Source organism: Nomascus leucogenys, chromosome X (genome assembly GCF_006542625.1).
Source record: "Nomascus leucogenys isolate Asia chromosome X, Asia_NLE_v1, whole genome shotgun sequence".
Taxonomy (NCBI): Eukaryota; Metazoa; Chordata; class Mammalia; order Primates; family Hylobatidae; genus Nomascus; species Nomascus leucogenys.
In genome coordinates, this window is record NC_044406.1 from 41930175 (window position 1) to 42002263 (window position 72089).

Genomic DNA, 72089 nt, shown 5'->3' on the forward strand with positions numbered 1-72089 from the left:
GATGATCTGCCTGCCTCGGCCACCCAAAGTGCAGGGATAACAAGTGTGAGCCACTGTGCCCAGCCGAAAATCAATATTTTTAAAATGTTCTACCAGACAATTCCAATGGGCAGCCAGGGTTGATGAAAACTGCACCAAAAATACAGCTATTAGAATGATCAAAATCCAGATCACTGACAACAACAAATTCTGGGGAGGATGTGGAGCAACAGGAACTCTCATTCATTGCTGGTGGGAATGTAAAATGGTGAAGCCAATTTGAAAGGCAGTTTGGCAGTATTTCTCACAAAACTAAACAAACTCTTACTATTCAGTCCAGTAGTTGTACTTCTTGGTATCTACCCAAAGGAGTTGAAAACTTGTGTCTTGGGCCGGGCGCGGTGGCTCAAGCCTGTAATCCCAGCACTTTGGGAGGCCGAGGCGGGCAGATCACGACGTCAAGAGATGGAGACCATCCTGGCTAACGCGGTGAAACTCCGTCTCTACTAAAAATACAAAAAATTAGCCGGGCGTGTTGGCGGGCACCTGTAGTCCCAGCTACTTGGGAGGCTGAGGCAGGAGAATGGCGTGAACCCGGGAGGCGGAACTTGCAGTGAGCCGAGATCGCACCACTGCACTCCAGCCTGGGCGACAGAGCGAGACTCCATCTCAAAAAGAAAAAAAAAGAAAACTTGTGTCTGAACATGGATGTTTATAGCTTTTTTAAACTAGCATCTTTAAAGGCTTTCCCAGATAATCTCAACATTTCTGTCTTTGCATTGGTGTCAGTTGTTTGTCTTTCTCCATTCGAGATTCCATAACTTCATTTTTTTTTTTTTTTTTTTGAAATGGAGCCTCACTCTGTCACCCAGGCTGGAGTGCAGTGGCACGATCTTGGCTCACTGCAAACTCTGCCTCCCAGGTTCAAGCAATTTTCTGCCTCAGCCTCCCGAGTAGCTGGGATTACAGGTGCCCACCATCATACCCAGCTAATTTTTGTATTTTTAGTAGACACGGGGTTTCACCATCTTGGCCAGGCTGGTCTTGAACTCCTGACCTCATGATCTACCCACCTCAGCCTCCCAAAATGCTGGGATTACAGGTATGAGCCACTGCACCTGGCCAAGATCCCTAACTTTCATGCTTCTTCGTATTCTGAGTAATTTTGAATTACATGCTGGACATTTTGAATATCAGGTTATGAGACACTTGAACAATTTCTTTTTGTTTTAGACACAGGGTCTCACTCTGTTGCCCAGGCTGGAGTGCAGTGTGTGATCATAGCTCACTGCAGCCTTGAACTCCTGGGTTCAAGGGATCCTCCTGCCTCAGCCTTCACAGTAGCTAGGACTACAGGCACGTGTCATCACACTCAGCTATTTTTAATTGTTATTTTGTAGAGACAAGGTCTCACTATGTTGCCCAGGTTGGAAACTCCTAGCCTCAAGCCATCTATCTTCTTACTTCAGTATGCAAAAGTGCTAGGATTATTGGTGTAAGTCACTGCTCTTGGCCACTCAGAACAATTTCTATTTCTCTATCTTTGAGTTCACAAACTCTTTTCTTATCTCCATTCTGCTATTGAATCCATTCGGTGAGAATTATTTTCCTTTGTTCTAATATTTTCCACTTCTAAAATTTCCATTTGCTTCTTCTTTAAATATTCTTTTTGTGTGTGTGTGCCAGGACTTTGTTTTTACTTGTTTCAACAGTGTTCATGATTGCTTATTTAAGCATTTTTTTTTAGATGGAGTCTCACTCTGTTGCCCAGGCTGGAGTGCAGTTGTGTGATCTCGGTTCACTGCAACCTCTGCCTCCTGGGTTCAAGCAATTCTCCTGTTTCAGACTCCCAAGTAGCTAAGACTACAGGTACGCGCCACCACGCCCAGCTAATTTTTTGCATTTTTAGTAGAGATGGGGTTTCACCATGTTGGTCAGGCTGGTCTCGAACTCCTGACCTCAAGTGATCCCCCTGCCTCGGCCTCCCAAAGTGCTGGGATTACAGGCATGAGCAACTGCGCCCAGCCTAAGAGTTTATAAAATAGCATCTTTAAAGACTTTCCCACGTAATCCCAACATCTCTATCTTAGCAGTGGTGTCAGTTGATTCTCTTTCCCTATTTCAGTGGCCCTATTTTCCTGGTTCTTCATATTCTGAGTAATTTTGAATTATATGCTAGACATTTTTAATATTTAGTTATGAGACTCTTAGTCTTGTATAATGCTATGGGGTATGTTGCTATTTCTGTTTTAGCAGGTCGTCTACCTCACTTGACAGGCAGCCACCATGGCCCTTGTCCCTACGGTGGGGCCAGAGCAAGAGAGGGCCCTGGAGGGGAGGGGGACTCAGTTGAAGATGGAATGAGTTTTGAGGGGAGCACTATTTGAGGTATTTGAGTACCCGAGGCATATGAAACAGCAGAGGGAGGTCGGATTCCATTATCTTCACAGGCATGAAAATCGGGAGTGTGGGGTGTGGGGCTGGGAACTGCAGCCCTCCCCATCGCGGTAGCTGCGCATACTCCTTGGGTGCCAGCCTCAGTGCGCATGTTCATTGGGTGCCTTCCCGTCGGCCCCTTCGCCCACGTGGAGAACGCCAGGGAGCTGTGAGGGTGTGCAGTTGCGTTCCTGCTGTCCGGACACTTTTTTCTTCTACTGAGACTCATCTGATAGATCCGCAGGCCAGTCCTCCCAGGGGCTGAAGTGTGAGTGAGGGTGAGGAGGAGCCAGTGGGCTTAGGGCAGGTTCGGTGGGCCCCTCGGTCTGGTGGTGTGTGGCTTTTGAGGGAGAAGAGCCTCAGTGGCCTCCGAAAGAGAAGGGCCTCGAGCTCGTCCTCCTTCTCCTCACAGGCTGCGACGCCGCCATCGGCCTTGTGGTCGTGAAGGGGCCAGGACAGGGAGGAAAGTGGGCCGTGAAGGGGAAGAGGTCAGGGGCTCAGGTGAAAATGGGGCGAGTGCTGCAGGTGCTGTTGGAGGGGTCAAAGTCCCGAGGTGGTAGGAACCCATGACACAGGGCACATTTCTGAGTCCTGAATGGGGCCCCGGGGCGGGAGGTGGGTGGTGAAGATGGCGGTAAAGAAGGGGCCTGGAACCTGGGAAGGCTGTGGACTGGTGAGCGCCCCCCAGCGGTGTGGAGTGGGGAGTGCCCAAGTGAGAAACACCCGAGTGAGAAGCGTGGCAAGGTCTCACCTCTGCCATGGAAGGTCCGGAAACAATGGGAAGGACTGGGAGAGGCTGTGTGGTCCAGCCAAACTTGATTTGAGGGGGGTGAATGGCTCTAGTAAGTGGGAGTGTGCCAAAAGCAGCAGTCACGGGAATTGTGATTCACTAGTGTTTTCATGTGCAGTCCGCTTGTGAAACTAAACCTTATCAGAAACGTCCTCTGTCAGAGGGGCGCAGTGGTGCGCGCCTGTAGTCCCAGCTACTCTGGACGAGGCAGAAGGATCGCTTGAGCGGGAGGTCGAGGCTGCAGTGAAGTGTGATCACGCCACTGCATTCCAGCGTGAGCAACAGAGTGAGATTCTGTGTCTAAAAGAAATTTTAAAATAATGTCCTCTGCCTTTTGCCACATGCCTTAAGATGACTGCTCTGCCAGCTTAGGGAGCATAAGTGGCTTTGCAAGCACTCAGAAAACGTACACATTTGCACTTAACTCTGGGACTTACTTTGAGAGTATTTTCAAAATTAAAATGACAAGTTAACATTTAGCCATGGAAGTGATCGAATATAGCTGTCCTCTCAAGTGCATGTTCCCAGTCACGGTTTTCTCTTTTCAGTGTGAAATATGGGTTTTCGAAGAAGATTAATCTATCGGCGTAGACCAAGGATCTATATAGAATCTTCTGAGGTAATTGGGCCTATGCCGTTGAGTGCTTTAACGTTAATTCTATGTTTTCTATTAGCAGAAATTAATTTTTGTGATAGTGTTGTTGCATTGGTATAGATACACTAATAAAGGTAGTTCATGCTGATAAAAAAATGATTCTGGCATCTCATGAAGGAAATATTAATTCAGGAGGATTTTTTTTTCTCTTGTGTTCTCCAACTTTTGGCCATTACTTCCTTCTCATGCTTTGCTTGTGAATGACACATAGATTATACACATCTATTCCAACATAGAGTATAATAGCTTCCAAAGTCCTTGTGGGTAACTTTTCTCGCAGTAACGTTTCTGTGGGTAGAGTAGCCTTATTAACCATATAGAATAAAGTTGGAGAAATGTTTTTAGGTTTAGTTATGATGAGAAACATCTATGCATTCTCTGTGTGTATATGTATATATTTTTTGACGTGTATTAATAACAAAACTTTTTGTCTTTGCACACTCACATACATATTCCCTACCACAAGGACGAGTCCAGTGATGAGCAACCTGACCAAGTGGAATCACCACCTCAAAGTCAGGATTCTACACCCGCTGAAGAGAGAGGGGATGAGGGAGCATCTGCAGCTCAAGGTGAAGGGAAAGGGAAGAAGAATGCCTGTTGGGGTGTGTGTGTGTCTGTGTGTGTGTCTGTCTCATGCATTGTCACATACCAGGAACAGGAGGAATGAAAACCATGCAAACGATGCCTGGAAATTGACTGGAAAAGTGAAGACGGTATAGTTTGCAGCTTACCTTAGGGAAATAAATCCCTCACTGTGATAAAATTTCTCCACTTTATGAATGAGAGAATGGAGGCTCGGGGATTGTGTTTTGTCCAAGAACACTTGACTGGTGAATACAAAATTTGTGTTTTGTTCCAAAGTTTGTGTCTTTCTACCATCTATGTTGCTGTAACAATAGTAAATGATTTTGCTGAAAGTGCTTAAAACTCAAATGCTTTACTGTAATGTAGCTTAGTACTGGCCCAGGAATAGACCCAGTTCAGAGGAGCAGGAGCAGCTCCAAAAACTGAGTTGCTGATTGCTGGCCACCATTTCCTTTGATATTTTTATGTGGTAAGTTTGTTGAAAGCTGGAGAATTCAGGATACTGCGATACAGGTAGCTGGTGTAGTATGATTTTTTAAGTGGCTTTTAGGAGGTGATTAAATCTTTTTATGGTTAGAAAAACCAAAAAAAGGAATTATCCTGAGATTAACATGAGATGGAAATAATTTCTCCGAGATAAAATCTTTTGAAGCAAAACAATTAGCTAACTCAGGTCATGGATTAGTCTAAGGATTCACTGTTAAAGGTATCTAGAATAAGACTGACAACAATGCCCATTAATTGCTGTCCACCCATTCCTTTGTTTTCAGCGTGAGACAGTATATTTGCTGTAATTCACAAATAATGTTATTTTTGGTGCTTTGTTCTACATGGGGTTCATTTATCGAATATTACATTTAGGACCTTTGGACCTAAATATAACTTTATTTGAACAAAGTTTAGTTTCTGTTTACCCCAGTAGATAATGGGTGTCGTGACTGTAAGATTTTCCATAGCCTTCAAATCCATCCAGCTAATCAATCCTTCAGAAATTGACATTGTAATTGTAACTGAAATCCTATCCATGATGTAGACTTCAGATTTCTTAGCTGACACACACTGCTGTTGGTACTCTATGGCTGAATATAAGCATTATACATGTCCTGTGGTTTATCCTTAGATTGTCATTTAGTAGAAAGGTCTCAAACTGGGCTTAGTGCCGTGCAATCATAGTGCCAGCTACTTGGGAGGCTGAGGTGAGAGGATCGCTTGAGCCTAGGGTTCAAGACCAGCCTGGGAAACATAGTGAGACCTCATCGCAAATAAATAAATAAATAAATAAATGTTTCGTTATATAGGAAAACAAACATGTAAAGTTTGTTCTTAGTTGCTGGTAATGTTGCAAACATAACTCCTTACTGAACTATGGCACTTAAAATTAGTTACCATGGTAAATTTTATGTTATGTGTATTTTTTACCACAATTAAAAAAAAAAACTTCTGTCTTCCTAAAGTTCAGTGTAGTTGTCATATATTCTTACAAGATTTACTTTATATATTTTCAAGACATAACATTTGTAGAAAGTTTGCAAGAATAGTACAATGAACTCATAAACTTTTCACCTAGATTCACCAATTGTTAATAGCTTTCGCTCCATTGGTTTCATATCTCTTCCCTCCCTCTCTTACCCTGCTGCCCACACACACACACACACACACACTTATGGATATTATGTTTACTCTTAACTAATGCTGCATTGTTCAGATAAGGTTTCAGCTATTATGGCCCTTTACCCTAAGTACTTGAGAGTGTTTATATATCCTCAGAACAAAGAAAAAGTCATTCCTTGGATAATCACTGCACAATGATCAAACTCAGGACATTTAACAATGAGAACCTGCAGTCATTTAATATACAGAGTATACTCAGATTTTTTTTTTTTGAGTATGCTCAGATTTTGCCAGTTATCCAGATAATTTTCTTTTTTCTTTTCTTTTCTTTTCTTTTTTTTTTTTCAGATGGAGTCTCACTCTGTTTCCCAGGTTGGAGTGCAGTGGCAAGACCTCGGCTCTCTCTAACCTCCGCCTCCCAGGCTCAAGAGATTCTCATGCCTCAGCCTCCTGAGTAGTTGGGACTACAGGCAATGGCCACCGCGCCTGCCTAATTTTTTTTTTTCTTTTGTATTTTTAGCACAGCCTGGGTTTCACCATGTTGGCCAGGCTGGTCTCTAACTCCTGACCTCAGATGATCCGCCCACCTCGGTCTCCCGAAGTGCTGGGATTCCAGGTGTGAGCCACCACGCCCGGCTGGCTGATACTGACATTTTTCAAGAGGATAGACCAGTTGGTTTGCGGAATGTTTAGCACTTTGGGCTTTTTTGTGTAGTTTCTAAAGACTGTTTTTTCACTCACCATGTATTGGTGCCTACTCATGCCATATAACTTGCTAGGTGCTAGGAGTCTAAATGCTAATGAGAGACAGGATGTCAGCCTTGAGTCATTTAATATGATAAGGACAATCAGAAATACAATAACAGATAAGTGCAAAGGAGGCAACAAAGGTGTCTGAGGGCAGTCTTCGGAAAGGAAGAGGGTAATATTTGGAAAACCCTGTTTTCCTGTTTTCTGCCAACAGACTCCTGAAATAATGTTCTTGGGATTCTTATCAACACATTTATTATTACAGTAGCTAAAGCTTTTATTTAATAAGACCAAGAGCATGAATGTTATTTTCCTATTCATATTTCATGTGTTGCTGCTTAAAATGATAATTTTGTTTTATCTTTAAGGGCAAGAGCCTGAAGCTGATAGCCAGGAACTGGTTCAGCCGAAGACTGGGTATGAGCTTGAAGATGGTCCTAATACTAAGAGGGTGTGCCTGCAAAATGAAGAGCAGATGAAACTGCCCACAGAAGGTAGGTAGTCCATTAAGCATGCAAATTGTAGGGTGTCTGTTCCCACAGTATTATAATTTTCTTTTTTTTTCTGAGATGGAGTCTCACTCTGTCACCCAGGCTGGAGTGCAGTGGCTCAATCTTGGCTCACTGCAACATCCACCTGCTGGGTTCAAGTGATTCTCCTGCCTCAGCCTCCCGAGCAGCTAGGATTACAGGCGTGTGCCACCACAGGCACCTAATTTTTGTAATTTTAGTAGAGACGGAGTTTTGTCATGTTGCACAGGCTGGTGTCGAACTCCTGACCTCAGGTGATCCATCCAGCTTAGCCTCCCAAAGTCCTGAGATTACAGCCCTGCCACAGTGCCTGACAAATAAATGTTTCTCTTTTTTTGTATTTTAGTAGAGACGGGATTTCGCCACATTAGCCAGGCTGGTCTTGAACTCCCGACCTCAAGAGATCTGCCCACCTTGGCATCCCAAAATGTTGGCATTAAAGGTGTGAGCCACCATGCCCGGCCCAGATAATTTTCTTTATAGAATTTCTTTTTCTGATCCAGAGTCCAGTTCAAGATCACGTCTTGCATGTGCTTGTCATGTGTTTTTAGTTTCCTTTAATCTGGAATGTTTCCTTAATTTTTCTTTGTCATTCAGGATACGGACATTTTTGAAGAGGATAGACAAGTCGGTGTGCAGAATGTTCAGGATTTGGGGATTTTTCGTGTATTTTTTAAAGACCTTTTTTCACTCAGCGTTTATTGGTGGCTGCTCATGCCATATAAGAGTCTAAGTGCTAGGAGTGTAAGTGCTGTGAGACACAGGGTTTCAGCCTTGAGTCTTTTAATATGATAAGGACAATCAGAAGTAGAATAACAGAGAAGTGCAAAGGCAGCAACAAAGTTGTCTGAGGGCAGTCTTCGGAAAGGAAGAGGGTAACATTTGGAAATCCCTGTTTTCCTGTTTTCTGCCAACAGACTCCTGAAATCATGTTCTTGGGATTCTTATCAACACATTTATTTTTATTTATTTATTTATTTATTTTTTTTTTTTTTTTTGAGACAGAGTCTCGCTCTGTCACCCAGGCTGGAGTGCAGTGGCACGATCTCGGCTCACTGCAAGCTCCGCCTCCCGGGTTCACGCCATTCTCCTGCCTCAGCCTCTCCGAGTAGCTGGGACTACAGGCGCCCGCCAACACGCCCGGCTAATTTTTTGTATTTTTAGTAGAGACGGAGTTTCACCGTGTTAGCCAGGATGGTCTCCATCTCTTGACGTCGTGATCCGCCCGCCTCGGCCTCCCAAAGTGCTGGGATTACAAGCGTGAGCCACCGCGCCTGGCATCAACACATTTATTATTACACTAGTGAAAGCTTTTATTTAATAACACTGAGAGCACGAATATTATTTCCTTATTCATATTTCATGTTTTACTGCTTAAATTGATAAATATATATATACATTTTTTAAGGGCCAGAGCCTAAAGCGGATAGCCAGGAAGAGGTTCACCCGAAGACTGGGTTTGAGCGCGGAGATGGTCCTGATGTCCAGGAGTTGGGCCTGCCAAATCCAGAGAAGGTGAAAACACCTGAGGAAGGTAGGCAATCCATTAGGAATGCAAATTGTAGGGTGTCTGTTTCCACAGTATCGTATTATAATAATTATTATTTTTTTGAGACAGAGTCTTGCTCTGTCAACCAGACTGGAATGCAGTGGTGCCATCTCGGCTCACTGGAACTTCTGCCTCCCAGGTTCAAGTGATTCTCCTCCCTCAGCCTCCCAAGTAGCTGGGATTACAGGCGTGCTCCACCGTGCCCAGCTAATTTTTGTATTTTTAGTAGAGACGAGGTTTTGCCATTTTGCATAAGCTGGTCTCAAACTCCTGATCTCAGGTGATCCACCCACCTCGGCCTCCTAAAGTGCCAGGATTACAGGCATGAGCCACTGCACCTGGCCCAGTATTATGTTTTTAATAACACAGGGGTAACAATACTGCCTCTTTAATAATAGAGTTCTTATATAAAGGTTATTTGAAACGTAGTTCAGGTCCCAGCACCCAACTTATATAGACTGTCAGATACAGAAACAAACTGAGTCAAAGCCATATTGAATTATAACTTTTGAGTATAAATCCTTAAACCAATAGCTCATGATTTTCAGATGCTTTTGTAAAGGTCTGCTTTTAACAAATATATAACACATTTGTAACACTCATCAGTTGGTGTGAAATATGCCGATGTACTGATGCAGGTTCTAATACTAGCTCTTACAGCATTGGTGAGATTCTGAGCAAATCCCTTACCTTCTAAACCTATCTTTGATCTTATAAAAATAGTGAGTTTAAGTCAGATATTTTAAAATCCTTTTCCATTCTGATTCTTTCATACTCTGATCCTGCTGCATAGAATGCATAGGATACAGAGATCATCTGTTTTACATGATTTGTTTATCATAAATCATCAAACCCTGGCCTGAGTCATCTGAAAACCTCTGAATTGAGATTTCATTGCTACTAAGAAAGGGAGCGGGCACTCTGCTTCATGTTAGTTTTTCTGTGTGGAGACCTGAATGCCTATTCTTAGGTACTGTCAATTTTTGAATTGTCACTCTGACAGAGTGACGAGTCTCACTCTGTCACCCAGACTGGGGTGCTGTGGTGCGATTTCAGCTCACTGCAACCTCAGCCTCCCAGGCTCAAGTGATCCTCCCAACTCAGCCTCCTGAGCAGCTGGAATTACAAGCACGAGCTGCCATCCCTGATTGATGTGTTTTTTTTTTAAATTTTTTATACAGATGAGGTCTCACTATGTTGCCCAGGCTGGGATTCTCTGGCCCTTAACGAATAATTGCTTTTTAAATCTTTCTCCAAGGAAACCTTGAGTGAGTGAATAATCAAATGGTGAGAGACCATTTAGTTTCTATTTTCTGTGGGATGTAAGTCAGTGATGCTCAGCATGGGTGTGAGTAAGATGCCTGTGCTATGCATGCTCCCTGCCCCACTGTCAGTCTTCATGAGCCACTATTTCTAATAAGACTGTAGACACATACATGATCTCTAACCATATCAAATGTTGCATGTAGGTTTCAGCTTTTGAGGCATCAGTTGGTAAGATTTGAAGTTGAAAGACCATGACTCCAGTACTTTCTGAGTAATCCACTGAAGTATGTTTTACACATGTGTTTTCCAGATTGCTGACTGTTAATTATAAGTGCTTCTGGATTTAAAGGAAGCACTTGATGTTTACGGAATTAATTACCTGTAAATTCTACAGGTCTACCCTCGAAGTTTATACAGAGGTTTACTTGGCTATAAGACACAGGATCGCCCTTAGCGTTCTATTTTTAGTCCATTTTATAAAACCCAGATTGTAGTGTCCTTTGTGTGCCTTTAGGGTCATCTGAATAATCTGCTGTTAAGTCATGTTCCTAACTGTTATGTTTCTGTTACAGGTGAAGGGCAATCACAGCCTTAAAAGAAGACTCGCCGAAATGATGCAGGCTGCTCCTGTGGTGGAAATTTGACCATTAAAATTCTCCCAATAAAGCTTTACAGCCTTCTGCAAAGAAGTCTTGTGCATCTTTTGTTAATTTTATTTCCAGGTATTTGATGCTCTGAAATGTGTATCATTCTTTGACATTTTATATGCTAGCTGTTTGAGCTGGTATGTAGAGGCATAATTCCTACGTATTGAGTTTCTATCCAGCAACCTTGTTAAATATGCTTATTAATTCTAAAAGTTTACTTCTAGATCCTTTTCAGTTTTCAACGTACAGAATCATATCATCTTTGAATAAGAACAATTTTGTTTCTGCCACTTTTTTTTCTGTTTTCTTTTGTATTTTTTATAAACACATGGTTTTGCCATGTTGCCCAGTTTGTTCTTGAACTCCTGAGCTCAAGTGATCCACCCGCCTCGGCCTCCCAAAGTGCTGGGATTGCAGGCATGAGCCACTGCGCCCGGCCTGTTGCTGCCATTTTAAACACTTTTATTTCCTTTTCTGATTTTAGGGGCATTGGGCAGACCCACCTGGTATAATGGTGGTAGTGGACATCCCTTTCTTATCCCTGATCAGAAATGGAAAAATTTCAACATTTCAGCATAATATTTACCGTACTTTTTTTGTAGATTGACTTCAACAGTCAGTCATTCCACTCTGTTCTAGTTTGCTGAGAGTATTCATTTTGAATATATGTTGAGTTTCGTCAAACACTGCATCTATTGTGATTATCACAGCACTTTTTCATTAATCTGTTAAAGTAGTGAATTAGATTGATAAATTTGTGCTTTTTTGTTTTATATTTTTAAAAATTGAGACAGAGTGTCACTCTGTCACCCAGGCTGGAGTGCTGTGGTGTTATCACAGCTTGCTTCAGCCTTGACCTCCTGGGCACAAGGGATCCTCCCACCTCAGCCTCCTGAATAGGACTATAGGCACATGCCACCATGTCCAGCTAGTTTTTCTGTTGTTTTGTAAGAGATGAGATTTTGTCATGTAGCCCAGGCTGCTCTCGAACTTCTGAGCTCAGGTGATCTGCCCACCACAGCCTCCCAAAGTGCTAGGATTACAGGCGTGAGCCTTGGCCTGGCCACGTTTTTCATATATAGGGGTCTTGTCTATGTAAAGACTCAACTTACCTGTACGTTTGTGCGGGTGGGCTAACAGCATGATGAAATTTATCGTTCTATTGATTTAAAGAAAACTATTCTTGACTTTCTAGTATGTAAGTACATCAAAGCATAACTATAATTATTTTGAAAGCATATATTGTTATGGGTGTTGGGACCCCTGCATTTTCCACTGCTGTGGGAGTATGTCCTTGTAGGTATCTTTCTTCTGTTTTCTCAACTGCAAACATCTTAGGACCATGGGTTGTGACTGGCAAGGAATGTGCCTTGCTAATTTCAAGATGGAGTTAATTTTCAAGTGGTTTCACTCTGGCTGTCCTAGGCTCCTGTTTCCCTAACATTTTCACTTCTCTTATTCTGACGTTACAAAGGATAGATGTTTTAGTATTTTCTTACAGGTCTACGAGGTTGTATTCCTTTTTCTTTCAGTTTCTTTCTCTGACTTGTTCATATTGAACAATTTCTTTTTGTTTTGTTTTAGACACAGGGTCTCATTCTGTTGCCCAGGCTGGAGAGCAGTGGTGAGATCATAGCTCACTGCAGCCTTGAACTCCTGGGCTCAAGGGATCCTCCTCCTTCAGCCTTCACAGTAGCTGACTACAGGCACGTGTCATCACACTCAAGCTATTTTTAATTGTTTTTTTGTAAAGATGAGGTCTCACTATGTTGCCCAGGCTGGTCTCAAACTGCCAGCATCCAGCCATCTGTTGTCTTACTTCAGCCTGCAAAAATGCTAGGATTACTGGTGTAAGTCACTGCTCTTGGCCAGATAGAGCAATTTCTTTTTATCTATCTTTGTGTTCACTAACTCTTTGCTTGTCTCCATTCTGCTATTGAACCCATTCAGTGGGATTTTTTTCCTTGGTTATCATATCTTCCACTTCTAAAATTTCCATTTGTTTCTTCTTTAAATATTCTTTTTTTTGTGGCAGGACTTTCTGTTTTTTCTTGTTGCAAAAGTGTGCATGATTGCTTGTTTAAGCACCTTTATTCATAATTGCCAAAACTTGGCATCAAACTAAGTGTCCTTCAGTAGATGAATGGACTAATAAACTGTCTACAGATAGCCGGTGGAATATTATTCAGCCGTAAAGTGAAATGGGCTATCAAGCCATGAAAAGACATGGAAGAAACTTTAATTTGTATTACTAAGTGAAGGTAGCCAGTCTAAAAAGGCTACATGCTGTATGATTCCAACTATATGATATTATGGATAGGGCAAAACTATGGAGACAATAAAAAGATCAGTGGTTGCCAGGGGTTATAGAGCAGGAAGGGATGAATAGGTGGAGCATGGCGGATTTTTAGAGCAGTGAAACTACTCTGTATAATACTATAATGGTGGGTACATGTCATTATACCTTTGTCCAAACTTATTAAATGTACAACACCAAGAGTGAACCCTAATGTAAACTATGGACTGTGGGTGATAATGATGTGTCATTGCAGGTTCAATTGTAACAAATGTACCACTCCTTTGGGGGATGTTGATAATGGGCAGAATTGTGCATGTGTTGGGCCCAGGAGTATATGGGACATCTCTATACTTTCCTCTCAATTTTGACGTGGTCCTAAAACTTCTCTTTAAAAAAAGTCTGTTAATTTTTTAAAAAAAAAAAAAAGTACTGAAAAAATTTAAATATTCATTCCTGGGCCAATTAAAAGATAGAGATTAACAGAGTGGATAAAAAAATAAACCACATGCCATATACAAGAAACTCATTTCACATATGACCACATATGTAGACAGAAACTAAAAGAATGGAAAAACATATTCAATGCAAACATTAATTTTTTAAAAACTAGGAGTGGGTCAGGCATGGTGGCTCATGCTCGTAATCCCAGCACTTTTGGAGGCCAAAGTAGGCGGATCACGAGGTCAGGAGTTTGAGACCAGCCTGGCCAATATGGTGAAACCCTGTCTCTACTAAAAATACAAAAATTAGCCGGGTGTGGTGGCGTGCACCTGTACTCCCAGCTACTCAGGAGGCTGAGGCAGAAGAATTGCTTGAACCCGAGAGGCAGAGGTTGCAGTGAGCCAAGATCATGCCACTGCACTCCAGCCTGGGTGACAGAGCGAGACTCCATCTCAAAAAAAAAAAAAAAAAAAAACTGGGAGTGACTGCATTAATATTAGGTAAAGTAGACTTCAGAGCAAAGCGAATTACTGGAAATGAAGAGGGACATCACATAATAAAAAGATCAATCCACCAAGAAGAAATAATGATATCAATTGAGGCAGAAAAAGCATCTGCAAAATCCCACACCCACTCATGATTTAAAAAAAAAACACTCAGCAAACCATGAATAGAGTGGAATTTCTTCAATTTGATACAGTTCATCTACAAAAAAACTAAAAATCATTACTTAATTGTGAAAGACTGAATGTTTTCCCCCAACACCAGGAAAAAGGCAAGGATGTATGTATCTCACCACTGTTACTCAACATACTACTGGAAGTTCTAGCGGAGGAATAAGACAAAAAAAGAAAAAGAAAAAGAAAAGAAAGAAAATAAGGGATACAGATGGAAATGGAAGAAATTAAACTATCCCTGTTTGCAGATGGCTATATAGAAAATCCCAAAGAATATATCAAAAAATCCCGTCTATAACAAACATGTGAGTTCAGCAAGGATGCAGGATACAAGATGATAAATACACAAAAATCAATTGCACTTCTATATATTAACAACAAACTTGTGGAAACTGGAAATTAAAAACATAATACCATTTACAATTGCGTTAAAGAAAATGAAATACTTAGGTATAAATCTAAAAGCATGTACAATATCTGTGTGCTGAAATTTGCGAGAGACTGATAAAAGAAATCAAAGACTTAAGTAAATGGAGTGACATACTGTGCCTGTGGATTGGAAGACTCAAAATAGTGGAGATGTCAAATCTCCTCAAATAGATCTTTAAGTTTAATGCAATTCCTATCAAGTTTTTTGTAGACATAGACAAGCTTATTCTAAAATTCAAATGGAAAGGCACAAGCCCTAGAATAGCTAAAACAATTTTGAAAAGAAGACTATATTGGGAGGAATTGCTCTACCTGATGACTTGCCTTTTAGCTATAGTAACCAAAGAAATTATTACATTATCCAAGAGATAGACATACATCAATGGAACAGAATTGGAAACCCATAAATAGACCCACACAACTGATTCTTTTTTTGATGGGGTCTTGCTATGTTGCCCACACTGGACTTGAACTCCTTGACTCAAGTGATCCTCCCGCCTTAGCCTTCCATGTAACTAGGATTACAGGCATGCACCACCACACCTAGCTTTTCAACTGATTCTTGACAAAGATGGAAATGCAATCCAATTTAAAAAGGAGAGCCTTTTCAACAAATTGTGCTGGAACAATTGGACGTCCATAAGCAAAAAAAATTAAACCTTGACCTAAACTTCATACCTTATACAAAAATTAGTGCAAAATGAATCATGGACTTAATGCAAAATGTAAAACTCTAAGACCTTTAGAAACAAATCATAAGAGAAAAATCTTTGGGTCCTAGGACTAGGCGAAGAGTTCTTAGATTTGACACCAAAAGCCCAATCCTTAAAAGGAAAAATTGATGAATTGGACTTTATCAAAATCAAAGACATTTGTTCTGTGAAAGACCCCTGTTAAGAACATGAAAAGGCAAGCCATATCACAGACTGGGATAAAATAATTGCCAACCACATATCTGACAAGGGCCCTATAGCTAGAATATATAAAGAACTCTCAGAACTCAACAATAAAAAAGCAAACAATCCAATTAGAAACTGGGCAAAAGACATGAACATAGATTTCACCAAAGAGAAGATGTGAATGGCAAATGAGCACATGAAAGGATGTTCCACATGAGTAGCCATTAGATAAATGTAAAATAAGAGCATGAGGAGATATCATTATGCACCTATTAGAACAGTTAAAAAGTGATAATACCAAATGTTGGTGAGGATGCACAGAAGGATGCATTGCTCATAGGAATGAAAAATGGTGTGGCGACTCTAGAAAAGAGTGGGGGAATGAATAAAAAGAGATAACATGAAAGGATTCTTGTGTGGTGATGAGCCAGTTCTATATCTTGATTGTGATAGTGGCACAGAACTACACACACACACACACACACACGAATGCAGTTTTCTTAAAATGGTAGAAGTAGAACAGAATAGAGAACCCAGAAATAAATCCACACATCTTCAGTGAACTCATTTTCAACAAAGGTACCAAGAACATACATTGGGGAAAAAACAGTCTGTTCAATAAATGGTGCTGAGAAAACTGGATATCCATATGCAAAGAACGAAACTAGGCCCCTATCTCTTGCCATTACAAAAATCAACTCAAGATGGATTAAAGACTTAAATCTAAGACCTCAAACTATGAAACTACTACTAGAAAACATTGGGAAAACTCTCCAGAGCATTGGTGTGGACAAAGATTGCTTCAGTAATACTTCAAATGCACAAGCATCCAAATCAAAAAATGGATAAATAGGATCACATCAAGTTCAAAAGCTTCTGCACAGCAAAGGAAACAATCAACAAAGTGAAGAGACAACCCACAGAATGGGAGAAAACATTTGCAAACTACCCATCTGACAAGTTGTTAATAACCAGGATATATAAGTAGCTCAAACAACTCAACAGGAAAAAGTCTAATAATCTGACCTTAAAATGGGCAAAAGATCTCAATAGACATTTCTGAAAAGAAGACCTACAAATGACAAACAGGTATATGAAAAGGTGCTCAACATCATTGATCATCAGAGAATTGCAAATCAAAACCAAAATGAGATATCATCTCCTCCCTGTTAAAATGGCTTTTATCCAAAAGACAGGCAACAATGAAGGCTGGTGGGGATATACAGAAAAGGCAACCCTCGTACATTGTTGGTGGCAATGTGAATAAGTACAACCACTATGGAGAAAGGTTTGGGAGTTCCTCAAAAAGTTAACAATAGAGCTACCATATGATCCAGCAATCCCACTGTTAGATATATACCCAAAAGAAAGGAAATCAGTATATCAAAGAGATATCTGCATTCTCATGTTTATTGCAGCACTATTCACAATAGCCAGGATTTGAAATCAACGTAAGTGTCTATCAACAGATGAATGGATAAAGAAAATGTAGTAAATATGCATAATGGAATATTATTCAATCATAGAAAAAGAATGAAATCTTGTCATTTGCAATAACAGATAGAACTGGAGGTCATTATGTTAAGCACCATAAGCCAGGCACTGAAAGACAAATGTCACATGTTCTCACTCATACGTGGGAGCTAAAAGTTAAAACAATTGAACTCAAGGAGATAGTAGAATGATTGTTGCCAGAGGCTGGGAAGGGTAGCAGGGATAGGGGAGCAAGTGGAAGGGGGATAATGTGGGGATGAGGGTATAAGAATATAGTTAGAATGAATAAGATCTAGCGTTTAATAGCACAACAGGGTGACTATAGTCAACAATAACTTATTTTATATTTTAAAATCACTGAGTTGGATTAGAATGTTCCTAACACAAAGAGATGATAAATGCTTGAAGTGATGGATACCCCAATTACCTTGATGTGATTATTATACATAGTATGCCTTTATCAAAACATCACATATACCCCATAAGTATATACACCTATTATGTATGCATAAAAATTAAAAATTAGAAAAAACGAATGTTTTAAAGACTTATGAGGGTCCCTGCCCCATTCTTTCCTGTACTCAAGAAGCACATGCTAATGAAGCCTTCTGTACATGCCTGAATGGTGGCAATGTGAATCTCCCCACTCTGGGTCTCAGGCATATGACTGATGAAAGTAGACAGTGTTGACCCAGGCCCACTACCCTCTGACTTTTCAGAGCTGCCTTATGTAGGCGGAATTTGATGTCAAAGTACAGAGACTCAGGTATCTTGGCTGCTGCAAAGAGGCAAATCATGGTGGGAGCCACTAGATTTTGTGCCCTGCTTATGAGGTAGCAGACCAGCAGGACTTGTTTTCTGGTCAAAACCCTGCTGACCAAAACAGGATCTGGTCCAGATGGGATAAAGTGAAGAAACGAGCAGGAACCAGCAGAAGGCAAAAGTGATCTTTAGCTGCTCTCATTGCTCATTGGCATAAGACACTCCCACTAGCACCATGGCAGTTTACAAATGCCACGGCAATGACCCAGAAGTCACCACCTCTTTTCGTAACAATGGCTTGGAAGTTACCACCCTTTTCTTAGAAAGGTCTAAATAACCTGCCCCTCAATTTGCATTGACTGACCCCTTAATTTGCATGTGATCGAAAGTGGATTTACATGAGTATTAATGCAGTTGCCAAGAGCCCCTAAGTTGCTGACTCTGGACCACACTGCCTGTGAGTTAGCCCTGCTAGGCAAGGAGCAGTACCACTCAACAGAAGATAGCCATGTAACACCACCATTTGGTCCTTGAATTCTTTCCTTGGCAAAGCCAAGAGCCCTCAGGGGCTAAGCCCCAATTTTGGCAGGGGGCTTCCCTGTCCTGCAACACTTAGTACAGGCACAAGGCTGAAAAGAAAAATCATCACTATTAAATGAAATAAAGTCTGTGTCTACAACCCTTAAGAGCATCTAGCTCCTTAGAGGAAAATAGCCTCACATTTGAGGCTATATTTTATTTAGATTATTTTTGCTATTAGAGATGGATAACATAGTAAAAATAACCATTAGAGGATGCCAAGCTTATGGGGCAAGAAGGATCAGACCATAAGAAAAAAGAAGCTTACAATGTTGAAATGTGGTATTGGCTTGATTAATGTGGGAAATCCACCAACACTTTGCCTCCTTCCTCTATCCCATACTGGCCTCTCTCACTTGCAAAAAAAACCAACCAAACCCAAACAATCAAAGCATCAGACCCAAATAGATAAAGCTCTGGCATCAGATAAACCAACCAGATACCTAACCCAACATTATTTTCTCCTACATCTACTCAAAGCTCTTGGTAATCACATGTTCTTTCTCTGTATAATCAGCAGGAAATTTGTACAGCTCTGAGATATGGTTTCTATGATGTTTCAACTTGTATTTAAGATTTGCACAGCTTTCAGAAACCAGATAATGGAGATGAATGGGTTTCACTTTTTCCTGTCCTTGATAAATGACAATATATAGTGCAGCCTTTAAAATTGTGTTTTTATCCAATTTTGTAATGAGAGATAAATGCAAAACACCAAAGCAACAGAAATTAACTTCTCTCCCTCCCATGTAACAAAACTGAATAATCTCTCCTTAGCTTTACTCTTGCTTGGGCTTCTTTTAAAAACAACAATAACAAACCTATAGTCAATATTTATAAAGTTGAGTTCAACTATTTTTCAGTTAGCATTACAGAAGTCCTCGATAAATGTCATTTGTTTCAACATTATTTTATTATTACCTTGATCAGGGAAAAAATCCATTCCCAGCAGGTCTATTGTCTGTGTGGAGTTTGCAGGTTCTACCCATGTCTGTATGGGTTTTCTCCGGTTACTCCAGTTTTCTCCCATATCCCAAAGCTGTGCACATTAGGTGAATGGGTGTGTCTACATGGTACCGGTCTAAGTGAGTGTGAGTGTCCGTGTAAGTGTGCCCAGCGATGGGATGGCATCTTGGCCAGGGTGGGTTCCTACCTTGCCCCTTGAGCTGCCAGGATAGGCTCTGGCCACCTGCCACCCTGAACCGGAATAAGCGAGTTGGAAAGCGAAAGAATTCAAATTATTGTAAAATAAAAAATTTTTAAGTAGACTATAAGCCTACAGATGCATGACAATAAATGATGTAGTGCAAAAGCACTCAGCGAGCCCACAAAAAAAATGACACATTCTGACACACTTGGTTTTCATAGCATTAAAAAGCATAGCATTAGAAAGTATCCAAATTGCAAGCTGGGATGATTGGAGCAGTTTGGGATTTTTGAGAGATTTAGGGACTGAGATTTTGACAGAAAAGCAACTGAACTGGAAATGGATGTCTCTAAATTCTTCAGCACTCAACAGGCTCCTTCTGCCAGTCTGGACTTTTGCTCCAAAGACACTAAGCTTTAGCAGTCACCGAGAAACAGGTCCTGTGCCAAACAGACAGAAGCACACAGCAAACATCACCCCATTTTTCTTGGGGGGGTACATCTGAAATGCCCAACATCAAGGCAGGAGAAACCCCTTTTGGAGACAGAGACTGCTGTTACAACTGAATGCCAGGGGTCAGGCATGTCAGTCTAATTGCTGACACACCCAGTTACCTCATCTACTGGGGTCAAAAACCAAGCCACACAGAATTTGGGGAGGGGACAAGAGTTTGTCTACGAAGATCAACAATGAGGGGCTGATGAAAGGGAAACAGAAGCATCATCATGAGTAGGAAGGATGTTCTGGTGAGCAATGTTTCTTGCACTCAAGTTGCCCTTGAGTTTTATAGAACCTGGTCATGAGGAGATTCTATGCAGGAAACAAGACAAGAGTGCTTGTGAAATAAAACAAAAAGCTCTGAAACAAGAGATATTAATGGTAGCCTGGACGGACGTACTTGCTTACAAGTGGATGGATGCTTAGGAGTGCTGGCCCCTTCCTTCAACACTAATAGCAAAGTCGTTGGTCTTAAGAAAAGGACACAAGAGAGGTAATTACGGCAAACATAATTTTCAAGGAGTAGAAAGGATACCATCAGTGTAAAACCGTGAAGTAACCATAGCCATAGTTCAGTGGAGCTAAGGACAGGTTGGCTCTTAGGAACTAGTGGGGATGAGGCTGTTGGTGGGAAAAGAAGAGAGCATTCAGTTTCTGGTTATGCAAGACTTATCTCCCAGAAACAGCTCAAATTTCCTACTACGATTGAATTTAAGCCACAATACACAAACGTTTTAATGATAGTCCTTTCTAATGATACTATTGATTTGTAATGTATTTGTGTTGGTTTAGGGTTTAATTTCTGCCCTTAGATTGGCACATGGACTATGCTTTTAGATAAAATGGCATCTCTCGTCAAAATGTGATCGTGAATTCTGTCTGAATGTGCATGTGTCACTGTCCTTGGAGTGTGTCTGTAGGGCGAAGGAGAGAAAGCCATCTTATCTGAAGACAGAGAAGACTTCTGAGGAAGGAGCTGTGAACAGCTCCTGGGGTGAAAAGGTGCTCAGGGAAAAGGAAGGGAAGGGGAGGAGAAAGGAGAGGAGGGGAGAGGAAGGGAAGGGAGGGGTGGGAAAGGAGCCTCATCTTGAACTCCAAGCTGCTCAAGATGAATGCCAGAACCTAGGGTCCATTTACATGCAGATATGCAAATCCTCAGGCTGGCTCTTGGCCCAGGACCATGCTATAGGATAGGCCAGGGATATCTCCGCTGGTTCTTGGTACCCCTCTTTGTGCTCTTCTTTGTCCTTTTTTTTAGGACCCTCCCATTTTAGACTTCCGGACTTGTTCTCCAAAGTGTTCTATGGCCTGGGTCAGTGGGAATAGAACATTTTGAACAAACACTTTCACACTGAGTTAAGACTCAGCATGATTCCTTAGCCCCACTCCCATCTTTATATTTTAACAAGGGATACTGAAGTGAGCAATGGAAAACCCAAAGTGAGGTCTAGGCAAATATGCAGTACAGCCCCTTTATCCCCCTGACCCTTAAAATAGACATCTGACTGTTTCCATCTCAGCATCTATTTGCCCTTCTCTGGTAAGAGAACCCCTTTATCCTGCAGAGAACCCAATATTCTTGTAGTTTGTTTAGAGTGAAACTATTTGCCCCTTCTGACCATTGGGCTGGGCCTCCTGTGATTTAGGCTAGCCAAGCAGCATCGACCATCCTCTTAAGCAGAGTGTTTGGGTGAAAGGAGGGCACATTACACAAATCAACCAATCAGAGTCCTCCCTGGGCCTTTTTTGCATACCAGGGAAGGCACCATGGGGGAGCACTGATGAAGCTATTTGAGTCCCTGGATCCAGCTGTACCCCCAAAGCTTAGAACCCTGCAGTTCCCATTTGTGTAAGCCAGTAAATTTGTTTAAATTCATATTATACATCTTGGTGTATAATAGGAAGGATCCAAAAGAAGTAATCATAATTACTAACTATATTTTCTTCCTCATTGCTGTGTCCTTCTCTCCAAGTCACTCTGAGTCTTTGAAAACAAGTAGAAATTGAGGCCCACCCACTGGAGACATTGGCTAGAAATAATGATGACACACATCATCATGTGGGAGACTTATTTGGGAGCAGATACTTTCTGTGAATCCCTAGAATTACACCATAAAGGAATCTATCCACCCAGTGCAGATATATGGTCCCTCTATCAATGAAATTAATTTCTGCCTAGGACTAATGCAACAGGCATTTGATACAAGAAGGCAGGTGGAAGACCATAGTAGGTAGTTAGGTCAACTATCCTATATGCCAAGGAAGAAAATTTTGGACAAATGCAGCCCCCAAGCTGAATAAAGGATGTCTAACTGGAGAAAAATATCTATATGGAAGGTTATCTTGTGGCAATAAGGCAGCCTCAGTTGTCTGGGTGACTCTCACAGGAAGATGTTAGCCGTGAAGTTTTCCTTATAACCTAGCAGGACAGATAATTAGCTCCAGAGTCTGATATTAGGTGCTCCAGATAAATGCTTGCTTGCCATCTTCCAAGCCATGACAAGGTCAGTTCAATTAAGATAAAGCCAGGGCTTAGAAGTAGACCCACTAAGCCCTTATCACAAGAGAGCTGACTCAACTTCAGATGCAGAGGCATTCCCTTTCAAGAGGACAAATGTAATGCCCAGGGGCTCTGGAAATAAACGGCAGAGGGCAGTCTAGGTCAGTAGTTAGGTAATTTGGCTGCGGCAGCAAGGGAAGTTCCAATTTGAAGTGCCAGGAATTCTGGCTGGATCTCAGGGTAGGGAGACAGGGTATCAGTGGCAGGCTACACATTGGCTGCTGATTCTTGGAAGTCTAAGCAGGTTGGGAGTCAGCAGCAGGCTCATCTTACAACAGGGAGAAAGGTGATGGGTACTGGGCTAGATATCAAAGGTAAAAGTTGACTCCATGCAGAGTCAGATGGGAGAAAGGTGTTAAGATATACTAGAAAGAGATAAGCACAGAACTCTTATCTGAGAGTGTCCAGGGGAGTGGACATGTTGTCATGGCATATACCCAGGCTGGAGAAACCAAACAGAAGCCTAGTTCTGTGAAATGAGCTACAAATACCCAGAACCAGTTTTGAAGCAAGCAGAGCCCAACATTGAGCTCCAGAATGTTAAAACAGGGCTCCAGAAATTTCTGCTGAGAACAGACAGCATCTATTGCAGAGAATGAAGCAAGGCTTAGCCTCTAGGGGGAAATGAGAAGCCCCTTTAGGATAAGAGGGACTAATAGTGGCTGACATCCCAGCTGGAAACATCACTGCTGCCATCCTGAAGCCTCCCCTAGTTCTATGTATGCCACTATTAGAAATGGGTTTTGATTTTAGCAAAGGGCTATTCCATTACTTATGAGAAAAATTTCTCTTAGTATATGGATCACAATTTAAATGGTTATCAGCCATTTATACCTTAGTATGAATTTGCTTACATATTTTCTCCCCGAGAGTAGGTTTTGGCGGTGGTTGGAAGAAATTATTTATTTATCAGAGTCTTACTGACAGGCCGTGAATCAGGCACTGTGTTATGTACTAGGAATAGAAAAATAAGGCAAAGCACGTGTGCTTCATCCCCAAACCATTTTACAACCTTCTACATTAAAGGTGGAAAGGAAGCCACTAAAAGGAAAAAGATATGCAAGAGGGAAGCTGGATAGATTATAGACAAAGATTTTCTTATTTTCCAGTGTTTCCAAACATGACTCATTTCTCCACGGAAATCTCACAAATGATCCTTGTCATCTTCCCACAGCCCTTAGCCCAACTCGTCCCTAACTCTTCAAAAAGCAGCACAGCTTCCTGTTCCATGCTTGATTCAGGAATAGAGATGCTGGAAAGATCATTTTGTCCAGTCTCCTTTGATTTATTGTCATGGAAAATCAGGCCCTGAGAGGTAAAGTAACCAGAAGAAATCATGAAGGGAGTTCCCTCTGGTTAAAACCTTTTTACCGAATCATAGCATCTCCTAAGAATGGGCCAGGGTGCGGAACTACAATATCAGAGAAACTCCAGGTTGGATTGCTTCAGTCATTCCTTCGAACACTTCACTTGTTTTCCATTGTCCACTACATAAACTTCAACCCCTTGGTCAGGCTTTCAAAGCCTTCCATTCTCATTGGTCTATTACTCGCCTGCTTTAATTATTTGACTCATAATTGCCAGAATGTCGCCTTTGTTTTCCTATTTCCGTGACCTTGCTTATGCCACCCTCTCCACCAGATGCCCTAATACCACCTCTATGTAAAGAATTCCTGCCAGTTCTTCAGTGCTGTCCCATTTACAAAGTCATTCCCAATCTCACATGATGTCTCTAGCTATTTTTGTGCTTCTACCATTAAAACGGCTGTTAGTATATACCATCTTCTAAGATGGGCATTCTGTAACTGTCTTATCTGTCTGAATGAAAGACAGGAACTCCTCCCTGTATATCTGGAACTCCTGCAGCTCCCAGCATAGTAAATCTTGGTTATCATAAATATCTGATGAATGAATGAAGAAACTAAGTGAATCTGAATTTATGTTGACAGAAAGGAAGAGAACAAATCATAGCAATGCAGTTCTAAAGTTTAGCATGGCAGGGGCAGGCTGCATAGGCTAGAGAAAAAGAGATAAGAAGGAGACTTCAGGGGAACCCATGATAAACTGCACAGTTATCATGGAGTGAGGAGATAAAAGTAAGATCCCCACCGGGCATGGTGGCTCACGCCTATGATCCCAGCACTTCGGGAGGCTGAGGCAGGCAGACCACCTGAGGTCGGGAGTTCGAGACCAGCCTGACCAACATGGAGAAACCCCATCTCTACTAAAAATACAAAATTAGCCCATCTTGGTGGCACATACCTGTAATCCCAGCTACTCGGGAGGCTGAGGCAGGAGAATCACTTGAACTGGGGAGGCGGAGGTTGTAGTGAGCTGAGATCGCACCATTGCACTCCAGCCTGAGCAACAAGAGTGAAACTCGGTCTCAAAAAAAAAAAAAGATCTGACCAGGCGTGGTGGCTCACGCCTGTAATCCCAGAACTTCGGGAGGCCAAGGTGGGTGGATCACGAGGTCAGGAGATTGAGACCATCCTGGCTAACATGGTGAAACCCTGCCTCTACTAAAAATACAAAAATTAGCTGGGCGTGATGGCACAAGCCTGTAGTCCCAGCTACTTGGGAGGCTGAGGCAGAAGAATCGCTTGAATCCGGGAGGTGGAGGTTGCAGTGAGCCGAGATAGCACCACTGCACTCCAGCCTGTGCAACACAGTGAGACTTGGGGAAAAAAAATTAAGATACAGACACTACTGTCCAGGAAGGGAAAGAGAAAACTGGAAAGGCAAGTCAAGCTAAGATGTGAGACCTGAAGGAAATGAAGGATGAGATTTCAGTGTTCGAGATTTAATACAGAGGTGTCCTAGACACAAAGAAGCAGACAGCAATTGCCAAACTGTTTTGTGTTTGTATCCTTTTTGATTAAAGTTCTGAGCTTGGTTGATAATCGTTCATTAAAAAGAAAAAATATTGTTTGGGCCAGGCAAGGTGGCTCACACCCGTAATACCAGCATTTTGGGAGGCTGAGGCAGACCGAGTACTTGAGCCCAGGAGTTTGAGACTAGCCCGGGCAACATGACAAAACCGTCTCTACAAAAAAGTACAAAAATTAGCCGGGAATGGTGGCATGCACCTGTAGTCCCTGCCACTTGGGAGGCTGAGGTGGGAGGATTGCTTGAGCCTGGGAGGCGGAGGTTGCAGTGATCCAAGATCATGCCTCTGCACTCCAGCCTGGGTGACAGCCAGATCCTGTCACAAAAATTTTTTTTTTTGTTGGAAGGTGTTCTGTGGAGACATCTCAAGGCCACCAGGGCTGTCAAATGGCAGTGCGGGCAGGGCTCTGAAGCTCCAGCTAACCTCACTTCAAACACTCCACTGTGATGTATTTTGTATTTGGGGGTTTGCCATAAGACGTATCTTGAAAAGAAGAACTTGCTGTTTTAAAAGTGTTTTATATGCCCCAGAAATGCCATTCCTTTCATTCAAGAGAAATGAAAATATGTCTGCACAAAAACTTGTATTTGAATGTTCATAGCAGCGTTACTTGTAATAGTCAAAAGATGGATACAACCCACGTGTTCATCAACTGATGAATGGATAGACAAAATGTGGTTTATCCATGCGGTGGAATATTATTCAGTCATAAAAAGGAATAAAGTACTCATACGTGCTAAAAGTGAGTGAACCTTGAAAGCATTATGCTATGTGAGAGAAGCCAGCCACAAAAGACAACATATTGTATTATTTCATTTATATGAAATATCCAGAATAGACAAATCCATAGAGATAGAAGATAAATTAGTGGTTGCAGGGGTTGGGGGGATGGGGAGGGACTGTTAATGGGCACAGGGTTTGTTTTAGGCAGGGCAAAAATGTCCTAAAATTAGACTGTCGCAGTGGTTGCTCAACCATGTAAATACATTAGAAACCACTGAATTGCACACTTTAAAAGGGTGAATTGTACGGCATGTAAATTATATCTCAAGAAAACTGGGGGTTTTTTTGTAATAAATGTGTATTAGAATATTTTACTCTAAGGCAATGGTTCTCAAAGGGGAGCAGGGAAGAAATTTTGTCCCCCAGGGGAACTCAGCAATGTCTAGAGACATTTTTTTTTTTTTTTATAGAGATGAAGTCTCACTATGTTGCCCAGGGTGGCCTCAAACTCCTGGGCTCAGGCAATCCTCCCTGGGCTCTAGCAATCCAAAGTGCTAGGTTTATAGGTGTGAGCCACTGCACCCGGCCATCTGGAGACTTCTTTTTTGGGGGTGGGCGGAGTTTTGCTCTTGTTGCCCAGGCTGGAGTGCAATGGCACGATCTCAGCTCACTGCAACCTCCGCCTCGCGGATTCAAGCAATTCTCCTGCCTCAGCCTCCCAAGTAGCTGAGATTACAGGGGTATGCCACCACGCCTGGCTAATTTTTGTATTTTTACTAGAGTCAGGCTGGTCTCGAACTCCTTGACCTCAAGAGATCCACCCACCTCAGCCTCCCAAAGTGCTGGGAATGCAGGTGTGAGCCACCACGCCCAGCCTAGAGACATTTTTGATTGTTACAACTGGGGAAAGGATCACTGGCCTGTGGTAGGTAGAGGTCAGGGATGCTGCTAAAACATGCTACAATACACAGGCAGCCCCCACAACAAAGGATCATCTGGCCCAAATGTCAATAGAGCTGAGGTTGAGAAACCCTGTTCCAGGGTATAACACTTTAAAATAAAGATGATTGTTCCCAATTTTTTCTTTTTACTTTATTTATTCATTTTTAAGACAGGGTCTTTCTGTCATCCAGGCTGCAGTTCAGTGGCATGATCACAGTTTGCTGCATACTCAACCACCCAGGCTCAATTAATCCTTCCACCTTAACCTCCCAAGTAGCTGGGACCACAGGCACATGCCACCATGCCTTACATATTTTTTCTATTTTTTGTAGAAAAAGAGTCTCGCTTTTACCCATGTTGGTCTTAAACTCCTGGGCTCAAGCGATCCTTCTGCCTTGGCCTCCCAAAGTGCTGGGATTACAGGCATGAGCCACCACACCCAGCCTGTTCCTAATATTTTTATCAGGGTTGTTGTTGTTGATCTTTTATGGCATTTGCTACCCACCCTCATCCCCTATACACTTGTAGAACTCTGGAGTTGTTTCACATCTTTCATAATTGGCTTCTCAAGGCTAAAGTGGCCACTAGGACGTGTGAATCCTGGTGTCCATGTGTTTGTAGCAGCAATCAGCTCCTCTTCTCTCGCAGTCTTTAGAAATCACTTCAGGATTACAGTCAGAGCTCTTAAAAATATGCAACAAACAATTTTTCAAGATACTTAAAGGTTCTACATAACAGGCAGGGACTATCTTAACATTCTAAATAAAGTCTCTTATTTTAGAAAGTAGAGAAACATTTATGTTTTATATTCTATAATATTTAAATCTGTGCTTTAAAAAGAGACCTTACATGCAATGCATACACAAACCAGCAAGTCAACATATATTTACATAAAAAGTACATTATAAAGTTAGGAGATCCTTGAGTCCACGCAAGTATTTACAGCCCAGATCCGAAGGAAGCTGAATGTTTATGAAGAGATTTTTGTGACAGGCAAGTTGAAGTTCACAGAGAAAAGCCCTGTAGAGGGCCAGCTCTCTACAACATTGGAAGTTCTGAAACATTTGTTTTCAGGAGTTAGAACCTCCTTTGGCTGCTTTATTGGTTTCTCTCAAGGACACCTGTCAGATGCTAGAAGCATTATTCTTTCTAACTTAGCCCTACCAGACTTCTAACAAAACCTATTCTCAGAAAAACAATTCTGACAAGATCTTGACCTGAAAGTCTACATTTTACCTTTCTCGAGAGGGCATGTATTATAAAAGCTATCAGAGACTTTAGCCAAAAGAATGAGAGTATAAAATTGGAAACTTCAGACTTACTAGATGGGGCTATAAAGTTAGCACATTAAAGAAACCTTGAAACTAGCCCAAGTTTCCTGTAAAACTGAAGCTTTAGAAACTTACATTTGTCTTGTCTGAGTTCCTTTCTCAGGAGACTGACCAATAGGCCCCTAGATGGTGTCAGTGGGGCTGGGGCTTTCGAGATCAACACATCCAGACAGTATGATACACATGCTGCCTATTGACCAACTCCTCTTCCTTAACCCTCTCTAATTTCTGTTTTCCTTTCCTGCTATATAAACTCCTAACTTTAGTCAGTTGAAGGGACAGATTTCAGACTTGTCTCCCATCTCTTGGTTGACATCACCTGCAATAAAGCCTTTTTCCTGGACAACACTTGTCTCAGTAATTGGCTTTCTGTGTGATGAGCAACTGGGCCTAGGCCGAACCTCTGGTGTTTGGCAACAACATCATGAATGAATCTCAAAATAATTACGCTGCACGAATGAAGCCAGAAGAAAAAGACTATATACTGCATGGTTCCATTTTTACAAAATTCTAGGCCATACAAACGGAAAGCCGTCAGTGGTTGCACGGGGATGGGAAGGTAGGAGGAAGGGATGGGATGGAGGGATGACAAAGGGACATGAGGAGACTTTTGGAGGTGATGCATATGTTCACTATCTTGATTCTTGTGATGGTTTCATGGGTGCATGCATATGCCAAAACTCATCATATTGTCTACACTTTAAATATGTGTAGTCTACTGAATAACAATTATAACTCAATAAAGTCATAGAAAAAAATTAAGCTGACAAGATTAAATAAAAAATACTATGCAGGCCAGGCACAGTGGCTCACGCCTATAATCCCAGCACTTTGGGAGGCCAAGGCGGGTGGATCACTTGAGGTCAGGAGTTCAAGACCAGCCTGGCCAGCATAGTGAAGCCTCCTCTCTACTAAAAATGCAAAAATTAGCAGGGCGTGGTGGTAAGCGCCTGTAGTCCCAACTACTGGGGAGGCCAAGGCATGAGATTCGCTTGAACCTGTGGAGACAGGGAAAAGGGTCAATCGAGTCTCCCCACTAAGAGCAAGGACACCCACATCTGTGGCCAGTGCTGTGCCAAGTTCTTTGAATTATCACATCTTCTGCTCCACAAGAAGAACTGTACTAAAAATCAATTAGCTTTATTTGTAAATGAAAATCCAGCCTCCCCACCCAAAACCTTCTCCCCCAGGCTCCCTCCCAATAATCCTGATGAACAAATAAATGAAACAGTTAAAAAAACAGATCAAGTGGACTGCAGCGACCTTTCAGAACACAACAGACTTGACAGGGAAGAGTCCATGGAGGTGGAGGCCCCAGTAGCTAACAAAAGTGGCAGCAGCACTTCCAGCCGCAGCCACAGCAGTATTGCTCCAAATGGCAGCAGCAGCAGCTCCCCCACAGGTACCTCAGCGATCACAACCTCTCTACCTCAACTTGGGGACCTGACAACACTGGGCAACTTCTCCGTGATCAACAGCAACGTCATCATCGAGAACCTCCAGGGCACCAAGTTGGTGGTGTCCCAGTTCTCCCAGGAAGTGAGGTGCAGCGGGGCTTCCCAGGGCAAGCTGGCCATCCCAGCCCTCATGGAACAGCTCCTAGGTCTGCAGCAGCAGCAGGTCCACTAGCTGCAACTGATCGAATAGATTTGTCACCAAATATTGCTGTTGTCTTCTCAGAATGCAGACTTGCCAACATCTTCTCATCCTCCTCAAGGTACTTTACAAACATCTGCCAACCCCTTGTCCATGCTAAATTCCCATTTATCTCAGCAGCTGGCAGCAGCAGTTGGATTGGCACAGAGCCTCGCCAGCCAATGTGCCAGCATTAGTGGTGTGAAACAGCTACCCCAATCCAGCTACTTCAGAGTAGTTCTGGCAACACCATCATTCCATCCAACAGTGGCTTTTCTCCCAATATGAACATATTGGTGGTGTCGGTTACCACACAGTCCTCGGAAAAAGTGGCTTCAAGTGCTGCGGCCTCCCATGTCAGCAACCCAGCAGTCTCATCATCATCCTCACCAGCTTTTGCAATAAGCAGTTTATTAAGTCCTGCATCTAATCCATTTCTATATCAGTTGGCCCCCGCTAACTCAGTTTTCCCCAGCCCTTTGCCCAACATCAGAACAACTGCAGAGGATTTAGACTCCTTGTCTGCCTTGGCCCAGCAAAGAAAAAGCAAGCCACCAAATGTCACTGCCTTTGAAGTGAAAAGTACTTCCAATGAGGCATTCTTCAAACACAAGTGCAGGTTCTGCACAAAGGTCTTTGAGAGCGACAGTGCCTTGCAGATCCACTTGCATTCCCATACTGGAAAGAGGCCGTTCAAGTACAACATCTGTGGGAACGGGTTCTCTACCAAGAAGAATATGAAAGCCCACTTTCAGTGCCACAAAGAGAAATACACCCATACCCAGATGAACCCTTATCCTGTGCCTGAGCATTTGGACAATATCCCCATGAGTACCGGCATCCCATATGGCATGTCCATCACTCCACAGAAGCCAGTCACCAGCTGGTTAGACACCAAACCAGTCTTGGCTACTCTGACCACTTCAGTCAGCCTGCCATTGCCCCCAACCCTCCCAAGCCTCATACTCTTCATCAAGACGGAAGAGCCAGCCCCATCCCCATTAGCCATTCTGCCACCAGTCCCACAGGTTTAGTCAAAAGTGACTCCAGGGCCGCTGGGCTGGCCACAAGAAACCTAGGTGGGCTCCCAGAGGAAGCTGAAGGGTCCACTCTGCCACCCTCCAATGGCAAAAGCAAAGAGAGTGGTGTGGTCACCAACTAGGTACTGATGGCGAGCAGTAGTGCCCTGAGCTCCCCAGCAGCAGACTGGGACTCCCTAGGGAAGCACTACCACCTTCACCAACCCTTTGTTGCCTCTCATATCCAAGCAGTTCAAGGCCAAGTTTCCTTTAGGGAGACTCTTGGACTCAGCCCAGGCATCAGAGACATCCAAGCTTCAGTAACTGGTAGAAAACATTGACAAAAGGCTACTGACCCCAGTGAGTGCATCGTCTGCCACCTGCTTCTCAGCTGTCAGAGCGACTTGTAAATGCACTATCGGACGCACATTAGGGAGAGGCCTTTTAAGTGTAAGATCTGTGGCCGGGTTTTCATCACAGAAAGGAATCTTAAAACCCACTACAGTGTCCATCGTGCTGTGCCCCTCCTCAGAGCCCAGCATTCCTGCCCCATCTGCCAGAAGTTGACAGACGAACGCTGTCATCCTGCAGCAGCACACTCGAATGCATATGGGAGGCCAGGTCTCCAACATCGCAGTCCCCAACAGTTACTCTGAGTCCATGGAGTCTGACACAGGCTCCCTCTATGAGAAAAATTTTGATGACCTAGACAACTTCTCCAATGAAAAAATGGAAGACTGTCCTGAGGGCAGCTTCTCTGACATGCCCAAGTCTGCAGACGACTCCCAAGACAGCTTATCTTCTTCGCCTTTGCCCCTAGAGATGTCGAGCATCACTGCTTTGGAAAATCAGATGAAGATGATGAATGCCGGCCTAGTGGAGCAGCTGTGGGCTAGCCTGAAGTTGGTGGACAATGGGTCCTTCGAGGACGATGTCCTGATCAATGATTCATCCTCAGTGGGTGATGACATGGAGAGCTAAAGTGCTGGCAGCCCAGCCATCTCAGAGTCTACATCTTCCATGCAGGCTCTGTCTCCATCCAACAGCACCCAGGAGTTCCATAAGTCACCCAGTGAAGAGGAGAAACCACAGAGAGTGGTCCCAAGTGAGTTTGCCAATGGTTTGTCTTTCATTCCAGTGAATGGCGGGGCTTTGGATCTGACATCTAGTCACATAGAGAAAATCATCAAAGAAGATTCTTTGGGGACCCTCTTCCCTTTCAGAGACCAGGGTAAATTTAAAAACACTGCTTGCAACATTTGTGGCAAAACATTTGCTTGTCAGAGTGCCTTGGACATTCACTATAGAAATCATACCAAAGAGAGACCATTTATTTGCAGTTTGCAATTGTGGCTTTTCCACAAAGGGTAATTTGAAGCAGCACATGTTGACACATCAGATGCAAGATCTACCATCACAGCTCTTTGAGCCCAGTTCCAATCTTGGCCCCACTCAGAACTCTGTGGCGATTCCCGCCAACTCGTTGTCATCTCTCAGCAAAATGGAGATCAATGAATTTGTGCATATTTCTCCTCAGGACAGTAAGGACACCCCCACCAGTCACATCCCTTCTGGGCCTCTGTGTTTCTCTGCCGCATCCCCAGTTCTGCTCTTGGCTCTGCCCAGAACTCCCAAGCAGTACTACTGCATCACATGTGGCAAAACCTCTTCCTCGTTGAGTGCCTGGCAGAACTCACACTGGAGAGAAACCGTTTGCTTGCACTCTTTGTGGAAGAGCTTTCACGACAAAAGGTACCCATGGGCACTCACATGTGGAATAGCACCCCTGTGTGACAGGGTAGGCAGCTCTCTGGGGATGGGCCCATGACATTTCTAGGAGGCAATCCCATCAAGTTCCCAGAAATGTTCCATAAGGATTTGGTGGCAAGATCAGGAAGTGGGGATCCTTCTGGCTTCTGGAATCAGAATGCAGCACCGCATTCCAACGGGTTGGCGATGAAGGGCAACGGGATCTCCGTCATTCAGAATGGTGGCATCCATCCAATTCCTGGAAGCCTCGACACTGGGAACAGCTCACCTGTTAGTGGGCTGACAGGAAATCTGGAGAAGCTCCAGAAATCAGAGCCCACTGCTTCTCTGGCCCGCCTGGGGAAAATGGCAAGCAATTAGAAGAGAACCAACTTCCGCTTCACCTGCTTCATGGAGGACAGCAAAGAGATCGTCACAAGTTAAAGCAGCTTGGGCTGGAAACATAGCATTCATTCCTGTTCAGAATACGACCTGTGGTGGCCTCCTACCCCTTGCCCCCATACCCCTTCCTTCTGGTTTCCCAGATCTATGAATTACAACATCATGAAGATATTCTTTTGTACCCTGTTCAACTTTGGAGTTCTAAGAAAGCTTATTTATTAGCGATATAACCTCGCTTTGCAAACGGAATGAAAGTATTAACTTTGGTCTTATGTATTTTGGACTAAATACTAATTAGCTAGAGTGCTGTAAACTTGCTGTGATACGTATGGCAACTGCAAGTTGCCCTGCTAGGCAGTTGTAATCTGGCATTAACTTATTTTTTATATCCAGTTTAATATGAATCTGGTGTTGATGCAATGCCTCAGTGATGCATTAGATCTCTAATAAAGTCTGTATATAAATGTACACTTTGATTCTGCTGGAAATTTTTATCATCAAACATATTGTCTAATCTTTCAAAACAGATTTAAGGAAAGGACTGAAAGTACGGACTGAAAGTACAGACTGAACAGTGTGGTTGTTTGACAGTTTTCTTTTTATTTAAAAGTCAAACTTTTTTGTTTTGTAGATTTAACCATTTCCTTTTTGAATTGCTATTTGTATTGTGCTTTTTACATGAGTCATCTTCAATATTAATACATTTCTGTACAGTAATAAGCATGCAGAATTCTTTAGAGAAAACAAGCAAGTGTTGTTTTGGTAGTTGAACTGAGACATAACATTCTGACGTATAGGTATATATATGATAGAAAATGTGTGCTGGAATTTCACAAGGCTGCTAAGTATAGCATCTTGAACAACATTCAGTAGAGAAAATGTAAATGCTCTTGTATATAAATAAGAAATATCACTTTCATTCAAATGTGCATATGTTCCTTACAAGAGCAAATGCTTCTTGATCAAGAGAGCAGGAATAGTGCTTATTTTGTATTAGGTATGGAAGAAAAAAATGGACTGTTACATGTACTTTCATGGAAAGTTGAAAGGAAAGGGGAGGGGCTCAATTTCATTTAATACTTATTAACAACAGAGATACTGTAATTTTACTCAAGTAATAAAATACATTTTTTTTGCAACAGAAAGAAAAAGCCCTAGGCAGTTTCCAAAGGGAAGTTAAACTTGCAGGTTATAGAGATGTCAAAGCAAACCACAAAACTAATAAAATAAAAATAGGCCGGGCACTGTGGCTCACGCCTGTAATCCCAGCACTTTGGGAGGCTGAGGCGGGTGGATCACCTAAGGTCAGGAGTTCGAGACCAGCCTGGCCAATATGGTGAAACCCCGTCCCTATTAAAAATACAAAAATTAGCTGAGCATGGTGGTGCGAGCCTGTAATCCCAGCTACTCGGGAGGCTGAGGCAGGAGAATCGCTTGAACCCGGGAGGCGGAGGTTGCAGTGAGCCGAGATTACACCACTGCACTCCAGCCTGGGCGACAGAGCAACTCTGAAAATAAATAAATAAAATAAATAAAATAAATAAAATAAATAAAAATAGGGATGTCAAAGCAAAATTACATTCTAAAAATACACTGTTCTAAACTTCATCATAACTGGAGAAAAATGTAATCAGTATTTACACGGCAAGAGTGAATGTAGTTCCGCATCTAGTAGGCACTGGTTCAATAAAACTGAAGTAAACCTCAGGTGGAGGCTGGGCCCGTTCCTTCCTTTGCTGGTTCACTGGGCTAACATTGGTCTCTTCTGAACCCAAAATCAGTGTGTTCCTTAAGTCTCTTCGTTGATTCTCTACTCTCTCCAAGATTCTTTATGCTCAGGCTGTGATTAGCCCAAGGACAGGACTACGTTTCTCTCCCAAGCTCCCATCCTATATCACTACCTGGATGTTCCCATTCAGATGTCCTGAAATGACATTAAATGCAATATGTCCCCAGATCTGTTTCTTCTACAAAATTCCCCAGTTCCCAAGTTCTGCACACTCCAGTCTACTCTGTCCCCTGTTCCCAGGGGGTCATGATGAACTGGATGAAGATGGGGAGCTATACAGGACAATGCCTATCATTGAGCAACTACAGTGTCCACAGCACACCTGGAAGGCCATCTGTCACTTATGCCACCTAGGTGACAGCCCTGGTGTCTTAAAATCTACCTTCATGATTATCCTATAGATTTCATTCAGGAGGGTGGGAAACAGCAGGAAGAGAACACTGGTTTCAGATGGTGACAGTCTTGAGGCCACTGATGTTCTGGTCAATATACAGTTCTCAGCCCTGCTACAAAGAGTTTCAAATGAAAGTAGGGAGTTTGGGGGCCTATTCTCATTTATGACCTGTATATTTGTGTGGTGCTTACCCAGGGCTCAGGGTGGGAGTACTGGGGCCTGAGGCACAGGGTCTCTCAGGCACCCCACTAACATGGGATCAGAAGGGACGACTGCTTTCCCTCGGCATCTGGACACGTACCCCTGTAAATCGCATGTTGGTGTGGGGTCCCTCAGTCTGGGGACAGAATTCCCCACACACAAACTTTTCATCAAGTGAAACAGGACCTTCAATGTCTGCAAAGCACCAGCAGGGCTGTACCAGTTCATCACACAGGCTCCTAGAGACATTTCTAACATTTTTTTCCCAAGAGCTGGGGCACTCCTGGCCTTACCAACAAGGAGCCTGGCCTCTGCAGGGCAGTGGCCCAGAATACAGAGTCTGCCGCAGCCTGCAGCCCTGCAAGCACAGCCTTGGGGCTTCCAGGAGCTCTGTGAGTGTTAGGCTAATCCCTGAAGGGAGGGAAGAACAGAGGGAGGCCTCTCAGCCCACTGGTGAGGAGATTGGCCGGGGCAGTTGGCTTCCTGGTGCATTTGGGTATACCCCAGCTAGGCCCACAGAAGGCACATTAATTTATTGATGTATATGATGTATGCTCTATATTACTGAAGTAATTTATAGGTTGTAAAGCATACCATTTCATATATCACTTCATCTTCACAAACACTAGTGAAGTTGGAATCATTACTGTGATTTTTCAAATGAGGAAACAGGCTCAGAGAAGTTCAATGGCTTGTCTCTATCACACAGCCTGATGGAGAGAAGTCACAAAAATACCTCTACCACCTCACTGGCCGATATGCTGATGCTACATTTGGTTCCCATTTGTGAGTTAATTAAATAAGTTAATTATAAAGCATTTATAATTGCACTATCACAAGCAATGAAGAGAAGCTTTGGGGAGAAACTTGCCTTTCTAAATCTCTCTTTCTTTCTCTCTCTCTTTGCCCCTCCCTCCTTTACTTCCCACTGAAATACACAGCACAATTCGTTTCCTGCCCCAAAGTGCAGGAAACGAATTGTATTATGAAGTGTTCTTAAATGCAAAGCAGATCTGAAGAAAAGGTTTGTTGGGTAGGGAAAAGGTTTGGTATGCACACAATGATACAGCTTCATGTCTATAACCACAGTGCCTGAATTCCACCATCGGAAATTAAGGTCTTGGGATAATAATTTTACACTGGCCCAATAATGTTATCTCCAGATTCAAAAATTGGTCTTAAAGGCCACATGTTTTCAGATAGTATCAATCCCACAAAGGTATGAAAGGGCTTATTTGTTTGTCAGCCTGAAAGTTAGTTGCAGAGAGAACTGGAAGGCCATGAGAGAAGGCTATAGCTGCCGGGAGGAAAGGAGAGTTCTAGACCTTGAATCCCAGCCCCAGGAGACCAGGCAGAACCACAGCGGTGGCAGGAGGCCATTGGATGCTGGGAGGCTCAGAGAGGAGAGACAGAGGAGGGATATAGGAAGACAGGCCTGCGTGGGGGCCATAGAGAACAGAGCCCACAACAGATCACCCTGAATTCAGGCTGAGGCTCAGTCACTTCTGCCTATGACACAGTCCTCCATCTCCACATCTGTTTCCATAAAGCTAAAATGAGGATAGTCAGTTAGATACTTATGAGGGTTATGGTGTGGGTGAAATAAGATGTTATGTGTGGAAGTCATCTGAAAATTGTCAGATGGTCTGGGCACATTGGCTCACGCCTGTAATCCCAGCACTTTGGGAGGCCGAGGCAGGCGGATCACCTGAGGTCGGGAGTTTGAGACCAGCCTGACCAACATGGTAAAAGCCCATCTGTACTAAAAATACAAAAATTAGCCGGATGTGGTGGCGGGCGCCTGTAATCCCAGCTACTCGGGAGGCTGAGGCAGGAGAATCACTTGAACCCGCGAGGTGGAGGTTGCAGTGAGCCGAGATGGCACCATTCTACTCCAACCTGGGCGACAAGAGCAAGACTCTGTCTCAAAAAAAAAGAAAGAAAAAAAGAAAATTTTCAGATGCTCTACAAACACACATAGAAATAGTTGAATGACAGGGGCTTGCCAGAAGCCCCGATCCCTGGTTGTGACTGCATGCGTGCGTGCGTGCGTGTGTGTGTGTGTATGTGTGTGTTAGAGAGAGTGAGAGACAGAGAGAGAGAGAGAGAGAGAAAGAGAGAGAGAGAAACTTCCACAGGGACCTGCATGCCATTCATTCCACAAGGATATACAGAAGCTGACCCCTGGCCTGCTGGCCCAAGATGTCTGATGCTAGACAGTTCAGAGTGTAACTCTGCCTTCTGGTGTGAGACCACACAAACAGCACTGGGCCTTGCAGAAAATACCAACAGGCCCTTGGAGTCACAGTCTCAATAGTTCCAAACACTCGTGCAGTGTGTCCTATGTACTCCAGTTTTAAAAATAGAGCCTTAACCTCTAAATTGGCTATACTAGACCCAGATTAAAGTGAGTGTTGTTTAGAATAAATACTTCAATCCTATCAGGATTGATAATATCTAACAGCAGCCGAGGTGCTATAGTCGCAGCACTCTGGGCCAAGGTGGGAGGACTGCTTGAGCCCAGGAGTTGGAGGTTACACTGAGCTATGATCTCACCACTGCACTCCAGCCTGGACAACAGAACAAGACCTTGTCTCTAATACACATACATACATATAAACAAGTGGGCCAGAGGCAGTGGTTCAGGTCTGTAATAACACTTTGGGAAGCTGAGGCGGGTGGATCACTTGAGGTCAGGATTTTGAGACCAGCCTGGACAACATGGCAAAACCCCATCTCTACTAAAAATACAAAAATTTTAGCCACAGGAGTGATGGCACATGCCTGTAATCCCAGCTATTCAGGAGGCTGAGGCCCAAGAATCGCTTGAACCCGGGAGGCAGAGGTTGCAGTAAGCCAAGATCACGCCACTGCACTCCAGCCTGGGCAACAGAGCCAGGCCCTGTCTCAAAAAAAAAAAAAAAAAATGTGGTGTGTCAGAATGATGTTTAAATTTTGAGATAACATTATTGGAAGAGTGCAATAATGACATTTGCAAACAATTGTGAGATGAAGTAGCAGGTGGAAGAATCCTTGTTTGCTCATTTCTGCTTGCCAGTATAATTCCACAAAGCCCCTGACTCTGTGAGGATGTGCAGCTGGCCAGAAAGATGCTTTGAAGACAAAACAGGTTAGAGTACATGGCCCACCATGTCTCTTCCCTGAGTCACTATATTCCTTGAAAGATAAGTAACCTCAGTCCTTGCCTTCCCCCACACATAAGGTAATATCTGAAGGGGTTAGTGATTATGCTTCTGTAATCTGTAACCAAATGTACACTTATGCCCAAACCCAGAGGGGATTCTGCTTCAATGTAGCTTCTGAGCAAGTTTGATGTACTCATTAATACATAACCTACTGACATTGAAAAGGACACTGATTTGTTTCTAAATTATAAAGTTTTATGGATTGTCTTGTGCATAAAACATTTTAGTGGCCAGGTGCGGTGGCTCACACCTGTAATCCTAGCACTTTGGGAGACCGAGGCGGGCAGATCACTTGAGGTCAGGAGTTCAAAAGCAGCCTGGCCAACATGGCGAAACCCTGTCTGTACTAAAAACACAAAAGTTAGCTGAGCGTGGTGGCACATGCCTGTAGTCCCAGCAGGGTGTGACGGCCCACGCCTGTAATCCCAGCTACTCTGGGGGCTGAGGCAGGAGACTCGCTTGAACCCTGAAGGCAGAGGTTGCAGTGAGCCGAGATCGCGCCACTGCACTCCAGCCTGGGTGACAGATCCAGTCTCTGTCTCAAAAAATAATAAATTTTTTTAGCTTGTATGTTGTCATCTCTAGCCAATGATTGTAACTGCTGTATTGTAACCTCCAATGAAAAAGGACAACTCCAACTGAGAAATTCCCCTCCTTTCCCCTAAACTTTCTTATCAAAGCCTTCCAACTTGTAACAGACTCCTAACACCAGCTTTTTGCTGGTATGTCTTCCCAGGTCAATCCTCACATTTGGCTTCCAATAAACCTTTATGAAATTATTTCTGCCTCAACAGCCTTAATTTTGGTCAACACAATTATTATTAAACTGTCAAACAAAAAGAAGACTCCACTTTGTTACCAAAATCAAAATCAAGGGTTAAATTTGTGAGGGGAGTGGGGGGAGGGGGGTAGCAGAGAGATCCAGCCACTCCTCTGAGATGCTGATTACAGTCACTGCTAGCTTCTGTACCTGCTGTACCTTTTGTAACCTCTATACCAGATGAAAACCAACCATGATATTCTGATATAATAGGAAATGCATATTTAGACTTCATCTCCAGTTCCTGGCACAGAGCTTCTAAAACCCTTTTAATTTCCTGAGTGATAGGAGTGGTAGAAGCATCTTTTGCTATAATATTTGGTCTTAGTCCCCGGTTCCTAACCCAAGACTCTTGGAATCTCTGGAGTGATGTGTCTTCTGTATGCTAATAATATGACTGGTGGCTGAGAGTGCTAGGTAGCTTCAGGATGGGCTGGTCACTGGGAAACTATGGCAGGATTAGAGGGTTGGGACTTTCCTCCCCACCTGCAACCTCTAAGGAGGAGAGAGGGGCTAGAGATTGAGTTGATCACCAATGGTCAACGGTTTAATCCTAATGAAGCCTCCATAAGAACCCATAAAGCACTGAAAGACTTCCGGGGTTTTAATCCATTTCCCAACTATTTAACTTTGGGCAAGTTGCCTAAACTCTCTGTGCCTCAGTTTCACTCTCTGTAAAATGGGAGAATAAAGGCACCTTCCTGACAGTGTTGCTGTGGAGATGAAATGATTTAGCACAGGTAAAGTGTCTGTAACAGAGCCCAGCTGCCCATTAAGAGTTAGCTCTTACTATTAACCAAGGCCCTCTGGACAATGGCTTCCGCCACAGATAGACAGGGTTTGAGCCTTGAATTCATTATCCACTAGTTGAGTGACCTGGAAGCAAGGTCACATATCATCTCTGTTCCCCAGTTTCTTTATCTGTAAAACAGAGGTCACAATGGGGCCAGCACCTCCTCAAAAGATATTGTGATAATTAAGTTAGAAAAGTCCTGAAAAGTAGTTAGCACATCCCCGGCACTAAATACCTGAACACCACCAAGACTGTTCATAATTAATTAGCTAAACTGATGCTGCCTGGTGAGCCCAGTATCTCTTCTTGGGTAAGTCAATGCTGTTCCACTTGCCTGGTGTCTTAGTGGTTTTGTGTTGCTATAACAGAATACTTGAGACTGGGTAATTTATAAAGAAAGGGAATTTATTTCTTACGCTTCTGGGGGCTAAGTTCAAGGTTGAGGGGGCACATCTGGTTAGGATGGTCTTGCTGGTGGGGACTCTCTGAGAGTCCTCAGGCAGTGCAGATATGTATCACATGGCAAGGGGGCTGAGTGTGCTAGTTCAGGTCTCTTTTCCTCTTTTTATAGGGCCACCAGTCCCACTCCCATGGTAACCCGTTAATTCATTAACCCATTAATCCATTCATGATGGCAGAGCCTTCATGACCCAATCACCTTTCAAAGGTCTTACCTCTCCACACTACCAAATTGGGAATTAAACTTCAACATAAATTTTGGAGGGGACAAATACTCAAACCATAGCAGTGACCTTGGGGAATTCACCTGTCCTCTCTGAGTCTCATTCAAATGCCCACCTTGGAGGACATCTGTGCATCTTAGCGATGTTTGCAATGTGCCTGGCTCCCAGCCATTCTTCAACAAGAGTTTTCTGAGAATCTGCTATGTGCCTGAGTGCTGTTCTAGGTGCTAGGGATACAACAGAGAAAAAAACCAACAAAGTCCCTGACTCACCCCAGAGGCTACAGTAAAACTCTGGGGCCCAGACCAAACTGGTAAAAGGTTAAGAATTCTTCCTGAACTCAGCATCCCAGATTTCCATGTGTAGACTATGATCAAGACCAGGTGGTAAAAATTTCTCCTTTCCAAGTTTGGATTAACAGGAGAAAACATTTGTATGAAGTTAGTTCTCTGGGTTTGTGTGACTTTGATCATTTCTTACTGATACATCTCTCTCTCAAAGGGTAGCCACAATATTCTTTTGTCTCTGTCTTTTGTGTCATTTGTCGTAAGAGGAAGAATCATAGGGTAAAATGCAGGCATATGTCCTATAAGCCTGTTGTTCAACCTCACAGACTGGTGAGTTTACAGTTCTCACTGGACCGGCTTCCATTTGAACCAACTTTGCTATGGGTCACCAATTTTTTAAAAAGATGAGATTTTTCTTCCATCTTATCTTGTGTCTTGAGAGCTTGGCTTGGATCCATTGAGAGCACATTCCCCCTGGTTTTTCTGCTGGGGTTGCAGGTTGTTGGGCTTGCATCTGTAGGTGGTGAGCTATCAGGATGGGGACCCAAGATACTTTGCCTAGCAACTGTGCCAACTCTCAGAGCTGAGTCTGCGTCTTTTCTCTTTGCTGCCTTATATGTGTTAGGCAAATTCCTATCCCAGTATTGCCTACCTGGTGTCACAAATTAGTGGGTTTGTGATTGAAGGTGTCTCACTTTTGTGGAAGATTGGAGTTTCCTTACCACTTGTGACAATGAATGTCTTCATATTCCATGTCTATCTTTGGGAGTGACCTATTTGGAATCACAGGGGCAACATCATCTGCACCCATTTCAGGGATGTCTCTTTTGTCCATGGTAAAAAGTTAACTCTCAGCCTGGAGATTTGCCTCTGGGTCTTTCCATCAAAAGGCTTTATGGTTTCTGCCACATTTAGACTAGGTGTATCCTTCAGAGGTCCTATCCACTGATGGCCAGACACAGATCCTTTGGTTTGACATCTAAAATAATCTTTAGAGAGCTCTCATCCTAAATAAATATCCTCTTGGTACCTATGGAAAGGTCAGATGGAAAGAAGAAAAAAAGAAATGGGAGAGTGCATTTCTGAGAGCAAAAACTCCCTTAACAAGATTAGGAAGCAGAGATCAGACTTGGAATAAAAGTTAAGACTTACAAAAGACACTCAGGCAGGTGTGGGACTTACACAAACACTGATAGCCAGCAACTAGCTTTAACAAAGCCCCCCAACCTCTGACCCCCAAAAATACACAGCAAGGCTGTTTTACTGCCCCTTACTCTATAACCATCAGCTCCAGGCACTCCCATGCAATTCCCCTTGCGGATGCATTTTGGACCCCCACCACAAAGAAATCTGCACTTTAAAAAAACGTAAATAATAATTGCCCTGGGTTTCCAACAAAAAGCAAATGTGCCTTCTCAGAGAAAATTTACAACCTTTCTCTGTTCCTTGGAGTTGTAAATCTTACCATATTTTAAAAATGTAAACATCCAGGCCTGAAGCGGTGGCTCACGTCTGAAATCCCAGCACTTTGAGAGGCCGAGGCAGATTGATCCCTTGAGCCCAGGAGTTCAAGACCAGCCTGGGCAACATAGCAAAAAGCCCATCTCTACAAAAAACTGCAAAATTAGCCGGGCATGGTGGGGTGCACCTGTGGTCCCAGCTACTTGGGGAGCTAAGGTGGGAGGATTGCTTGAGCCTGGAGCATAGAGGCTGTAGTGAGCCAAGATCGCACCACTGCACTCGAGCCTGGGCGACAGAGTGAGATCCTGTCTCAAAAAAAAAAAAAAAAGATAGATAGATAGATAGATAGATAGATAGATAGATAGATGATAGATGATAGATAGATAGATAGATAGATAGATAGATAGATAGATAGATAGATAAATAGATAATAGCATAAAACATCCAAAGAGATCATTCTTGGCTAAAGCCAAGATCTGCAACCACCTGAGACTGAAGAGGGAGAAAGAGGCTTTTGAAAACAAATTGCTACCTGGCATTTCCAGAGAGTCCTTCAACCAAAACTTTGTCTACTGTCATCATAAAATTATTTATCATGGGCAAATGAAAGTCTCAAAAGTCTCTTCCACAAATAGTAAAATTAGCCCTCATTAAACAGGTAACCTTAATTTGCCCATCTGCCAAAAACACAATTTTGATCTGACTATTGTATATAAACTAGCGAGTTTTTTATTACTATGTTTGCCTGATGCACAGCTAAAAATTTTAAATGAAAGCTATAAGATCTCTATTTGCATTTGCCTGTACATTTGTACATTTGTCTATATATGTATGTATATATGTTATGTATATGTGGTATTTTCTACCTTGCAATAGTACTGTCAAAATTAACTCACAAAATCCTGTAAAAGAGCTCTGCTTTAATTGGTCTAAAATAAATTAAGCACTTATGTAAATTAAGTATTCCTAGAACTCTTAGAAAACTGGAATACAATCCAATTTTTTTTCAAATTCATGTAATCTGGGATAATCTTTGGTAAATAAAGTTAGGTTAAGATTGCTGAGTTAAGATTTTTGGTTAGGCTGGGTGCAGTGGCTTGAACCTGTAATCCCAGTACTTTGGGAGGCTGAGGAGGGAGGATCGCTTGAGCCCAGGAGTTTGAGACCAGCCTGGGCAACCTAGTAAAATCCCATCAATACAAAAAATACAAAAATTAGCCAGGCGTGGTGGTGGGAGGCTAAGGTGAAAGGATCACCCGAGCCCGGGAAGGTCGAGGCTGCAGTGAGCCATAATTGTTCCACTGTACTCCAGCCTGCGTGACAGAGACGCTGCCTCAAAAACAAAACAAAATAAAACAAAACAAAAAGATTGTTGGTTAAATAAAAACAGCATGTCTTCAGAGTTGACAGCATTAAATATTATACAGACATGTGATTTTATTCTCTTGGGTTTACAAGTTAAATAATGTTACATTATCTGTACTAGGTGTTTAAGATTTAAAAATTATAAATTTAAGCTAAAAACCAAATGTACAATAAAAACAAATTGCTGGTGGGTGGGGCAGGAGGATCACTTGAGGCTAGAAGTTCAAGGCCAGCCTGGGCAACATGGTGAAACCCCCTCTCTACAAAAAATACAGAAATTAGCCAGGCGTGGTGGCATGCACCTGTAGCCCTAGTTACCTGGGAGCCTGAGGTGGAAGGATCACATGAGCCCAGGAGGTGGAGATTGCAGTGAGCCATGATGGCACCATTGCACTCCAGCCTGAGCAACAGAGCGAGACCCTGTCTCAAAAATAAATAAATAAATAAATTGCTTGTGTGTATGAAGTACACCAGTAAAAAAAAATTTGGGGAGCCATGTGTTTAATTTTTCAGGTGCTTTGTTCTGTAATGCTTGATTCTTGCCTAATATACATGTGTTATAAAATTGGTCAGCAAGAAAAATAACTTAAGATGATGGCTAGCTTTGTTTAATGTCTCGTGAAATTTTCATGAACAATTCATGCATAATTGTTAATAACAAGTGAGTTAAATGAATGTAAATGGGCTAGAAGTTTATAAATGAACTTTCCAACAATAACTATGTTTTTATTTATTTATTTATTTATTTATTTTAAGACAGAGTCTCACTCTGTCACCCAGGCTGGAGTGCAGTGACACGATCTCAGATCACTGCAACCTGCACCTCCCGGGTTCAAGCGATTCTCCTGCCTCAGCCTCCTGAGTAGCTGGGACTACAGGCGCCCGCCACCAAGCCCAGCTGACTTTTTTGTATTTTTAGTAGAAACGGAGTTTCACCATGTTGGCCAGGCTAGTCTTGAACTCCTGACCTCAGGTCATCTGCCTGACCCGGCCTCCCAAAGTCTTGGGATTACAGGCATGAGCCACCACGCCCGGCCTATTACATGTTTTATAATATGTTTGCTTGAAAATGGTTCCAAAATCTTTTTGGTAACTTGAAACCCTAAAAGTATACTGAGTAACATTAAATGATAGGTAATCATTGAATATCTAGATCATTAACAAATAATATAAAATACTGCAACATCAATTGCTAAACATAAGTTTAAATTCATCTGCTTTTGGCTTTTTAATTTTTACAGAGATACTAAAGATATTGGGACCTGTTACTAAAAATATCCTTTGCCACATCAAAAAATTATACTACAAGGAAGCATATATCTCTAGGAATTATGAAAGGGTGTATCCATAAATTTGCTAATCTACTACAAAATGTTGGTATGTGACAGTTTACACTTCCTTGCTTTCTAATTTTAATTGAGAATGAAGATTGCTAAGGGTTAAGAATTCTAATCAATATATTTAACTACTAGGAATAATAAGGACAAAGGAAAAATTTCTATATGCAAAGTGTGCAAGGAAAATAAGATGTGCTTTGGTAAGGAAAGGTCTGAGGTATGAAGGGTGCATTTTTATTAAGGGAAAAGGAGAGTAATTTTGTTCTAGTTTAGGGGTTATTTAAATTTTGTTTCAAAATGAGAAAGGGGAAAATAAAGGACAAAAACTGAAATGGATATAAAATGTAAAGAAAGAGTCAGAGAGACACAGAGAGAGGGAATCTTATCTCCTGTGCTCGAACAGGCCTTAACCTGTCATTTTAGCTTGTCATTTTAATGACAATTAAATTGTCATCTATTTTATTTGAATGAGTTTATTATAAGAGTTTTTAAAATGAGATTTAATATCAATAATGTACCTATGCAAAACTATAATTTGAATTTCTTTCTCTGTTAAAATGAAAAAATTGGATTATTGTAAGGGGGTTTTCTTTACCTATTGAGTAAGTAACAGAAAACAAAGATTCTCTGTCTTTTCAAATAATTTCAAACATACAATTAGATAAAAGGAACAAGTTTTAGTGTTTGAATACACAGTAGGGTGACTATAGTTAACAATTTATTGTGTATTTCAAAAACAGCTAGAAGTGGCCAGGCATGGTGGCTCATGCTTATAATCCCAGCACTTTAGAAGGCTGACGCGGGAGGATCGCTTGAACCCAGGAGTTCAAGACCAGCCTTGGCAATATAGCAAGACCTCATCTCTACAAATAATTTAAAAAGTTAGCTAGGCATGGTGGCATATGCCTGTGGTCCCAACTACTCAGGAGGCTGAGATGGGAGGATCACTTGAGCCTGGGCAGTTGAAGCTGCAGTGAGCCGTGATGGCACCATTGCACTCCAGACTGGGCAACAGATCAAGACCCTGTGTTAAGAAAAAAAAAAAAGGCTAGAAGAGAAGATTTGAAATATTCCTAACACAAAGAAATGATAAATGTTTGACATGATGGATGTCCTAAGTACCCTGACTTGAACTAAGTATGCATGTATCAAAATATCACCTGTGCCCCCTAAATATGTGCAGTTATTATGTATCAATAAAAAATTTTAAAAATAATTTTCTGTGCTTCATATTGTCTTTATCAAGCCTTGGATTACTTAATGAAATGGAATTTTCTCAATATTGAAAGAGCTAGGCAATTTTTTATACATACGTTACTTTCTATATTTGCCTTTGAAATCTTTTATTGTCATTTTGGTTTAAATAGATAACTAACCATTGTCTCTTAGTGTTCTTGATCTTATATAATCAGGTGTTCAAACCTTTTGACATTTTTTTTTACAGACTTCCCCAAATGAAATTCTAAATGAAATCCTTTTTTGCCTCAAACTGACTGAGATTTTCCAGAGGACCCCTGTAAAACCTCAAAGGACTTGTTCTATCACCTTGTAAAAGAGAGACACTAAACTAATTAGATGTATTTGATATGTTAAATTATATGGGAATCATTGTGAATATGAACTGATGCTTAACCTTCTTTAGGTTATATTTGGAAATATCTATGTTATTAATGTAAGTGTTTCAGGCCGGGCATGGTGGCCTGTAATTCCAACACTTTGGGAGGCCCACACAAGAGGATCACTTGAGGCCAGGAGTTCGACCAGCCTGGGCAACATAGTAAGACCTACGTCTCTATGAAAAATTAAAACATATATATGTATAAGTGTTTCAGAAATTGTATAATATTCCTAAAAATTTGTCAATGTCTTTACTGTCTATATGTTCTGCTATATTAGTCATAATTCCAGATATTATGTTAAAATATCCTATGTCACAGAAATAACCAAATTTCATCATCAATTGCATTATAATGAGTTAGATCTTTAACCATGGCTATTTTAAGTATTTTGTCATTCACAGACAATTATTATTTTGGTTTTTATCTGATAGCTTTTACAATCACCTGTAAGCAAAAAACAAAAGTGCTCCATCTTCAAAAGGATTCAAACAAAAGACTCTGACAAGTATTCCAAAGTACGGGTTTCCAATAACCTTAAGATCATACCACTGAACTTGGCCAGGCACTGTAGCTCACACCTGTTATCCCAGCACTTTGGAAGGCTGAGGCGGGCAGATCACTTGAGGCCAGGAGTTCGAGACCAGCTGGGCAACATGGTGAAACCCTGTCTCTACTAAAACTACAAAAATTATCCGGACATAGTGGCAGGCGCCTGTAATCCCATCTGCTCCAGAGGCTGAGGCAAGAGAATCGCTTGAACCCAGGAGGCGGAGGTTGCAGTGAGCCAAGAATGCGCCACTCCACTCTAGCATGGGCGACAGAGCAAGACTCCATAAAAAAAAAAAAAAAAAAAAAAAGGTCTGAGTAAAAATTCCCAGAACTCAGGTTTAAAAAAAACAAAATTCTCATGACTTTATAAAGCTGCCAACCCAAGATCAAACGGGACAAAAATTAATTACATGGCTCTGAATAAACTGATGAAGATGATTATAATTTTTATGACTTTCTTTTTGAAACATTGTAGGTTCTTTAGTGTTTTGTTTTCCAGATTTAAGAAAACCCTTTTTCTCTTTTCTCTTAAACTATTTATAACTTACAACAATTTGTTAGATTATACCTTTGTAAATGAAAATAAAATATTAATTTTTCTCCCTGTCTCATCCTTCCAGAATTCAGAAACTCTTATTAAATATTATTTTCATGGTAAGATTGTTATTTGCATATGTTCAGTAAGGATCTTTTCTGTAACAGGATACATGGTAATATAGTTATTTGCATAAGTTCAATAAGAATCTGTTCTTAAAACAGGACAAAATTAGAAACACTGGTTATATTACCAAGGATTTGAATGGAATGTCATATTTAAGAATAAGGAACATAGAATCAGATAAGACCAAACAGATATAAGGAACTAAGGTTGACTTTATGGAGCTAATGCTTACAAAGCCCTCTTGGAACACCGGTTTGGTACCTGACTTACAGGATCCCTCTTCTTACAGATGAATAAGGCAGGCCACTTCCTGACAGGTCCAAGAATCTTAAAATATATTGGAAAACTTGCCAATATATTGGCAAGTATATTGGTGGCTCATGCGTGTAATCCCAGCACTTTGGGAGGCCGAGGCGGGTGGATCACCTGAGGTCAGGAGTTTGAGACGACCAGCCTAGCCAACATGGTGAAACTCCATCTCTACTAAAAATACAAAATTAACCAGGCATGGTGGCAGATACCTGTAATCCCAGCTACTCGGGAGGCTGAGGCAGGAGGACTGCTTGAACCTGGGAGGCGGAGGTTGCAGTGAGCTGAGATCGCGCCATTGCACTCCAGCCTAGGCAACAAGAGTGAAAATCTGTCTCCAAATATATATATACATATATATATATTTGGTGCCACACACCTGTAATCCCAGCACTTTGGGAAGCCAAGGCTGGCAGATCACTTGAGCTCAAGAATTCAAGACCAGCCTGGGCAACATGACAAAACCCATCTCTACCAAAAATACAAAAATAAGCTGGGCATGGTGGCACGTGCCTGTGGTCCCAGCTACTATGGAGGCTGAGGTGGGAGAATCACTTGAGCCCAGGAGGCAGAGGCTGCAGTGAGCCAAGATTGCACCACCGCACTCCAGCCTGGGTGACAGAGTGAGACCTTACCTCAATCAATCAGTCAATCAATGAAAGACTAATTTGAGATTCATTATTAAAAGATCCAGCAAAGCAGACTTAAAAGAGTCTATATGGTCAGTCACTATTCTTGCTGCACTTATGCACTTATCAGGCCAAGTTTAATGAGACAAGACTTACTTTGTAAGCAAATTAGTCTTCCTTTGATGATCTTTGATAGAAATGAGAGTGATTATAGAGAGAAAAATTCTGTTCCTGTGAGAAACTATAGCACACCCTTGTGGGTTGTCAAATTCTAGCCATGTTCACTATCTTTGAACATTTTGTTTTGTTCTGTCTTTTTACCTCTTTGTAAACTGGATCCTGATGTTCTGTGCTTTTTGTCAGTAATTAACATTTCTAATTATTCTCTCACCCCCTCTGACTTGATGCCACTGAAAACTAAGATCTGACTGCCCAGGTCTTTATTGGGACTATCTAAAAAGCCCTGCAAGCTGAAGCTGGATCCGTTCATGCTCTGCTCTGAGAAAAATCCATGACTGTGACACTGCAAATCAGGAAAATCAGTGGATTGCCACTACCTACTCCCACTCTATCATCTAAAGATGCTTCCGGTCCAACAACTAAAAGCCTTGAATGACTGCCCTCTGGACTAAAAATCTGGGTGTAAAGTTTTTCTAACCATCAACCTTTGTTTTTCTTTTGTTTCCACAGACATGCCACTTCATACATGCCTATTTTTAGGCAGTTAGGGGGAAGTAAAGAGCTTTTCCTGCATCTGCTGGTTGTCAATGGTCTTTAGCACAAAATAATGTATATGCCAAAGAGGCATATTTTGTAGTGGCATATTCTGGTACCCTTCAAAACTTTAATAACTGTGCAGGGGGAAATCCCACAAGAGAGATTTCTCATGTTCTAGCAGTACTCACCCTCCAGTTTCTCTCCCACTTGTAACAGTATTTTCATTTCAGAGGCCAACTCTATTTGACTTTATTGGGCATTCGGATTAAAATCTGGTGGAAGATGAAGCTGTTTGAGAGAGAACCAGAATCCTTGGATGGCTCAGCCAGAAGCCATGGGGGCTCAGGCCAGAAACTCTGCAAATATCAGGGTACTGAGACTTCCTGCTTTTGTTGCTGATGTTGGAAGATAAAATATGGGGACTGAAGGCTGTTAGCTTTAAGATTTCCCTAGTCTAGATATCTCACTCAACAAATGAGGAAACTGAAGCACATATGATGTATAAAGCTTGCTCAATGTCACATAACCAGTTCTGTGGCCAAACTGAGGTTCCAGAGCTATTTTCTTTTTTTCTTTCTTTCTTTTCTTTCTTTCTTTCTTCTTTTTATTTCTTTCTTTCTCTTTCTTTCTTCTCTCTTTCTTTTTCTTTTTTTTTTTTGAGACAGAGTCTCACTATGTCACCCAGGCCAGAGTGCAGTGGTGCAATATCGGCTCACTGCAAACTCCTCCCAGGCTCAAGCAATTCTCATCCCTCAACCTTCCAAGTAACTGGGATTACAGGCACACGCCACTGTGCTAGCTAATTTTTGTATTTTTAGTAGAGATGGGGTTTCACCATGTTGGCCAGACTGGTCTCAAACTCCTGGCTTCAAGTGATCCGCTCACCTTGGCCTCCCAAAGTGCTGGGATTACAGGCGTGAGTCACCATGCCCAGCCCCAATAACTATTTTCAAACAACCTTAAGGATTCTTTAAATCCTGTGCTCTTACAGCCTATGTCCCCAAAGAAGATGCAGGTGAGTGCCTGAAAGAAATTTGACATCTTCAAACACAAAGAAGTGATCATGCAGCCTCATATGAAGTGTCTTGGGCTGATGGGCAGGAGAAAGAGAAGGGATCCTGGGTCTGGCTCCACTACCCACCACCATAGGGAAGAGAACCCACATGCCCCTGTAATTTTCTCTGAGGGCAGCTTGCCCTAACTAGGATGTTCTCATGTGATTAAAGGTAATGTCTATAAATATTCATGAATAATTGGATGTGCTCTGAAACAGAAAGCTCAACTTGGACATTAATGGAATCAGGTCAAAAATATAAATGTTTACTATAGGAGGAAAGAACCAATCCTCACTTATACATCATATACCTATTGTGTCCCCAGGTCTGCAGTACACTGCACCAAGAGGGATGTAAGAAAAAGAAGGGACCTCAACACTATTTCCTGCTTTAAGGGAGCCCATACTCCAGCTGGCATAAGAAGCCTAGGAGCCTAGGATTTTAGGAAGCATAAGCAAGACTAGGTTGTTCTATTTACACTCCAGGTGCTAAGACTATCAGAGAGAGCCAGATGAACCAGAGCGACTATAATGGCAGCAGCAACCCATCTGGAGCAGCTGCTGCCAAGATGCTGGCTACAGCCGGGAGGCAAAGGGCTGCAAGCTACAGGGAGCTGGTGGGAGCCAGGGACAAGCAGGAGCCCCACCCCTTCCAAGTTGGTGGGGAGGGAGCTGCTGCAGCTGCCCTGCCATGGCTCCAGACCCAGGCCTCCCTGTGCTCTTGGGGGCTGGGAGCAGGCGGAAGCCCCACCCTCCTGGGCATAGCTGCAACCACCCAAGCCATAGCTGCAGACCTGGGCAACTCTGCACTCTCAGGGTCCCAGGAAGACCCCCCTCCCCCCACAGGCTCAGAGGGGTCTGCTCCTTCTGCCTGGCTTCTCCACACTCCCAGCGCCCGCTCCAATCTCAGAGCAAGGTTGGGGCCAAGCCCAGGTGCTATCACAACCTGGTCGTGTGTGCATACACTCTAGGCAGTGCTGACATGCCAGCCCCCTGCCGCCTCAGCCCCCTCCAGACTTTGGGCACTGACCAGCACAGGAGGGAGGCAGAGGGGGTGCTGAGGGCAGCTCCACTCTGGCCTGCAGGCACTCCTTGGCAAGAACTACTTGGGCACCATAGAAAGCCGTAAGAGACAGGCTCTGGGGTAGAAAGCAGTGGGTCTCCAGTGAAGCCCTACCTTCAGGCCCTACCTGCTGACTGCAGGGGGAACTGGTGATGTTTTTCCTGGGCCCACCCATGGCTGCCCATGGACCAATCAGCACACACTTCCTCCCCTCTGAGGCCCATGAGAACCCTGGACTCAGCCAGACTCTGGGAGACATCACCATAACATGCCTGCAGAGAAGAGCTACCCACTTCAGGGCCTCCTCTCTGCTGAGAGCTGAACACTCAACAGGATGACCTGCCTTCAGAGAGGAGCTACCCACTCCAGGGTTTCCTCTGAGCTATTCAGTCACTCAGTAAAGCTCCTCTTCACCCTGCTCACCCTCCACTTGTCCATGTACCTCATCCTTCCTGGACACAAGACAAGAACTCGGGAGCTGCCGAACGGCAGAGCTGAAAGAGTTGTAACACAAACAGGGCTGAAACACACCTCTTGCTCACCACGTTGCAGGTAAAGAAGGAAAGAAGAGCTGCAGCCCTTCAGGGAGCCCAGACGTGGGTGCTCCTTGAGCCAGGGCTGTGACTTCCTCTTCAGGGTCCTGTGGTTTGTAGAGTCTCCAAGTTTCCAGGCACCACAGTTCCCCAGTGCCAGCCATGGAAGCTGCTTGTGGTGTGCCTGGTCCAGCTGCAGCCTCACAGTGAGCCAGCATCCATGCTGGCACCTGGAGCTGCCTCTCCCACTGCAGCAGCCAACATGCTTGACTGTGTGCAGTGGCTGGACCCCACACTCACTTGCTCACACACCCCTCACTGTTCCATGCCTGGCTTGCCCTTGGCAGGTGTGGAGTCCAGGGCAATAGCATGAGCCAAGCATAGCTTGCCAGGCTGAGTGGGTGGAACCAGCCCAGCGGGCCTGAGCAAAACTTGGGCAAAGGCACCACTGGCCACAGAGGTTTCCAACCAGAAAAGCAACACCCCAGGAATCCTGTGACAGCTACAGAACTAATCCACTGACAAGTTAACAGAAGTGGTTGTGGAGCCCCTTCTTTGGAGTGATCCAGAGATAAGATGGGTGTTGTTGACGAAAAGAGTCAAACTCTGTAAAGTATTTGAAAATATGTATTCAGAGCCAAATATGAGTGACCAATTGCCTGTGACACAGCCCTCAGGAGATCCTGAGAACATGTGCCCACAGTGGTTGGGGTACAGTTTGGTTATATACATTTTAGGGAGACATAAGACATCAATCAGCAATGTAAGATGTACATTGGTTCGGTCAGAAAAGACAAGACAACTCCAAGTGTGGGGGTCCTTCCATGTTACAGGTAGATTCAAAGATTTTCTGATTGGCAATTGGTTGAAAGAGTTAAGTTATTGTCTAAAGACCTAGAATCAATAGAAGGGAAGGTCTGGGTTAAGATAAGGGGTTGTGGACACCGGGGTTTCCATTATGCAGACAGAATCAATAGAAAGGAATGTCTGGGTAAAGGAGGAGTTGTGGAGACCAAGGTTCCCATTATGCCAATGAAGCCTCCAGGTAGCAGGCTTCAGAGAGAATAGATTGTAAATGTTTCTTACCAGAGTTGGTTCTCTCTTGGATCAGGGAAAAGGCCTGGAAAAGGAAGGGGATTGTCTTCAGAGTGTAGATTTTCCCCATAAGAGACAGCTTTGCAGGACTATTTCAAGATATGGCAAATAAACATGATTTCAGGTAAAATACTTTGATTTATTTCAGGGCATGCTATCTGTCGTGTGATGCTATACTAGAGTCAGGCTGGAATTTGATATCTTCTTATTGCAAAGAGTCTGCTTTGTCAGCCTTAAGGTCTGTTTTAATGTTAATACTGGTCAGCTGTGCCAGAATTCTAAAAGGGAGGAGGGCGTAATGGGGCATGCCCTACTCCTCCTTCCCATCATGACCTAAACTAGTTTTTCAGGTTATCTTTGGAATACCCTTAGCTGAGAGAATAGGTCCATTCAGATGGGTTGGGGGCTTAGAATTTTAGTTTTGGTTTACAGAGTTGACAAAGAATTACCAGATGGAACAGCGTAAATGGTCAATATTAGGAATGAGAGAGGTAACATCACTACTAATTCTATTAAAAGGATAACTAGGGGTATATTATGATATTAAAATTATATTAAAAGGTGATTCAAGGGAATATTGTAAACTTTACACCAATAAATTTGAAAACAGCCAACACAGCTTTGAAAAAGAGGAAAAAGGTGGGCTAACACTACCTGATTTCAAGACATGGTAAAGCATATTAATTTGTATTGCTGCCATAACAAATTATCACAGACCTTTAAAACAACACAAATTTATTAAGTCACAGTTCTTGTAAGTCAGTAGTTCAGTTGGGTAATCCACTTCCAGGGTTATTCAGGATGTTGACGGAATTTAGTTCCTTGCAGTTACAGAAATGAGGTTCTTGTTGCCTTGCTGGCTGTCAGCTGGAAGCCACTCTTTGTTCCTAGAGTCCTCTTTGGTCCTTTCTGTGGACTCCTCCATCGCAGAGACAGCAACAGTGTGTGGAATCCTTCTTACTCTTGGGATCTCTCTGATTTCTCGCATCTCTCTGCTGCATCTCTCCTACCTGACTCTATCGCCTTATCTTTCTGACTTCAGCTGCAGAAAGCTATCTGCTTTAAGGGTTCGTGTGATTAGATTAGGCACACCCAAATAATCCAAGATAATTTCCCTATTTTAAAGTCTGTAACTTTATTTACATCTGCAAAGTCCTTCTTGCCAGCAAGGTGCAGTGGCTCAGGCCTGTAATCCCAGCACTTTGGGAAGCCAAAGTGGGAGGATCGCCTGAGCCCAGGAGTTTGAGACCAACCTGGGAAACATAGCAAGACTCCATCTGTACAAAAAAATAAAAAAAGTAGCCAGGGGTGGTGGCACGTGCCTGTAGTCCCAGCTACTCGAGAGGCTGAGATGGGAGGATCACTTGAGCCTAGAAGGTCGAGCCTGCAGTGAGCCGAGATTGCGCCACTGCCCTCCAGCTTGGGCAACAGAATGAGACTTTGTCTCAAAAAATAATTAAATAAAATAAATAAATTTTTTAAAAAGTCATTTTTGCCAATGTAACACAACAAATTCACAGGTTTCAGAGATTACAGCATGGATATCTTTGGGGAGCCATTCCACCCATAACACAAAGTTATAGTAATTAAAAGAGTGTAGTTTTGACATCAAGGTAGACAAATAGACCAACGAAACAAAATACAGTCAAGAAATAAACCTACACAAATATAGATCACTGATATTTTACAAAGGTACAAAAGAAACACAGTAGAGAAAGGATAATCTCAACAAATAAATGGTAATAAAACAATTGGATATCCATATGTGAAAAAAACAACAAAGAACCTCAAGCCATACTTTCTACCGTGTGCAAAATTACCTCAAAAGGATCATAGACCTAAACATAAAACCTCAAACTATAAAACTTGTAGGACAAAACCTTTGTGATGTTGGATTAGGCAAAGTTTTCTTAGGCATGACAGCAAAAGAACAAGTCGAAAAGAACAAATTAATAAATTTGACTTAATCAAAACTAAAACATTTCTGCTTTTCAAAAGACACAGGAGAATAAAATGACGAGCTGCAGACAAAGAGAAAATATTTGCAAAGCATATATCTGATAAAGGACTTTTATCCAGAATTTATAAAGAACGCTTAAAACTGAAAAATGAGAAAACAAGCAACCAAAAAAAAAATAGGCAAAGAATTTGAACAGACACTTCACCAAAGGAGACACTCAATTGGCAAAGAAGCACATAAAAAGATGCTCAACATTATTAGTCATCAGGGAAATGCAAAATAAAACCACAATGAGGTACCATTCTACAGGTACACACCTATTAGAATGGCTAAAACTTTTTAAAAGCTGACCGTACTATGTGCTGATGAGGATGTGAAGAAACTGGAACCCTTATACACCACTGGTAAGAATGTAAGATACAACCACTTTGGAAAATTATTTGGCAGCTTCTTACAAAGTTAAACACATACATATAATCCAGCCATTCCACTCCTAGATATTTACTCCAAAGAAATGATAATATAAGTCCACACAAAGACTTTTACACAAATGTTCAGAGCAGCTTTATTTGTAATAGCCCACAGCTGGAAACAACCCAAAAGTTCATCAATAGTTAAATAGATAAATTGTGTTATATTTACACAATAAAATACTACTCAGCAACGAAAATAAATGACCTATTGAAACATGCAACAATCTGGATGAATCTTACAGTAATATGAGTAAAAAAAGACAAAAAAGAATGCATACTATATGATTCCATTTATATAAATTATGGAAAATGCAAAATACCTATACTGACAGATAGCAGATCTCTGATTTTCTGAGGAGGTGGTGGCAGGGAGGGCCCAGAAGGAGGGATGACAAAAGGGCATAAGGACACTTTCAAGGGTGATGAATATGTTCACTATATTGATTGTGATGATGGTTTCATAGTGTAAACATATGTTAAAACTCACCAAATTGTACAATTTAAATGTGTGCCATGTATTGTATGTCAATAAATGTACCTCAATAAAGCTATAAAAAAATTGTAAAGGACACAATTACTACCCTCAAAGAGCACACAGTGTCCTTGGGGAAATGTTACTCATGGAGGAGATGAAAGTGAAACTTGATGGATGAGGAGATTTGCACAGATACGGAGAATGGGTGTAGGGGATAAAGTGGTAAGAAGATATTGATAGGAAGAAATATAAAAAACTTAGATGATGACAAATGCAAAAGGTGTTCAGGCCAGGCGCCGTGGCTCACGCCAGCAATCCCAACATTTCGGGTGGCTGAGATGGGTAGATCACCTGAGGTCAGGAGTTCAAGACCAGCCTGGCCAACATGGTGAAACCCCATCTCTACAAAAAAATTAGCCAGACGTGGTGGCATGTGCCTGTAATCCCAGCTACTCGGGAGGCTGAGGCACGAGAATTGCTTGAACCAGGAGGTGGAGGTTGCAGTGAGCTGAGATTGGGCCACTGCACTCCAGCCTGGGTGACAGAGTGAGATTCCATCTAGTTAAAAAAAAAAAAAAAAAAGGTGTTTGGAGAATTAGACTTACCGTAAGTACGGATTCACGAAGGGCTGTTCTATGGGCAAGACTACAGATATGACTTTTGAGAGGATAAAGGACGATAAAGGAGCTATACAAGAAATTTCTTCAGATTTCCAAAAAAATTACTTTCTGACTAAGGAGAAGTAGGGGTCCATCTGAGGGTCTACCTTAGCCACCATTTTTGCCTTGGAAGATAGAAGTTTTCTGATAAAAATAGTAAGTTGCAATCACTAGAAAGGAGGCTTAGCTTCAATGTGATTGCTAAATTTTAGGAAAAGGAGACAAGGAAACCATGGGCAGCAATTGTATTCAACTCTTCAAAGCTCCTGGAAGGCAGTAACCAGTTCCTGACAAAATGAAGATCCAATTCCAAGGACAAATGTAAAAGGTGAGGGGGAAGAGGCTGGTTGTTCAGCACCAGAGAGGGGACGCTCTGCCTTAGAGATAATAAGAAAATTTATCCAAAAACTTGGAAATAGAGCAAGTGGAGATCAGTGTGTCTTCTTTATTTATTTATTTAGAGACGAAGTCTCGTGCTGTTGTCCAGGCTGGAGGGCAATTGTATGATCATAGCTCACTATAACCTCAAACTCCTGGGCTCAAGCAACAGCATGTCTTTTTAATGTCATATTGGAGCACTGTTTAACAGGCTCACCCAGGAACTACTGAATTCTGTAGGTAGAATGTGTTTTTCTTTGATACACTGTCTACTATTGATCAAAAGCCTAAACTCTGTGAAGTTTTCTATTAACTTGCAGATGTCCGTCCAGTAGAGAAACAAATGATTTTTGTTCTGTCAGAAAGATAACTTCAAAGGATATGGTTTTATTGCCCTGTGACACATTAATCAGTTTTGTACCTAACAGTATTAATCTAATATTCTTTTTTATAAAGGATTATATAAATCCAGTTCCTCAAATGCTCTCGGAAGCACATTACCATACTGCTGGTTCCTCAACGGTAAGTTGAATAAAATATTTGACACTTTGAGGTAAACATAGAGATGCACCACCCAGACCACCTTTCAAGGAAAGACTCACTGTGCAGCTCCAGTTGTCAGCTCCATCAGGGTTCGCTCCAGCTGCAAAAAGCTACCTCTCGAAGGTCATGCCCTTTCCCCAAAACAGCTGCGCTGTCCCTGCTCCAGAGCTCCCCACTGGGTTGGCCAAGGCTTTGTGTGGCCTTCATCCTACTCAGCTCTCCCTCTGCCTGATCCTGTTTATTCACCCCTTCCTTTCATATCAGTTGATCCCAAATCTTGTGCCCAAAACTCCATCTTAGCAACTGCCTCAGGAAAACCCACCCTGTGATAGATAATACTGGGAGGAGCCTAAGAAAGTAAGAGATGGCCGGGCGTAGTGGCTCACGCCTGTAATCTCAGCAGCTTGGGAGGCCAAGGTGGGCAGATCATGAGGTCAGGAGATCGAGACCATCCTGGCTAACATGGTGAAACCCCATTTTACTAAAAATACAAAAAATTAGCTGGGTTTGGTGGCACGCGCCTATAGTCCCAGCTACTCGGGAGGCTGAGGCAGGAGAATCACTTGAACCTGGGAGGTGGGGGTAGCAGTGAGCTGAGATTGCACCACTGCACTCCAGCCTGGGTGACAGAGCGAGACTCCAAAAGAGAGAGAGAGAGAGAGAAAGAGGAAGGAAGGAAGGAAGGAAGGGAGGGAGGGAGGAAGGAAGGAAGGAAGGAAGGAAGGAAGGAAGGAAGGAAGGAAGGAAGGAAGGAAGGGAGAGTAAGATAAGATGGGCATTTGGAGCTGGATCATTCACCATCAGCTGGCAATGAGGACCCCATCCTTGGCGGCAGATGGAGCACAGACAGCACCTGGTACAAACTAGGGGTTTGGCTGTTAAAGCTTTCATTGCTTGTGAGTTGGGAGGCTATACAGGTGGGAAAGAATGCATGACTGGACAAGATGTATCAGGCGTTAGAGATACATGGGGGAAACAGTAGATGAAAGGATCTAAGGATAAAAGCATTGGATGGCTATTACAAGTACCACTGATGCTTTACAAAAAGATAATATTATTCAGACAACTGGACTGTGACAAACAACTGAAAGCCAGATGTGAACACCAGAGGGCCTCCTTATTTGCATTCAGAATCCCAGCTCATGACCGGCAGCTCCAGATGTATGATGTTTCAGTGCTCCATGGCCAAGCATTCCATCTCTACCACAGCCCAGTAACACATCAGGGCCTTTTATATATATATATATATATATATGAAACAATGTTTACCATTTTTATTTGTAAGATTCTGAATCTCTTTTTTGTTACCAACTTAACCATTTCCAAGTGTGTGGTCCAGTGGTGTTAACTTGATTCACATTGTTGTGAAACAGATCTCTAGAACCTTTTAATCTTGCATAACTGAAATTCTTTTCTTTTCTTTTCTTTCTTTTTTTTTTTTGAGATGGGATCTCACTCTGTCTCCCAGGCTGGAGTGCAGTGGTACGATCTCGGCTCACTGCAACCTCCGCCTGCCTCCCAAACTTAAGTGATCCTCCTACCTCAGCCTCCCAAGTAGCTGGGACCACAGGACTGCGCCACCACACTCAGCTAATTTTTTGTATTTTTGTTAGAGACAAGGTTTTGACATGTTGCCCAGATTGGTCTTGAACTCCCAGGCTCAAGCAATCCACTTGCTTCGGCCTCCCAAAGTACTGGGATTACAGGCGTGAGCCACTGCGCCAGCTGCATAACTGAAATTCTATACTCATTAAAAGACTCCCCATTTCCCACTCCCCTCAGCCCCTGGCATCCCCCATTCTGCTTTGTCTCTATGATTTTGACTACTCTAGGTACCTCATAATATGTGGAATTATATAGTATCTGTTCTTTTGTGACTGGCTTATTTCACTTAGCATAATGTCCTCCACGTTCATCCATGTTGTAGCCTGTGTCAGGATTTGCCTGGGCCTTTTTTTAAAAAAACAATTCACACATTGTCTAGCTATGTCGCCCAGGCTAGAGTGCAGTGGAGCGATCATGGCTCACTGCAACCTCGGCCTCCCAAAGTACTGGTATTACAGGCATGAGCCACCATGCCCTGCCCAGGGCCAATTTCTTAAAAATGTATAATTCTCCACTGTACATGTCATGGGCCTGCTCCAAAACCTCAGAAGTCAGAGCTTGGATATGCCCACTGGGGCTGACTACAAATTCTATACCATCTTTTCCCACCACTGATACTTCCAACACTCTAGTTTGAACTGCATCCTGAACCTGCTATGAGGCCCTTTCCTGCTCTGGGTTCCATTCAAAGCTGGTAGCCTTCTATATCATGTGGTATATGGGCCAAAGCAATATTCCCAGGGGTCAAATATGCTGCCTGCAGAATCTGATGAACCCCACCAGGCATTGTCCCTCCTTCGTGGTGGGAGATGCAAGATGCAATCATCTGTCCTTTACTTTGTGGATTTTTTTGTTTTTTTGGTTTTCGTTTTGAGACAGAGTTTCACTCTGTCGCCCAGGCTGGAGTGCAGTGGCGCGATCTCAGCTCACTGCAACCTCCGCTTCCTGAGTTCAAGTGATTCTCCTCTCTCAGCCTCCCAAGTAGCTGGGATTACAGGCGTGCACCACCACGCTCGGCTACAGGATTTCACCATGTTGGCCAGTCTGGTCTTGATCTCCTGACCTCAAGCGATCTGTCTCCTTTGGCCTTCCAAACTGCCGGGATTACAGGCATGAGTTACCGTGCCTGGCTTGTCCTTTACTTTGGAGGGAACATTCTAGGACTGAATTCCAGATCACTGAACTTCTAACATTTGTAGGCACGTGGCAATTTCCTGAATTTTCAGTGTTCATCTCCCACCCTCTGGAGCCCATGTGTCTTACCAAGTCCTTCACTGTGCTGGCCCCCTCTTACATAATGTGATCAATATCATGACTTGATGTGATGTTTTGTGGGGTATCCAGACTGTCCAGATTCCCTTTTACTAATTATGACAGAAGGCAGGAGAGTTAAAATACTTTGGGACAAAACTATAAATGAATATTGTCTCCCATTCTGTGTGATTGTAAACTGTTTTTGATCTTATTTTCTGATAGGGATAGAAAAGCATGCATTCGACAAATTGAGGGCCACATACCATGGACCTGAGGCCAGGTTAAGCTTCCCTAGAAATGATACAACATCTGGCTGCCACTGGGGCTGCTGTTATTTGGTTGAACTGTGGCAGTCCACTGTCAACCTTCAGGATCCAACCAGTTTCTGAAGGAGCCAGACTGACAAATTAGATGGAGACACGATGAGACTCACCATCCCTACATCTTCTAGATTCTTAAAGGTGGCGCTAATTTCAGCCATACCCCCAGGATCCAAAATTGCTTTTGATCCTCTGCTGAGTGGAGGGTAGTGTTATGGGTTGAATAGTGTTCCTCCACCCCACTGCAATTCAGATGTTGGAGTCCTAACCCCCACTACTTCAGAAAGTAATCTTATATGGAAATAAAGGCATTACAGATGTAAATTAGTTAAGTTAGGATGAGATCATACTAAAGCAGGTGGGCCCCTAATCCAATATGACTGGTGTTCTTATAAGAAAGGGAAATTTGGACACAGACACACAGACACATAGACACACACACACACGCCACATGAAGATGAAGGCAGAAATTGGAGTGATGCTTCTACAAGCCAAGGAAAGCCAAAGATTGGCAGCAAACCACCAGAAACTAGGGAAGAGGCAAGGAACAGATTCTCCCTCATAGCCCTCAGAAGGAATCAACCCTGACAACACCTTGATTTTGGACTTCTGGCCTCCAGAACTGTAAGATGATGAACTTCTGTTATTTAAGCCACCCAGTTTGTAATACTTTATTATGGCAGCCCCAGGAAACCAACACAGGCAGTTCCAGAGGTTTCCACTTAACCTTCCCCACATCCCAGCTCTTACCCCACAGGCCAAGGAACCAATGTAGGAGTTACGCTAACTGCCAATTATGTCAATCCCAATTATACATTCAAAGACCAGTAAAATGACAACCAGTTGGGGCCTTGGCCCCATTGCCCCACTGTAAGCACCATAAAGTCCCACTATAAGGTGGACTTGGGCCAGGACTCTACTTATTATCTGGCCTTTGTACACCCCACTCCAACAGAGGGGCCACAATGACACTTTGAGTCTCTAGATATCAATGTCAACTCAGACCCTGTGTCCAACAGTCCTTGAAAAGTCTGGATATTTTTCTTTTCCTAGTGCAGTTGTCTAAGACCAGCTCCAATGGCAAGGGTTAGGATTCATCCCACTAGTTGCCCTCATTAAGTTACCCTGAAAGAACAGCAGCCCACCAGAATTTTAGAGGAACAGCTCCCTGATTATATGTAGAGGAATAGATAATGCAAACATAAACCCGTACCACCCAGGCCCCCTTCAAGTTCTTTCAGGGCCTGCCTCAGCTTCAAAGAGCTGCCTGGGCTGAGGTCACATGCTTCCTAGGATGGCCCACAAGCAGTGACTCAGTGAGGCCATGGGGGAATAAAGGGCCAGCCATCTTGGCTCAACACAAGACACTCAGGTGAACAGTACTCACTGCAATGGACTGAATGTTTGTTCCCCTACACTCCCCACTCCACAAAAATTCACATGTGAAAACCCTAATCCCAATGTGATAGTGTTAGGAGGTGTGGCCTGTGAAAGGTCATGAGGTCATGAGGACTCTGCTAATGCGATTAGTGCCTGCTAATAGGATTAGAGCCAGAGAACTAGCTAGCTCTGTTTCCACCATGCAGGGACACAACATGAAGTAGGCATGTCTGCAACCGGAAGAGGGCCCTCACCAGAACCCAGCCATACTGGCACCCTGATTTTGGACTTCCAGCCTCCAGAACAGGGAGAAATAAATACTTTGTGTTTGAGCCTCCCAGTCTATAGTTAATGTGTTCCAGCAGCCCAAGCTAAGACACTTACTCCAGAACGCCTGTCCAAATTAGCTGGCCAGGGCTTTGTTGGGCTCTCCATTGTAGTTCCGTTTGTTCCTCTGCCCAGTTATACTTCTGTCCCCTCCCTTTTACAGGGTTGATGCTTACTAAAGGTCTTGTCAGGCTCAGGGGCTCACACTTGTAATCCCAGAGCTTTGGGAGGCCAAGGTGGAAGGATCGCCTGAGGCCAGGAGTTCAAGACCAGCTTGGGCAACATAGACAGACACCCATCTCTGCAAAAAAAAAAAATTAATTAGCCATCATGTCATTGCACTCCTGCCTGGATGACAGAGCAAGGCCCTGTCTCAAAAAAGAAAAAAAAATTAGCCAGCTGTGGTGGTGCACACCTATAGTCCCAGCTACTTGGAGGCTGAGGTGGGGGGACCACTTGAGCCCAGGAATTGGAGGCTGCAGTAAGCCAAGATTGTGCCACTGCACTCTGACCTGGGCAACATAGCGAGACCCTGTCTCTAAATAAATAAGCAAAGTCTTGCCAACAAACCTCATCTCAGCAACAGTTGCCAGAGAATGCACCTTGTGATACATGTTCACTCTGTATTTGTATCAGGGCCACGCTTGTGACTTTTTGAAAAGTGTACTTCAACAGATATCACAGGCAGCATAGAAATGTTACAAGGGCCTGCCGTAGCCATCTCTGAGCCCGCCGCCACCGCCTCTGAGCAGAAGATGGCTATGCTGCCCACGTATGCCGATCTTGGCAAATCTGCCAAGGATGTCTTCACCAAGGACTATGGATTTGGCTTAATAAAGCTTGATTTGAAAACAAAATGTGAGAATGGATTGGAATTTACAAGCTCAGGCTCAGCCAACACTGAGACCACCAAAGTGACGGGCATTCTGGAAACCAAGTACAAATGGACTGAGTACAGCCTGACATTTACTGAGAAATGGAACACCGACAATACACTAGGCACCTAGATTACCATGGAAGATCAGCTTGCATGTGGACTGAAGCTGACCTTCGATTCACCCTTCTCACCTAACACTGGGGGAAAAAAATGCTAAAATCAAGACAGGGTACAAGCAGGAGCACATTAACCTGGACTGCGACATAGATTTTGACATTGCTGGGCCTTCCATCCTGGGTGCTCTGGTGCTGGGTTACAAGGGCTGGCTGGCCGGCTACCAGATGAATTTTGAGACTGCAAAGTCCAGAGTGACCCATAGCAATTTTGCAGTTGGCTACGAGACTGATGAATTCTGGCTTCACACTAACGTGAATGACGGAACAGAGTTTGGCAGCCTCATTTACCAGAAAGTGAACAAGAAGTTAGAGACCGCTGTCAATCTTGCCTGGACAGCAGGAAACAGTAACATGTGCTTCGGAATAGCAGCCAAGTATCAGATTGACCCTGATGCCTGCTTCTCGGCTAAAGTGAACAACTCCGGCCTGATAGGTTTAGGATACACTCAGACTCTAAAGCCAGGTATCAAACTGACACTGTCAGCTCTTCTGGATGGCAAGAACATCAATGCTGGTGGCCACAAGCTTGGTCTAGGACTGGAATTTCAAGCATAAATGAATACTGTACTATTGTTTAATTTTAAACTATTTTGCAGCATAGCTACCTTCAGAATTTAATGTATCTTTTAATGCTGTATGTCTGGGATGCAAGTATTGCTAAATATGTTAGCCCTCCACGTTAAAGTTGATTCAGCTTTAAGATGTTACCCTTCCGGAGGTACAGAAGAAACCCATTTCCAAAAAAGGTCCTTTCAGTGGTAGACTCGGGGGGAACTTGGTGGCCCCTTTGAGATGCCAAGTTTCTTTTTTATTTAGAAATGGCTGCAAGTGGAAGCTGATAATATGTAGGCACTTTGTAAATTCATTTGAGTAAATGAATGAAATTGTGATTTCCTGAGAATCGAACCTTGGTTTCCTAACCCTAATTGATGACAGGCTCGCTTCTTGATGTTGTGTACAAACTCACCTGAATGGGACTTTTTTAGACAAATCTTCATGACCTGTTCTCACCCCAGTTCATCATCACTTCTTTTACACCAAAAGGTCTGCAGGGTGGGGTCACTGTTTCTTTTGTGCCATTTTGGGGTGGAGAAGGTGGATGTGATGAAGCCAATAATTCAGGACTTATTCCTTCTTGTGTTGTGTTTTTTTTTTGCCCTTGCACCAGAGTATGAAATAGATTCCGGGAGCTCCATCTATAAGCTTGGAAGTGTCTGTGTGATTGTAATCATATGGTGACAACACTCAGAATCTAAACTGGACTTCTGTTGTATTCTCACCACTCAATTTGCTTCTTAGCAGTTTAATGGGTACATTTTAGAGTCTTCCATTTTGTGTGGAATTAGATCCTCCCCTTCAAATGCTGTAATTAACATCACTTAAAAAAAACTTGAATAAAATATTGAAACCTCAAAAAAAAAAAAAGAAATGTTACAAGGGCAAGCGCCTGGATAGGACAGAGAATCAGTTCTTTATTAACAGCTGTGTGACATGGACACAGGGAGGGAACATCACACACCGGGGCCTGTCAGAGGGTGGGGGGCAAGGGAAAGGAGAGCATTAGGACAAATACCTAATGCATGCGGGGCTTAAAACCTAGATGACGGGTTGATAGGTGCAGCAAACCATCATGGCACATGTATACCTATGTAACAAACCTGCATGTTCTGCACATGTATCCCAGAACTTAAAGTAATTAAAAAAAAGACCTGTGTGAGGTTAATTGATATCTTTACTACTATCTCAACAAAACTGCCATGTTCTGGGTACCCTGCCTTGGGAACACGTTGAGGCGCTCTAACAGCGAAAGGACAGTGCATACACTAAAAGATGTAAAGGAAAGGGAACGTTCTCAGTAACATTTTAAACAGGGTGTGTTTCTTCAGGGTTTTCCCTTTTTCCTTTTGGCATCCCCTCTGCACTCTCTTCCTTCTCCTCTATTATGCATGCCAACTGCACTGCACCCTGGGCCCCCAGAAAATCTCCAGGACCTTTTCCTCCTTCCCCTTCCCCTGTCCACCAAAAGGGACCCCTCTGGTAATGTCTCATTCCCTTAGACACTTGCTAAATGACTCATTCATCTGGTCAATCAGACTATTAATAGCTGCTAATAGCACTGTGAACAGTCCCATTTCTATGCTTTTTCCAGGAGAGGAATATAATGTGGGGTTTTAGAGCCATATTAGGGCCAATAGGACAAACAGTTGCAAGTAGAAGCAGCCACAAGTCATGACTTCTCAACACCCCTTTGATATAAAAAGACAGAGTTCAGAGTAGGATCCTAGGAAAGGGATAGTGACAAGCATGGCCTTCAGCAGCCAGAAACAAGTGGCCCGGACTACTCCAGGGGCTGGAGAAGTGAAGGGACCAGGGAGAAGAGTGAGACTGCTCCAGCCACCTTCTTGCGAGTTCTGACTTGTATTCCAAGGCAATTCCCAACAAAGAACTGATTTAAAAACAGTCTGGGTTATTTGCTAATAGTTTGCTGCCCTTGTCCTGGAGAAATTTGGCTTCAGGTAAATGTCAACATCCTGATTAAAAGAAACAGGAAGCATTCAGAACTCTTGACAAAAAGAAAATAAAATTGAATAATGAAGGCTGTGCACATGGAGCCCTTCCTCTGTGATAAGACTGACACAGCCAGGAAACTGTATTCAAAGTTGTCTGGAAGAATACTTTTCCCTGTGGGTTATGGTTTTGATTAAGAGTTAGGTTCATTTGCATATGCTTGTATTCACTGTTGGGGGTTGCTTTTTTCCTCCCATTTACATTTACTTTTTTTTTTTTTCCACTAGGTGGCTTTTTCTCATTTTCCTATCCATCACAAGAGGAAATGTTGGAAACATACACTGCGAACAGAAGAATTTTTAATTGCCTTTAGATAAAGATTTATGTTGTGTAGATTGCTGGGCCAGGCAAGGTGGCTCACACCTGTAATCCCAGCACTTTGGGAGGCCAAGGTGGGTGGATCACCTGAGGTCAGGAGTTCAAGACCAGCCTGGCCAACATGGAGAAACTCCGTCTCTACTAAAAATACAAAAACTAGCCTGGTGTGGTGGTGCATGCCTGTAATCCCAGCTACTAGGGTGGCTAAGGCAGGAGAATTGCTTGAACCTGGGAGGCAGAGGTTACAGTGAGCAGAGATTGTGCCACTGCACTCCAGCCTGGGCAACAGAGCAAGACATCATCTCAAAAAAAAAAAAAATACTAGATTGCTGTACCATCTCAAGATATTAAACCTGGCTCCAGGTCCTTAATGTACTTCTGGAATTAACAGCAAAAAGAAAACCCAAGAAGAACAAAGCTGGAGGCATCACGCTACCTGACTTTAAACTATACTACAAGGCTACAGTAACCAAAACAGCATGGTACTGGTACCAAAATAGATATATAGACCAATGGAACAGAACTGAGGCCTCAGAAATAACACCACACAGCTACAACCATCTGATCTTTGACAAACCTGACACACACAAGCAATGGGGAAAATATTCCCTATTTAATAAATGATGTTCAGAAAACTGGCTAGCCATATGCAAAAAACTGAAACTGGACTCTTTCCTTACACCTTTTACAAAATTGAGCTCAAGATGGATCAAAGACTTAAACATAAGACCTAGGACCATAAAAATCCTAGAAGAAAACCTGGGCAATACCATTTAGGACATAGGCATGGGCAAAGACTTCATGTCTAAAACACCAAAAGCAATGGCAACAAAAGCCAAAATTGACAAATGGGATCTAAGTAAACTAAAGAGCTTCTGCACAGCAAAAGAAACTATCATCAGAGTAAACAGGCAACCTCCAGAATGGGAGAAAATTTTTGCAATCTATCCATCTGACAAAGGGCTAATATCCAGAATCTACAAAGAACTTAAACAAACTTACAAGAAAAAAGCAAACAATCCCATCAAAGAATGGGCAAAGGATATGAACAGACACTTCTCAAAAGAAGACATTTATGCAGCCAGCAGACATATGAAAAAATGCTCATCATCACTGGTCATTAGAGAAATGCAAATCAAAACCACAATGAGATCTCATGCCAGTTAGAATGGCTATCATTGAAAAGTCAGGAAACAACAGATGCTGGAGAGGTTGTGGAAAAATAGGAACACTTTTACACTGTTGGTGGGAGTGTAAATTAGTTCAACCATTGTGGAAGATAGTGTGGCAATTCCTCAAGGATCTAGAACTGGAAATACCATTTGACCCAGCAATCCCATTACTGGGCATATACCCAAAGGATTATAAATCATTCTATAATAAAGACACATGCACATGTATGTTTATTGTGGCACTATTCACAATAGCAAAGACTTGGAACCAACCCAAAAGTCCATCAATGATAGACTGGATTAAGAAAATGTGGCACATATACACCATGGAATACTATGCAGCCATAAAAAAGGATGAGTTCATGTCCTTTGCAGGGGCATGGATGAAGCTGGAAACCATCATTCTCAGCAAACTATCACAAGATCAGAAAACCATGTTCTCACTCATAAGTGGGAGTTGAACAATGACAACACATGGACACAGAGAGGGGAACATCACACACCGGGGCCTGTCGGGGGGTAGAGGGCTAGGGGAGAGATAACATTAGGAGAAATGCCTAATGTAGGTGACGGGTTGATGGGTGCAGCAAACCACCGGGGCACGTGTATACCTACATAACAAAACTGCACATTCTGCACATGTAACCCAGAATTTAAAGAATAATTTAAAAAATAAATAAATAAATAACATCACAAAGCCACTTTTGATTGAAAAATCAAAATCAAAAAAAGAAAGAAAACCCACATGGGAAAATATTTCATCACAGAAGTACCAGCTACTGGAGACTGGGCTCGTCTAAGGGACCCCTGCTCTGTGGTCCTGGGGTGAGGGGCCCTCCACCAGGGCAGGAATTATACTTAATAAAATTTTTTCTTTGAAGTTTCCCTAAATCCCAAATCCGACGATGCAATTTTAGCAATGGAAAGAATGAATGAATAAATGAATACACTGCAAGAATGACTGACTGGAGGCAGGGCGCCTGCTGGGCTTGTGATTGAGTTTAGGGATGAATGGGCAGCACAAGACTGCAGGAGCTTACATGAAGTCAGCCCCCATCACCCGTGCTCTAAGAGGCAGAGCGCGGCTATGAGCCAGTGATCTCCGTGAATTCTACTACAGGATTTACTATCTTTGGTCCCTTTGACAAATGTCAGTCTCGAGGCACTGAGACAGGATTCGAATCTCTCTTCTCATCCCAAAAGTCCCAGGAACCGCAGCCCAGAACTCTGGCCAAGCAACCATTGAGCCTGCGCCGAACCAGCGACCAATTGGAGCTGGGCGCGCGACCGAGTTGAGGTGTGGGAGTTTGCCCCTTTTGCGTGCAGAAAAAGCTTAGGAAAAATGAAAACTCGAGTTGACCAGTCAGATCCCAGAACGAGCCTTGCGGCCCGCTCCCTTCTGCTTGGATACAATCGCGTGCCCCTGCACGCGCAAACCACGGTTTCAAAGTCAAAAAGCCAAGAAAGGCAGAGCCCAAGGAGCTGGGACTGGAACCGGGGAGATGTGGAGGCCTCTTATGCTAGCCGGTGCCTGCCTGGGATGGGAAATTAGAGGGTGGGTGTGGGCTACAGACAGTCAAGGTAGTGTCATTCCTGCCTTCTTCAGAGGCTTGGGCTGCAACCACTTGCATGGGGTGGAAGCGGCCCTTCGAGTCCCCCCAACACACAAAATGGTTTGATCCAAGCCCCCTACCCAGTGATGCCTCCCAGAGCTGACTGTTCTGTCTCTGCCTACCGCAGTGATATCGCCTGGCAGGATGTTTCCATCTTTGATTTGTTGTCCCCTCCTCCCGTAGGCCCCCTGGTGGTGCGATCAAGGAAGCTTCTGTGCAAATGCCTTGTCAACCGTTCCTTCTCTGCCTCCCTGCTCCCCAGTGGACCCTTCCATCCCCACCTCCCGTCATTTCATACTCACGACCCTAGAGGGATCACCCGTCCCAGGTCCTGACCCTGAAGATCATGCAGAGAGCAAAGGCCAAGGAGTTTATTCACCTGCCTCAAATTTCCCACCCCAGGAGTGAGCTGAGGATGCCAGTAATTGGACAGCAATGTGGCAGCATCTACCAAAATAAAAACTGGAAACATCCTTCACAAGAATTTCCACTCCATCAAGGCAGGCACATGTGGCCTTCTAATTCCCCCATGTCTTCCCAGCACCTAGAACAGCACCCACCAGAGAGTAGGCAGTCATTAGGTGTTTGTTGAATGAATGGCTCCTTTGATGAAACTATTCCACTTGTAAGAATGTGACCTTAAAAGAAAAAACACTCACCGGGCGCGGTGGCTCACGCCTGTAATCCCAGGACCTTGGGAGGCCGAGGCGGGTGGATCACCTGAGTCAGGAGTTTGAGACCAGCCTGACCAACATGGAGAAACACCGGCTCTACTAAAAACACAAAATTAGCAGGGTGTGGTGGCGCATGCCTGTAGTCCCAGCTACTGGGGAGGCTGAGGCAGGAGAATCGCTTGAACCTGGGAGGCAGAGGTTGAGGTGAGCCAAGATTGCCATTGCACTCCAGCCTGGGCAACAGGAATGAAACTTCGTCTCAAAAACAACAAAAAAAAAAAAAAGAAAGAGATAGAAAAAACACTCGCACATGTGCACAGAGCAATGGGGACAACGATCTCTGCAGCAAACTACTGGCCTGGGGTGGGGGAGACTCTAAATGACCACTTATAGCCAATGACTCGCAGAGTAAAATTAACTATGGGGTTCATGTTATACCACAGACCCCCCTCACTGGACATGATGCAGAATGGATAGGACCTGGGGGGGTGGAGCCAAGATGGCTGAATAGGAACAGCTCCAGTCTACAGCTCCCAGCATGAGTGATGCAGAAGATGGGTGATTTCTGCATTTCCAACTGAGGTACCAGGTTCATCTCACTGGGGAGTGTTGGACAGTGGGTGCAGGACAGTGGATGCAGCACACCATGCACGAGCTGAAGCAGGGTGAGGCATTGCCTCACGAGGGAAGCACAAGGGGTCAGGGAATTCCCTTTCCTGGTCAAAGAAAGGGGTGACAGATGGCACCTAGAAAATTGGGTCACTCCCACCCTAATAATACCGCGTTTTTCCAATGGGCTTAACAAACGGCACACCAGGAGATTATATCCCATGCCTGGCTCAGAGGGTCCTATGCCCACGGAGCCTCGCTCATTGCTAGCACAGCAGTCTGAGATCAAACTGCAAGGTGGCAGCGAGGCTGGGGGAGGGGCGCCCGCCATTGCTGAGGCTTGAGTAGGTAAACAAAGCGACTGGGAAGCTCAAACTGGATGGAGCCCACCACAGATCAAGGAGGCATGTCTGCCTCTGTAGGCTCCACCTCTGGGGGCAGGGCACAGACAAACAAAGGGCAGCAATAACCTCTGCAGACTTAAATGTCCCTGTCTGACAGCTTTGAAGAGAGTAGTGCTTCTCCCAGCATGCAGTTTGAGATCTGAGAACGGGCAGACTGCCTCCTCAAGTGGGTCCCTGACCTCCAAGTAGCCTAACTGGGAGGCACCCCCAAGTAGGGGCAGGCTGACACCTCACACAGCCAAGTACTCCTCTGAGACAAAACTTCCAGAGGAATGATCAGGCAGCAGCATTTGCAGTTCACCAATATCCGCTCTCCTGCAGCCACCGCTGCTGATACCCAGGCAAACAGGGTTTGAAGTGGACCTCCAGCAAACTCCAACAGACCTGCAGCTGAGGGTCCTGACTGTTAGAAGGAAAACTAACAAACAGAAAGGACATCCACACCAAAAACCCATCTGTACA

At 43.2% G+C, this 72089-nt stretch overlaps 1 protein-coding gene and 2 pseudogenes across 1 annotated transcript; all 3 read left to right on the forward strand.

The window, feature by feature from the left end:
- Positions 1-3761: 3761 nt before the first annotated feature.
- PAGE1 (PAGE family member 1) lies at positions 3762-10837 on the forward strand. Its single transcript, XM_003276854.2, has 5 exons — positions 3762-3824; positions 4327-4432; positions 7178-7303; positions 8748-8873; positions 10727-10837. The coding sequence occupies exons 1-5, from the start codon at positions 3762-3764 to the stop codon at positions 10747-10749; spliced, it is 444 nt and encodes a 147-aa protein (XP_003276902.2). The 3' UTR covers positions 10750-10837.
- An 18220-nt stretch (positions 10838-29057) lies between these two features.
- On the forward strand, positions 29058-33319 carry LOC100591486 (annotated as a pseudogene).
- Positions 33320-63971: 30652 nt separating this feature from the next.
- Positions 63972-64824, forward strand: LOC100579785 (annotated as a pseudogene).
- The last annotated feature ends 7265 nt before the right edge of the window (positions 64825-72089 follow it).

What these genes read in the sequence shown, in the direction of transcription:
- PAGE1 (XM_003276854.2), top strand. Translation starts at nt 3,762, where the DNA reads ATGGGTTTTCGAAGAAGATTAATCTATCGGCGTAGACCAAGGATCTAT. An exon ending in TCTATATAGAATCTTCTGAG is followed by an intron (nt 3,825 to 4,326) that starts GTAATTGGGCCT and finishes CCCTACCACAAG; the next exon opens with GACGAGTCCAGTGATGAGCA. An exon ending in GATGAAACTGCCCACAGAAG is followed by an intron (nt 7,304 to 8,747) that starts GTAGGTAGTCCA and finishes ACATTTTTTAAG; the next exon opens with GGCCAGAGCCTAAAGCGGAT.